The 62,902-nt window shown below is 44.9% G+C and overlaps 1 long non-coding RNA gene across 3 annotated transcripts; it reads right to left on the reverse strand.

Annotated features, from left to right (window-relative positions):
• Window positions 1–42,816: 42,816 nt before the first annotated feature.
• On the reverse strand, window positions 42,817–60,746 carry LOC112825249 (uncharacterized). Of its 3 annotated transcripts, none has more exons than XR_003208637.2 (4): window positions 60,665–60,740; window positions 60,351–60,486; window positions 60,207–60,257; window positions 42,817–43,099 (listed from the first exon to the last, which is right to left on the reverse strand). It is a non-coding gene; the product is annotated as an uncharacterized lncRNA (long non-coding RNA). The 3 variants fall into 3 exon arrangements; XR_012380124.1 differs by having other exon boundaries at window positions 60,650–60,740; XR_012380123.1 differs by lacking the exon at window positions 60,351–60,486 and having other exon boundaries at window positions 60,665–60,746.
• Between the last annotated feature and the right edge of the window lie 2,156 nt (window positions 60,747–62,902).

Below are 62,902 nucleotides of genomic sequence, written 5' to 3' on the forward strand. Positions count from 1 at the left end.
GTGGGAGAGGTGGATGTGAGACAATTTATTACAGCCATGTGTTCAGCGTAGAACAGAACAGAATCTATTGTGTAAAGGGACAGAGAGGAGGGCATCCATCCTGCTGGGGACTTTAGCAAATGTTCCAGGCACCAGACTATATTAGGGTAGAATCTGGAAAGGGAAGTAGGAGGTTGCCTGGTGCACACAGAACATTCCAGGTGGAGGCAACAGTCTGTGTAAAGGCAAGAGAGGAGTGTCTTTGGGCACTTCCATACAACTGTCTGCTGCAGACACAGGGTGTGCGGGAGGAGGAGGGCAGAGGAGGGACGAGCAAGAACTCCTATCAGAAGCCTTTTTATCGTAGGTCACAGCCAGAGGGCGCAGTAAGAAATGAAGAGCAAATAGGTCAATATGGAGCAGCAAGGAATCATTTTATAGAACCCCTGAGTGAGCTGTAAAGATACAGAAGACCCTGAGCCACCCAATTTTTCAGTGCAGGCATTAGACGAGTCTGGCTCCCAGTCATGACGTCAGCCTGGGCATTGTGTCTTCCTGGCTGAGATGTCCATCGTTCCTCCCGACAACAGGGCGACCCAGAGACAAGCTGTCCTCACCGGCAGTCCCTTGTCCCACAGCATCCGTGAGCACAGGAAGTCGCTGTGTCCCAGGATGAAGTCACTGATCTAGAACACAGGGCGCTCTCTTATTGGTGAGAGCCACCTTGGAGAAGTCTTCTGCTCAGGGTAAGTCCCAAGATCAAATGTGAGACACATGCTTCATGCTTTCCAAACCCCAGACACGATCATGCTCCTCCCCCAATTTGAAAACTGCCTCAGGTCCTCTCTGACTGCAGAATCCAGCCTAAACTGCTTGGCCTGATGCCCTGGGGTCATCCACAACAGGCCCCTCACCTTCACTGTAGTCTCAGCTGCAGATACCAGGGGGAATCGTCTCCTCTTCTGGATTCTCAGCAGTTGGCACTTTCCTCTCTAAGAGCTTTTTCCAGATTGTTCGTTTTTGTGCCCATTTCTTAGGAAGTCTGTGGTTCCTTGAGGATAGGGGTCATGTGTGACTCTGTAGTTTCGGGGTCCAGCTGTAGGTCTGGCTCATAGTAGGTGTTTAGTAAATGCTTGAAGAATGGATGCCTGGGGGCAGTGGGGAGGGAGGTGTGCTCTCTGGCAAAGATGTAGGGAATGTTTTCTGAAAAGAGAGAGGTCAGGAATGGTGAGTGGGATCTTCTTCCTTTTCTCCTGCTTTTAAAAAAATTCTCTCCCTCTTGCACTGCTGCCCTCCCATCTATGTTTTATGCATCCTTAATTCTCCAGAAATACCTTCTGTGCTGGCCTTTATGGATTTGGGACATGGATACTCACATAACGCCCCCACACAAGAACGGCTATCATGGTTGATAAATCAGAGATCTCTAATGCAGATTTCCACTTAACCATTCTTCACTGAATATATTAGGAAATATTAGTCACAATGAAAATGAGAGGTAGGAGAAACATAATTCAGTGTTCTGACACAAGTTTGTTTTCTATGGTCCACAGGCTAATTTTTTTTTTCAATTAGAATTAGAAACTGATGATACTTTCACTTTTTCCCTTAGGAAAATATTTATGGATCTAGCCATCTTACTTTGAGGGTAATTCTCCGATGATTCTGCCTAAATGTTTCTCCTTTAATTTCATCCCAAGGCCAAGCTTTAAAGCTTGAAATGATTAGTTCACCCTGCAACTAATTTAGAATTTGAGTTAACCCAGACACAGTTTTCATGTATATTCTCATAAGATTTGAAATAACCCTTTATCTCCAAAGTGTCAAAGTTGTACTTACAAATGTGCAGAATTTCATCCAAGGTCGTCACCGGTTTATAAACCAAGGGCTCAACAAATCAAGGCCTTCTGAATCATCAGGCCCTACCTACTATTTTTAAAGACTTTAATGGTTATGATGCATGAATAGGTACTGTAGGCTTATTACAAATTTCAAATTTTAGTCGGTTGGTCTCATTTACTCTTAAGAGCCATTTATAGAAAATTCAGTTCACCCGACTATCTGCATAGGGTAATGTGGGCAAAGACTCTGTAAACCCATGAGAACTATACACCTTTTCGGTATTGTGTTAATGTCTGCATGTCATTGCACCTGCCAGACTGCATTTTAAAAAGGTGGAGACACACTACATATATTTGTCTCCCATTTCTGTTACAAATAACTCTTTATTATTTTCCACATTAAGATAAACAAAACCAGAGAAGGGGTGTAATTACCAAACATAAAGATACAGGAAGAAAACGATCTTTTCTTTTCTTTTCTTTTTTCTTTCTTTCTTTCTTTCTTTCTTTCTTTCTTTCTTTCTTTCTTTCTTTCTTTCTTTCTTTCTTTCTTTCTTTCTTTCTTTCTTTCGTTCTCTCTCTCTCTCTCTCTCTCTTTCTTTCTTTCTTTCTTTCTTAAAAATCTTATTTATTTACTTGAGAGAGAGAGAGCAAGTGTGAGCACATGAGCGGGGGGGGGGCGCGGTGGAGAGGGAGAGGGAGAGAGAGAATCTCAAGCAGACTCTTCACTGAGTATGGAGCCCGACATGGAGTTCAATCTCACAACCCTGAGATCATGACCTGAGCTGAAATCAAGAGTCGGACACTTAACTGACTGAGCCACCCAGGCACCCCTCATATCTTCCTATATCCTCAAGAGAAACTAACTCTTGCTTCCCAGGTACTTGCATTTTCAAATCAGGTAATAACCTTGCCATCCAAAGTGAGGGAGCCCTTCCACTGGAGATAAGAAGTGACTTAGACATAAAACCCAACACTATCCCTCCCCACAATGTGCTTCCTAATGGTCTTCCTTCCAGCAGAGCTGGTTTGAAGGCTCTGGATTTTTGGCCATGGTTTCAGGCTGCTGTCCTATGTGGCTGGCCTCAGAGGGCCCTCTGAAAACCCAGAGAAGCTTCATCTGCCAGGGGATTAATTTCTTGTCTTAAAATTATTCTTAAGAGATAGTATTTAAACATTCACTCTCTTGGGTGCCTGGCTCAGTCGTTAAGCGTTTGCCTTCAGCTCAGGTCATGATCCCAGGGTCCTGGGATCGAGCCCCACATCGAGCTCCCTGCTCCGCGGGAAGCCCTGTTTCTCCCTCTCCCACGCCCCCTGCTTGTGTTCCTGTTCTCGCTATCTCTCTCTCTGTCAAATAAATAAATAAAATCTTAAAAAAAAAAAAAAAAAACATTGACTCTCTTGACCCTAGAATTCTCTTCTCAGAGTAATAGGTAATTACACAGGTGGCAACTTTCTCCCCACAGCAGCTACAGGGATCGTATCTGGTAACCCAGCTCCTCACTGCACTTGCAATACCATGCTCCTCACCAGGGCCTACAAGGTCCTTTAGGATCCTGCTCCCTCTACATCCCCAGGTGATGCCTCTGCCTCTGCCCTTCACCCACCCTGCTCTGGGTCCACTCTTTTCTTGTCTTTATCAGCACCATCTTCATTTTTGTCCTGGATCTTTATGTTTGGTAATTACTTCTTTGTCTATTTTCTTCCCCCGCCAGACTGTGAGCTCCATGGGAACAAACACTACAGGTCTGCTGTCTCATTGCCATCCATCCAGGCCTGGCAGATACCAGGCTCAAAGTTGATGTTGTTGGCAGAGACCGCCAGTTGTCCATCAGAGTCTGTTCTCCTTCCTATAGTAATAGGATTTAAGCCGCATATTGCCTGGTGCCCAGCTAGACCCCATGAGCAGCATCCTGTAGGGCTGGGTGGCTAGGTGCCCAAGTCATCACCTGAGGAAGGAGAGAGGAAGTGATGTGTGTAACTTCTGCCTCATTTGCTCAGAAACCAAGCCCTAGCTCCCAGACTGGTACTCGCCTTCCTGAGGGTAGGAACATGGCGGTGCCCATGTTCAGCTTGACCACGTAAACAGGGCACCACTCTGGATGGTGACAGAACAGCTGGGTGAAAGGTGAAACATGCACCTAAATGACTATATATGGCAGAGCTCCCCCAACCTGGACCATTTGCCTTATAATGTTACATGAGTGTGAAATAAACTTGTGCTTTTAAAAGCCACTGTATTGGGTGCCTGGCTGGCTCGGTCAGTAGAGCATGTGACTCTTGATCTAGGGGTTGTGAGTTAGAGCCCCACATTGGGTGTAGAGATTACTTAAATAAATACATAAATCTTAAAAAAAAAAGCCACTGTATTTGGTGGTCTCTTTGTTTTTCAGCTTAAGTTTTCAACCTGACTGACACGCTGTTGAATAAATAGTTGTTGAACCATCAAGGGCTTGCCATATTACCCTGTGCTATCATACCACGAGGGCACATCATCACTGGGGGCAGTCAGCACCAGGAATCATTCACTAAGCACCTGCTGGGTACTGAAAAAAACACACACCATGAACTGTCCTCTGCTGGTTGGGTAGCCTCATCTTTTCCCATCCAAAAGTTCCCTTGTGGCTTGCAGTGTCTCACTGCATCATTGACAGATTTTGCTCTGCCTTTCAAAAGGGACCAAGCTTGAAAGAATGTCACAAACCATGCAGCATGTGTGAAGATTCTAGGTCGCTCTGTTATAAAAGTTCTTGTGTGAGACAGAAATGCCATCTCACAGCTTGTGGCAACCTGTGACCCACATCACAGTGGAGTCCTGCCCATTTAATAGTGCTATAGTGACTGGCACAGTTAATGTCTGTGACATTTCATACCTGAACTTTTAATGTTAGACAAGTTTTTCCTGAAACTCTTGTTCCATGATGGTGGGTGGTTGTGTTTGTTTACTGAACTTTTGGGGAGTATGCTAGCTGTGAGTCATGATTTCCCTAAGGAATTGTCAATTATGGCTTTAATTATGGAAAAAAGTTTTCCCTTTCTCAATGAACTTTTCTACTTAGGTCCGGCATATGTTTAAGCTCCGCTCTTTTTGAAGAAAGACATTTAGTAGTCATTCAGTTAATCTCTTACCTCCTCCCAGAGGTAGCATTTAAGAAGTCATCAGGATTTAGGCTTGTTTTAAGGCCATTCCTGCAGCAAACAGACTCTGAGGTGGGGATTTGTATGCGGGAAGTTGATTGGAGAATGCTCTGCAAACAGTACTTGAGAGGGATGAGGGAAGGAGAAGGGCACAGAAGGAAGAGTTGAACTCCAGTGAAGCTAGGGTCTAGAGCTAGAATGGCCCCTCAGAGCGGTCCTGTATTGAGGCAAGGGGGCTGGGCTTTTATATTTCTCCTTCCGCCCATTTACCTGTCAGGAGATATGGCTAGAAGGGAAAGTAACCTCTGATGAGGCAGCTCCCTTAGCCAAGGGCAAGGCCTAGAGAGGGCCTAAGATGTGAGTTCGAAGTAGCTCAAACTCCTTACAACTAGGCGGGGGAGTGTCGTGGTCCTAAAGAGGGCTCGAGGCGGCGCTGTCTGGCACCCACTTGCAGGGCTTCAGCATCAAATTAGCACCTGAATAACGCTAGCCTCAGGAGGGCACTGCCTTGCCCATCTTGTTCCCTGCAGTATCTCCTGCTTTTAGAACAATGCCTAGCGCCTAGCAGAAGCTCAGTAGGTATTTGCTGAATAAATAAATGAAAGCAGGAACATGCAGGATTACTTAAGGGATATATAAATTATGATACCTTTAATAACCTTTGTCAAAATTAAGGAACCTTACTTGACTTTAAACTTCCAAGTAGAAGCTGGAATCTTTCTTTTTTTTTTTTTTTTAAGATTTTATTTATTTGACAGAGAGAGACACAGTGAGAGAGGGAACACAAGCCGGGGGAGTGGAGTGGGAGAGGGAGAAGCAGGCTTCCCGCAGAGCAGGGAGCCTGGTGCGGGGCTCAATCCCAGGAGCCTGGGATCATGACCTGAGTCGAAGGCAGACGCTTAACGACTGAGCCACCCAGGTGTCCCTAGAAGCTGGAATCTTTATAGATGTATTGAAACTATACATGCATCATAAACTCTACTATTTCCCGTCTTTGGACAGATTGTGGGAAAATGTTTTGAGTCCACTTGAGTAGTCAGGCAAGTGGCAGATGAGTTTCTTGTGAGGCAGGAATAAGTCAATGCATTCAGGGAAAAGTACTCTAAACTCAAAATAAGAACATATGGTGTGATGAGATTTGACAATAGGAGAGAATATTTTAAGTTGGGGCCTCCCTGGAAAATCCAGGAGACATCTTTGCCAAACTCACAGGCTGAGGATTCTGAGTTATAGGTTATGACTACATTTGTGAGAGAGTAGGGATGAGTCAGACCGAGCCTGGTACCTGACCAGCCAGTGGGCTGTTGCCATGGCAAGGTCACTTTTGTGCCATGCATTGTCATCATTTCTAGCAGGTGCAGCAGCTTTGGAGCCTATATGTGGATAGCACTTAACAATCTACAAAACATGTTCACATTTGCAATCTCATTTGATTCTCAAATATAGGAAGAGAGTAAAAATACCCTTCTTATAGTATTATACTAATAACATAGGCACAAAATCATTAACAGAATATTAGCAATTTGAGTCTGACAATACGTGGGATTTATCCCAAGAATGTAAAATTCTTTAAATCTTTTGAAAACTAATCATTGTAATGTAGTAAACTATAGAATATGGGAGGAAATCATGTGATCGTCTCAATAAATAGGAAAAACACATCTGACAAAGACTCAGCATTCTCAGTAAACTAGGATTAGGAGAGAACTGCTTCACTCTGATAGAAGACATCAATGAAAAGTCTACAGATAACATCATAGTTAGTGGTGAAACATTAAATCCCTTGCCCATAAGAATGGGAATAAGGCAAGGATGTTCACTCTCAGCACCTCAATTCAACATCGTACTGGAGGTCTTAGCCAATGCACTAGGGCAGGGGAAAAAAAAAGGCATACAGATTGGAAAGGAAGAAATAAAGCTATTTTGAAGATGTACTTGTAGGTAACCTGACTACCTGCATATTACTGCCGTTGCAGAGATCATGAAACTGAGTATCAGGGAGAAGTGACTCGTGTGACTTTTTACAGGCAGTACAGGTGCAGCTGGCACTCAAACCTAGATCTTCTGGCTTCAAACACTGGAATGAAAAGGGGAGCTAATTCATTCAGTTAAAAAAAACACAAAGTCAAGTTTCAATTTGCTTCTTACAAGAGTTCTGGTTTCCATTGGAAATTTTCCAGAGAAAATCAACTAAAATGAAAATGGGGATGGAGAAAAGTTGTTGAGGATAGGCTGACTGGCCACGTTCTTTGACCTGAGCACATTAAAATGTGGTCAACATGCGGCTAGGGTGAGCATGGATCCATTCACCAGATCCCGAAATAACTGAAGGGAAACCCTTAGGTCAAACTCAGGGCCACCCTCAACATTTGACCCAGATAAGGTAAGGATTGATGAAAAGTACTTACTCAGATAAGGTAAGGACTGATGAAAAGTAACTTTAATATACTTATGAAACTCAAGAGGTGGCACAGGATAGAAAAGATTTAGAGAAAAAGATGTCAAGAGACTTGTAACTAGGGTGACCATATCATTCATCATTCATCATCATGACTATAACCCTTATGAGTGAAAGGAGGTGCTATTAGTAATTACCTTGAGTCAAGATGCACAAACCAGGACTGGGCTGGGCAAATTGGGACATTTGGTCCCCAACCTATAATAGCTATAAAGGAAACCAACAATGTTGTCATACTGAAGGGATCTGGGGGATTTGTGGGATCTGCTCCGACTCTGGCATAGTCCCCCAGGCCAGGCAATGCATAGGTGAATGTTTTAGGGTCCAGAACCCCTATTAAGGAGGATCAAATCTTTGTCGATCTTTAGGGTTTTCCCTGCTATTGCTGCTAATTATAACAAACAAGAACAATAGCTGCTGTGTATTGAGTGCTTACTATAGGCTAGACACTCTGCGAAGAGCTTTATGGGAACAATTCCATCCAACAATCCTAGGAGAAGGCCATTATTATCGCCACTTAACAAGTGAGGAAAGAGCCACTCAGAGAGGTTGAGTAACTTCTCCAAGGTCACCCAGCTGGGAAGCGCGCAGAAGCAGAGATCTGAACCCAGACTTAACCATGATGTTAACCAACCCATACAACTTCCCTTTTGGGGCGCAGGCCATTTCAAGGACCCAGGTGTGGCATAGGATGACTGTGTGGTTAGATAAGCAACCAGAGTGGAAATAGGGGAACCTCGGCAACGTGCCAGCTTTTTTTTAGTTCTGGGGTTATCCTCATCCCACGCCGAGAGGCACAGAAGCTCAGTGTGGGTGTTGACAGCTGCCCAGCACAAGCATAGCCCAGGGTTTGACCTGGACCAGCCCCAGGTTCTTTGTGGTTATTATTTCATTGTGATTCTGTGCGGACTAACGCGTACCGCAGACGGGAATCCTGTCCCTCCAGGTAGCCGCATATCATTCCTAGAACCACCAGGTCATCACTGGGCCACACTTAATTCTTTTCATCTATTTCCATCAGTCAATCTGAGGGCCTCCTTAATTATCTTTATTGCTTTTCTCTGAACTCTCTTCAATTTGCCGGCATATCGCTTTGCAGGTAGTGAGATACCAGAAGTGTGCAGAGAAATTATAATCTCCTGTGCATGATGTAATGCTTTGGCGTAGGAAGTTGAAAATCATAGCAGTTGTTTCAACTGCCATTGGTATCATAACCTGCGATCAATTTTCCCGTCTCCAATTAACTTGGCTTTTTTTTCAGTTAAGGTGACTACCTGGCTCAAAGTCAATATAATTTATATCTGGAATATTTCAAGGTGTGTGTGTGTGTGTGTGTGTGTGTGTGTGTTAAAAGCAAAAATAATGAAGCAAATTCAGGAAGCAAAAAGAAAAACAGAATTTCTTGCCCGTTGCTCACTTAGTGGTCCTCCACTGTATCCCAGACCCCAGATGCCATGTTCAAAAGAATCTTATTGTGAAATGCTTTGAACATTTGAAATATTTGTTCATTAACAATTACTCTTGTTTTCTGTGACACCTCTTTAATGATTACATTTTAACTCTCATGTTCCTATTTGTAAATTGACAGCTTTTAGTTTGTGGTAACAGTGACCCACTGTGATTCAGTTTATAACCATCTTTGGCTTGCTTATTTTGGAGTTATTTTGGTGTGAATAATTATATTGACCAGGATATCATATTAAAATGCTAACCATGTAACAGTCTTTTTCCGTAAGTAAAAATGGAAGACTGAGTTAAATCAAGAGTTTCAAAAAATTTTTTGAACTCAGTTTCACAACTTGAAGTTCCCTCCTTCAGATCTAGAACACTTTATTTTTCAAGTCTTTTTGTCTTTAGAGTAGGTTTCGTTTTTTTTACTTTGTATTATTTGCCCAAAGATGGCTATATGAGTATCAATTCCCGAGTTCTGGAATTATCTTTTGACAGCAGATTTAGTTTTAAAGTTCCAGTATTTAAAACTTTTCTAGAATGTAATAAGAACATGAAAAATGCACAGCTTCTTCATGAGGGCAGGCTATAGCTTGCAGAGTCAAACATAACCATGTCTGGAGAGTCATCTTCTCTCGTCTAGTAATGATTTGGAAACGGCCTCTCAGAAAGTCAGTGCTGACCCTGGTTCCATCCATAGCCCCAGAAGCTGGTTCCCAGAGCCCAGAGATCTCATGATGGCATGAGATCTGGCTGATATTTTCAGCCCCCACCCATCACTTCCTTTGGAGATGTAGGCCGAAAAATGCCTTCTCAAATGGTTTTTTCATGGTATAAGAATTTATTGTCTTCCAAGAATTTACCTAGGTTTCAGAGTTAGCCTCTTTTTCTGCAAGGTGAGCCTGGGACTGGGAGAGAGGTGATACAGGGAATGGACTTCATTAGTCCATTTTGTTTGAAAATGAATACAGATCCCGGTCTTCGGTATGTGTCTCTGATTAAAAACAACACAACGCCACCATCCAGTACCATCCCAGAAACTTCTGTGTGAAGTCACGACACATTCTCTCTTGAACCTCCCCTGACTCTGTGTCTTTCTATAGCATACAGTATAATTTATAAAAGTGTGAGCAACTGTGGAATTGTTCTCCTAATAGATTCTGAAGATTCCAATTTCCATTCTGCCACACAAGACTGAAAATCCACTTGTGCTCACTTATCTGTATCTCATCCCCACGCTGCATCAAAAATCAGGTTCAGGTGCAGGTTAAGAGCACACATTTACCTCCGGAATATGAGACTTATTAAATATTGCTCCACAATTAACATCACCATATCAATAAGAATTATCATTAGGTCCTGCCAATCAGGTGCTGAATTTTGCTTCAGGGAAACAAAACAATTTAAATTGTAGCAAGTGGTCCCCTTCTTTTTTACATGCTTCTCTTTAAATTGGATAATTATGTGGCTTTTCATTAGATTCCTCTAAGCGTAATAGATCACGATATTCACCCTTTGACCTTGGTGATGAATGTCTCTGGTGAAAACATGTGACAAGCAGTGTTCTAATGAGAACAAAATACTGAATAACTGGAAGTCTTGTATAATGAAAGGAGAAAGCAGGAGGGAAACACAACAACCTTTAAGGTGGATGTACAAAATGTATTTGTAATGTGGCAATGATGTGGGTTGGGGAGAAAAGAGGCTATTTTTGGTTCTAATAATGTGGATAGAAATGCTGATTTTTCTTCTTCGGTATGTGAAAAAAAAAAAAAGGAGAAACAGACATTTCGGGAAACCCGCACATCAGAAAAGACTGGTCTCGGCTGAATTGCAAGCACAGATGGAGTGAACCCACTGGCCTAAGGGGGGGATTCAAATGGCTTGCTGCATCTTGGAACACCTGCAAATGGTTATCTGAGGGTACCTCTCATTTTATCGCTGTCTTTATGGCAGTTCCAAATGTGAGGATGGCTTAAAAAGGAAGTGATTTGGTCTTGGGGGATCTATAATCTTCAAGGGGGCTGCTGAGGAAGGACAAGCGGAGCAAGGAGACCCCGAATCTCTCCACTTTGCCCTCTCTCAGTCAGTGCCTGGGCAGCCTGCCCTGCTGGAGCTCGAGCACCTGCCATATCTCCAAAATTCTCAAGCTCTGATGGCTGAAAGGGGCTGGGGCATCCTAAAATTGGCACTGAGATGAGGTCAGGGGTCAAGGGCAAGCTGATGACCTCTCACTTCTTGCTTTCTTCCCCAATCACTTCCACACTAAACTCCCCTGTATGACCAGTTGCTGGGTGGACCTCGGCAGAGCTTTCCTCCTGGTGGAAATGGATGGGGGAGTTCCTGTTACATGATCCCGTGACACTGTGATATGCCCTAGGGTCAGGGAAATGGGCAAAGTTTGCTTCTTTTAGATTTCCTAGATGCTTGCCTGTCCATTTGATTTTGGGATATACAACACAAGAGCAGACCATTATGGAGCTATTTATCAAAGGTATGGATTTGCTGCATCTTCTAAGGACATGAAGTTTGAGGCAGGAGCTACTTGTTAAATGCAGAAGCTAGGCTGTGCTTGTGTAGGAATTGAAGAAAGGGAGACAGGAACCACCACTTTTTAAGCCCCTAGTTATGTGCAAAGTGACATAGTACTGGGTTCTTGATACATGCTCTCTGATTTAATTCTCCTATCAAACCTTTTTATTCCACTTTATTATTTATGAAATGGCCTACCCGTGACCCAGAATGACATGGTAGGAGGGCTTAGATTTGATCACAGGTTGGTCTGACCCTTGAGTCCATGTTCGCTAGGTTGAAGGTAGTACATAACATAATGCTATAACGTCTCCTAAGACCCGTGCCTTTGTCACAAACTTCTCCCCAACTTATCTTCCCATGTCTCACACTTAAGAATTGATTTGCATTATTATGGACTTAATATTATTACTATCAATCTTGCTAGTTGTGCAATTCATTTTGCTTAAGAGAAGACAAGCAAGAGAAAAAAACATCTGCCGTCATAAATTGATTTCTTCCGGTGAAGTCCGGTTTGGGATAAGAATTTGCCATGAGTGATGTGTGTGCTTATAAAGGATTAAGAAGCTGACCAGGCTCAAAATCAGGGTTCCCTTTGTTTATCAGCAGATCTGGTCTGCTGAAGGTAAAGTCCGCCCCAGGTCCTCATCCCTGACCTCCGCCAGGTGGATCTGAGTGGAGACGTCCTTGGTGCCAACAACACTTCATCTCTTTGCACAAGAGCCTGCCAGGAAGAGAAATATCCAAAGTCCATTTTGAGCTCTCTGCCTGGAATTTACCTGCCATTTGTCATGGGCAGTGGGCAATTACTGGCACCCAGAGCCGGAGGAGAGCTAAAAGAGGGAAGGTCTGCCTCTCCAGCAAGATCATCGTTTTTCCATCAGTCACTGTGAGAGAGACACCTACCTCCTGTTTATGTCCCTGGCTCAACTGCACAGAAAAGAGATCTTTTGGCTTTTCCTTAGTCACCCATGTGCTGAGAAAACGGGAAAGGATGGGTTATAGTAGTTATTGCCAGTACTTGGGGGCTCCAGGAGGTGTCCCCAAGAACTCTAAAGAGGGACAGTCATTTGTCTCTGAGATTTAAACCTTCAACACAAAATGCATCAGAGTGGAGGCATTAGAAGTCGTCTGAAGGGCACTGAAATAGTGCCCAGGCCCACATAACTCAAATATAGCCTGTTTGAACATTTTATTAGAAAATCTAAAGAGGGGCGCCTGGGTGGCTCAGTCAGTTAAGCGTCTGCCTTCGGCTCAGGTCATGATCCCAGGTTCCTGGGATCAAGCCCCACATTGGGCTCCCTGCTCAGCGGGGAGCCTGCTTCTCCCTCTCCCTCTGCTGCTCCCCCTGCTGTGCTCTCTCTGTCTCTTTCTCTGTCAAATAAATAAATAAAACCTTTAAAAAAAAAATCTAAAGAAAGAATGATTTGATCGGAAAGGGGGAGGGTTGTCCACCCCTGGAAGCAGGACAAAAAAGAGAGTCTCAGGGGCAAATGTTAGCAGGGCCCACTCAGACCCTGTTCCAGGGAGAGGGATCAGCAGTCAGCGGACTGGTCATTTCTGATCCTTGGAAGAGGCATCCCCAATACGGTGATGGAAGCTACAGACATTACATGTGTGTCATGGACAGACTTCAAGGATTCAGGTCCCTTTGGCAAGAACATCTCATCCTCTCATGGTGCCACTTAAACATTTAGTCTTCCCTGTCTTGCTCCAGTGTTCACCAAACAGCCTCCACATTGCTTCCCATAAACACTTACTGACAGAAAGCAGAGGGGATGCGACACTGACTTAAATTATCCCTGAAAATGATTCTTGCTAAAAAAAAGTTAGTGATATGTTTTGGTCTTATATACAGCACACTTTGTGAGCTCATGAATAGTTGGGTCAGTTCTCTTTGGGCTGACAAAGGCAGCGTGCAGACCAGACTGCAGGCAGTCGGGGGACACTAGGCTGGTGCATGCTCAGGAGCCCTCCCAGGAAAAGCTGCTGGCGCTTGGCTTTGGTGCTTACACACACAGTTGCAATCCCAAAAGCATTTTTTTTAACGATTCTTAAGTGTATAGTTCAGTGGCATAAAGTGCATTCACGCTGTTGTACAAGCATCAGCACCATCCATCTCCAGAACTTCATCATCCCAATCTGGAACTCTGAACCTAGTAAGCATACTCCCCCTCCCCCTGCCCCTCCCCCTCCCCACAGCTTCCGGTAACCACCATTCTACTTTCTGTCTCTGTGAATTTGACTACTCTACCTACTGCATTTGAGTGGAATCATAACAATATTTGTCCTTTTGTGTCTGATGTGTTTCACTTAGTATAATGTCTTCAAGGTTCATCCATGTTGTAGCAAGTGTCAGAATTTTCTTCCCTTTTGAGGATGAATACTATTCCATTGTATTTGTATACCACATTTTGTTAATCTGTTTATCTATTGGTGGATCTTTGGGTTGTTTCTACCTTTTGGCTCTCGTGAATATTGCTTGTGAATATGGATGTATAAATACCTTCTTAAGTCCCTGCTTTCAGTTTTTTTGAGAATGAAAAAAAAGGATTTTAAATTTCTACAGTGGTCATACCTTATCTTCCCATAATGTAAACTGTAGAAGTTTACAGAACATGTCAACATATTTATCTGATCTATGTAGTGGATAGGTAGGGAGGTAGATAGAGCTATCTCCTTCATTTTGCTTAAGGTAAGCTGAGGCTCAAAGAGATCAAGTGGGAGGGTCTGATTCAAATGCTCGCCTTCTGACCACAAGCCCAGGGCTCTTTTCATCACAGAGCAATCTCTGGGAGAATAGCAGCAATGCCTACCTTATTAACTATTATACCCCATGGTCTAGCACAGGGCTGGTTATGGCAGGTGCTTCATAAACATTTGTTGAATGAATTCTGCCCCCTTTGCCTGAATAGCCAATAGCATGAGTGCTGCAGGGAGGCCCAATGGAACACATGGGTTAATGGTCCTTGGTTGAGGACCTGAGAGGGTCTCAGAGACCACTCTAAGGTTCCTGAGGGAGCCCAATGAGTTTCCTGATTGACACGGAAACCCACTAAAGTAGACGTGATAAATTCTCCCAGTACCTGATCCCATCAGGCTCCACACTCCGTATGTCAGTGGTGAATGCCTTTGTGATTATGCTGAAGAGAGAAATGCTCCTGGACCTACCATTTCTGCACCAGAAGAAAACCTGAACTCATGGAGGAATGAGAGCTTTAACAAGCTTTCTCTTGCCCTGTGGTTACTTTGACAAGAATCATAGTTCTATGACCTAGTTTGGTCATCTGGCTAATTGTGAGTCATGGACCAGAAGGGAATATGAAATCCCAGGAGTTCAATTAGCATTGTCATCATCTGATTTGGAAGAAAGTACAAGGAATACTTGTTATGCCAGAGTACAAAGGAAAGGACCATTGAACATGGGAGAGGTGCTATGTCTTCAGAAGTATCTGGAGGCTTCTCCCTCATTCCCAGACTCATTCATCATCAAAACTACCCAGCTTCTGGTAGTCACTCACTTTGATAAGTTTGTTGTTGAAAATAAGCATAAAAAATGATTTCTCCAATAAAAGACACATATGACTCATGTTGGACTCAACCCTGCCAGTGTGGGTTCAAAAATGGTAGGTTTGCAGGAGTCTGGGAACCTCAACAATCAAATATACCTTGGGGAGAAGCAGAGATGTACCCAGCCCAAGTTGAGCTTTGAGGGTAGAGCCTGTAATTTCCCAATTCTTTTTTTTTTTAAAGATTTTATTTATTTATTAGAGAGAGAGAATGAGAGAGAGAGCATGAGATGGGGGAGGGTCAGAAGGAGAAGCAGACTCCTGGCCCAGCAGGGAGCCCGATGCGGGACTCGATCCTGGGACTCCAGGATCATGACCTGAGCTGAAGGCAGTCGCTTAACCAACTGAGCCACCCAGGCGCCCTGTTATTTCCCAATTCTTAAAGAGGTCCATGACCTGTGTCAAAGTCCTGGCTTCAGAGTAGTAATCACAGCATTTTAGTTAAGCCGTCTAATGCAGACAGTACCTACTTGACATAACACATACAGTCAGTTAGGGTTTCTCTTTTTTTTTCTTTTTTTCTTTTACTCTAGAGTTTTTACTTTGGAAGCAGAAGGGATGGTGGCAGACTGAAACCCAAAGTCGTGTGAATTGCATGCATTTATAGGACTATGTTGGGGTGAGGGGATGTAGGGGACAAGTACTAGGCAGTGGGAAGTGGACAGGCTTCCCCACTGGACATCCCTCTTCCCCAACCCACTCCTCCAAATGTGTCCTGGAAAGTGCACAGGTATGTTGCTGAATTAAACATTCCAGGAAACGCTGGTATAGACAATTTGTAATTCATTGCATAATTACTGGAATTCATTGGATAATTACCAACTCTCCATGCCACTCTCTTCAGTGGAGACCTGGCCTGAGTCTTCTGCAAGTCTGAACCCAAATCAATAGAGAGCTGAGTAATGGAGAGTTACCGTCAGAGATCATTCCAGTTAAAGGATTAATGCCAATGTCCACATGTATGGATATTTGAGTGCCATGTGTATATTTAAAGTACTATACCAAAGTGTAACACGTGCACTCTGCGTTCGCAGTATCCTAAGCCTATCATGTAAGGTTACTCCCAAAGTAAGTCATTTGGCTCTCTAACAAGGACGTTCTTTTATTTTACAGCATGCGATATATTTGTAATGACCTGTCATTTTTCTGAATTCAGTTCACCACCCTTGCAGGACGGAGAAGGTCTGCTATCAATGCAAGAAGGAAGCCAAGGGCAATCTGTTCCTCCCTCTGTGGGCTTGTGTGAAGGAGGAGGGGGAGGAGGAGGAGGGGAAGGGGAAAATGGCCTAAACAGGTTCACACAGCCTGTGCTGGTCTCCACCACCGTTGAGCCCTGGCCAGGCTTCTCTGGAGGGCCACAGTTGAGGGTTGGATTAGAAACTGTAACTTCGGAGTGATTCTAGGGTCACCTTTTGGTGGGACGAGAAAGGAAACCAACATCCAGTGAGCAAGTGCTGTGTGTCAAGTGTTACCCGCTCTTCATTTCATTTAATCCCATGACATCTCTAGAAGTCAGCTTTACTTTTCCCATCCTATTTTGAAGAAAGCTAAGATTCGGGAGATTAAAAACATTGGCCAAAATGACGTAGTAAGTAAATGGAAGTGCTGAGACTTGGCATCCCGGCCACTGGTCCCTCAGCTTAATGGAAGGAAACTGTGGGTTACGGTGGATTACGTTTGTTTGGAGGGAAGCAACCAGGCAGCCCCTGGCACCAGAAAACTCCTTTCCCAGGCAAGGGAACAGAGGGCGGAAGACACTCGTCTTGGTAATCCTGCGGGGTGCAGGGATGGGGGCCGGCGGGCCGGCAGGGCTGTGCGTTCAGGTAGCGTTTGTGGCAGCTGTGGGGGTTAATCCTGGCCTTGGCCACTGAGCCACCTGGCCGTGGAGCAGAGCGGGGTTTTGTGTTTTCCTTGTACATAGCAGGTGCTTCAAAGAGTGGGTTCCAATAAGTCCTGTTCATCCCACGAGTATTTGTTGAGCTCCTACTACATATTAGGCACTGACACGGGAGAGAGCACAACATAGTCCCTGCCCCAGATGAGCTCTGTTCTAATGAGAGACGATGAACACTTAACGGATTCGGTTTAACAGATGGCGATTAGCTGAATGGAGAAGTCAAGCAGACAAAGCGAATTGTGGGGCCGGTGCGTGTGGGTGCTTTATACAGAGTGGTCGGGAAGGCTTCCCTGAGCAGGTAGGTGACACTGAGCAGGATCGGGAGGAACTTGAAGGAGCCAGCCGTGGGACCCTCTGGGAGAATTCCACTGCAGCCAGCACAAGCAGTATGTGCAAAGGTGTGTTTGAGAAATAGCCAGGGGCCCTTGTGGCTGAGCAGAGGGAGAGAGGGAGAGGATAGACAGAGAAGTAGCTGGGGCCAGAGAGGGTAGGACTTCTTAGGCCACTGGAAGGAGGTCGGATTCTATTCTGAGTGATCATGCTCCGACTTTTACTTTATGAAGGTCGCTCTGGCTGCTGTGTTGAGCATAGGCTGTATTAGGGCAAAGATGGAGGCAGGGAGACCAGCTAGGAGGCTGTCACAGTGATCCTGGGAGGGATGGTGATTTGGAGCAGGGAGATGGCAGTGGAGATGGTGAGAAGTGGTCAGTCCGGATTTAGTTTGGAATCAGAGTCAGTTGGATTTCCTGATGGACTGGAATGGAGGGTGTGAGAGCAGGTGAGGATGCTGAGGTTTCAATCCTGAGCAAAGGGGAGGAGGGAGTTGCCGTTGAGAAGGCTGCTGGGAAGGGAGGTTTTGGTGCAATGCGTATAGAGGCAGGGGTGTGGGTGGCAGGGAGTGGGAGGTGGGGCAGGAACCAGGAGTTCACCTTTGGACATATTAAATTCCGGATGCCTGTTAGACATCCAAACAGAGATCTCTCCGGAGTTGGGAGTAGTCCAAACTGGAGACATAAATGTGGGACTTGTTAGCAAATAGGCAGTATTTACAGCCTCGAGCCTGGATGAGGTCAACTAGGGATAGAGTTCAGAGAGAGAAGAGGCCAAGGACTCACTATAACTTTTAGAGGTTGAAAAAATGGGAAGGAACCAGATGGGGACTGAGAAGGAAGAGCATCGTGGGAGCCAAGGGCAGAGGATGCCAAGAGTTCAGAGAAGGTGAGGATGGAGAGTTGACCATTGCATTTAGCAACACCATAGGTCATCAGATCTGCTGTGACCTTACCACAGAGTGGTTTCTTTGGAGGGGCCGGGTCAAGCCTACTTGGAGTGGGTTCTAGAGAGAACGGGAGGAGAGACAGTACAGTGTGCCAGTGTAGAGAGCTCTTTTGAGCAGTCATCCTGGAAAGGGGAGCAGAGAAATGGGACAAGCACTGTACCTTGAGGACAAGAAAGGATTTTTTTTTTTTTAAGAGGACAGCAATGGCTGCTGTTTGTGTGCCAATGGCAGTGCGAGGAGCATCCTCGAGTAGGGGAGGAGCCATCTGGCCACAGGTGGAGGTGTTGGCAGAAACTGGAGCGGGCAGAACATCAGGCCAAAGGCAGGCCGGTGGGTAGAAGTAGGAGCAGTAGGAAGAAGAGACAGGTCAGCTCTGAGAGCAGGACCCAAGCAGATGTGCCGGAAGTTTGAGAAGAGAGAAAAAGTTACAAAATTTTCACAAAATTCACTCCCTGAAACAAAGGGAGTGAATGAACCAGGGAAATAGGGTTGGATTTCTGGGCAGCAGTGACTCCCATTTGAAGTAAGTGGCTTTGAATATAATAGTGAATGAAATTCATGAAATTGCAGGTGAATTAAAATTTAAAACCCAAACGTATTTTTTTAATGTAAAGCAAATGCAATGTCAAGTGATTTAAATCCTTTAATCACATGATTCTTCGTGTCTGAAACCTACACGGCTTCCCTTTAAATCCAGCATTAAATCCAAACTCCCCCACGTGGTTTTCCCTGTGCCACCCTCCCCCCAAGCTTACTGTCTCCTAGTTCCCAGCTAAAGCCTGCCTTGGCCTGACCAGTCCCCCTATTCCTCTGAATGCCTTCCCTCCGTCAGTTTTGTTCTCAGGAGGACGTCTGCTTCTCTCTCTCTCTCTCCCTCTCCCCCCTGCCCCGCCCCTCCCCACTGCTCATTTTCCCTCTCAAATAAATAAAATCTTAAAAAAAAAAGAGAGAAAAGATCCCGTTCCAGAGCCCTACAGTACACCTTTGCAAATTCCATTCAGCAACTACTGAAAAAGGCCCCCCGGGTCCGAAAGGCATAGAGTTGGCCTTCCCCGCTTCATAGCTCCGTGCCTGCCCACAGGTTTCAGTGTAGCAGGAGTAGCTGCAGGGGGGAGGTGGGCAGGGTGGTTCATGTTTCCTCTGTGATCGTCCTCAGTGAACCAGAGAGCCTTCAGCTCCTCGAAGCTGGTAGAGAGGTGACCTGCATTGAGGCCTCTCTACCCCCTGGGTGGCATCCAACTGAGCCCCCGTGCCGTTATTAGAGGAATAATGGGATTCATTTCAGCAAGGACTGCCTGGCTGGGACTGAGCTTATTTTAATTTTCAATGTTAATAAACTTGTGGCTATTGACTTTTTCACACCGATGTGCCTCACACCTCATTTCGCTCACCCATTAGGCGATTACCAGCAGTGCCTCTGTCCCCGGCACCTCTTCACCATGGAGCAATTATGCTTATTTGGTGAAGGATGATGAAACGTGGAGGAGGCCAATGCACTGGTGTAGAACTTTCCTCCCAACTTCATCAGGTGTGCGCTGAGGACATCCCTTGAGTGAAAAGCGGGGCCGTGGTTACAACCTTCACCAGAGCGGGAATGCAGGGACCTCCTCCTCCCGGGTCCCCAGTGTCGACCCGCCGGCTTGCCACCCGAGCCAGTCCCGGGCTGACCCAGGCCTCCGACCTCCAGCGCCAGGCTGTGGAAACAGCCCATCTGGCTTGGCAAATGAACAGCTAATGCTCTTCATTTATCTTGAAATGGGAAGTTTTCAATAGGTCTTAAGTGTGTATTAATGCATCGAGAGTAACGATCCCTTTATTTACAAAGTTGTTTAATTCCTCACTTTTGTGCTGCTGGTGGGTCTGAGTGGATTTTTCATTTGCCAAGTTGCTCCATGATTTTCACAGCTGCTAAAGTAACCCTTGTTTCCCCCCTCTTCCCGATCCTCCGACAAGACATCAAAGCAAAGTGATTGCCAGCCTGACTTCTGACTTCTGACTCAGTTTCTGGGTTTGATGAATGGTTTCGTATGAGGAGACAGTGGGACAGTGTGTGGACTAGAATGGAGACAGAACATAGGTCTCCCCCGCTGCTCTGCGGTGGCCTCGCTCCACCTGACGGTACTCTGCCTGACCCAGATAGAGCCGTGGCTGGCCTGCGTGCCTCCAGGGTCCCGAAGCCCCTGCTTCCTACTTGGCAAGTTTCAGGAGTCCTCAATGAGGGACAGGCAGTGCCTGAAACTCTTTTCAGAACAGGCTACCTGTTAGTGGTGGTGACGTCACTTTAGTGGCTTGCAACTCCTTACCTTGTTAAAGAAACGAAAAAGAATAGGAACTATCAGAGCACATCGCACCTGGTGAGTTGAGTATGGTTTCTCTAAGGTTTGGTTTGGCTTTAGTTCATTTGAGAAATAATTACTGAATAGCTATTCCACAGCAGGCAGTTTTGGGAGCTGGTTTCAGTTATGTGTTTATATCTGTGTCCACGTGTAGCTAGTTATACGTGTCCTGGATCGCAACATAAAATGTATGTCTTACCATTGATTGGTGTGGAAAGATCTTGGAGAATCCCCTGATGTAGTTCCCAGCATGCCCCAGGATCTGAGTAAATCCCAATCTGCTTTTGGCTCCAAGTTTCTCACCTGCCAACCAGAGCCTCGGCTCTTGATGTAGTACTCTTGGTTGCTCAGTGCTTGCCTGGCAGGATACAGGGTGTGTTTTTAACTTTTTTTTCCTGACCTCCTCCCTGGAGGGAGTGGGGGGAGGATCAGGCATTTGGAAACACGTGACTCGAAGAGAAGAAAGTCAATGCCTTAGCTGGCAGAGACTCAGGTAGCAGATCAGCCGCTTGAAATGGTAGAGATCCCAAAGGAAATTTGGGATATTTTGCTAAAAATGCAGCCAAGGAACAGGGGGAAGTGCTTCTGTAAGCTTACACACACAAACACACACAATCCTACCCCAATCTAGAATTTTCGCTATCAGAAAAAAATGGAAGTTTCTTTAAGGCTTTCCCATTTGTGGTTGTAGCAAATGCCACAGAGACCATCTGAAGCTATCCAAGAACTAAAAATAGTCTTCATAGGTGTTGCTTTTCAGAAATTTTGGCCAGCCCACCCCACAAGGATCTCACTGACTCGGCACTGTGTGTCTTCTGTGAGAGTGTCTCACCCAAACAAGGACCTGGATTGAGATGGTTCAAGCCGAGTATCGTCTGACTGATCTGCTACCTGGGTCTCTGCCATCTGAGTCATTGACCTCCTTCTTTCCCAGCACGTGTTTCCAAACGGCTGTCCCCCGCCCCTCCCTCCAGGAGGCTCACCATAGAGACTGAGTCTGTAATGAGGGCTGGAGCTTGCATCTGAGACAACACTGGCCCAAGGTGGGGAATGAAGAAGGGCTGGGGGAACTAGGCTTACATTCAAAGGGCCTCAACCCAGACTTTTGATGTTGTCTTCAAATGAGGCCATGGGTAGAGTTGCAGGATAGCAGGACAGAGGAAGATGGTTTCTGCACAACGTTGTTTCCTATACAGGACAAAGCTATGGATAAGGCTTTATAAATTAGTATCCGAACACAAATCATGTAATTATATTACGAGTAGCACCATTATATTGCACTGTATTTTTTGGTGTTAAGAACTTTAGATAGTTGAATGTCAATGACTTTCTGTAATTTTAGTTTTGCAATAGACTGAAGCCTGTGAGGCTTTGGTTGGTTCAATTTGAGAAGCTTGATCCAGGGCATGCCTGAATGTCAATCCCATGAGGATGCTAAGTAGAGACCATTCTAGAAAAATTGCTTCATGCTCTTTATCAACTAAGGAAAAGTGAAAGCAGAATCTAATCCCATGTACAGAGCACTTTGGACGCTTTCAGAGCAACACTGAATACCATAGGTGATGGGCAACATGTCCCCAGACGACAAAGTATGACAGTGCCCTGGGGATCATGAAGTGGGGAGGGGAAGTCTTAGGCCAGGTACTGCCTAGCACTGTTCTGGAAAGCTCAGGAATTCTCCTTCCTTTTAGTTTACTTTTTCTCTTATACGAAAAAGGGGCTGCCCCTCACCCTCTCACCCCACCAAGTATCAAGAGTTATGTATTAAGAAAACTTGGAAAACCAAAAATACAAAGAGCCGAACAAAATAATCACCTGTGATGCTCCCCCTCTGTCTCAGCCCCACTACCCAGCCAGGGAAGGTAGCCGTGATAGCAGCCGGGCATATGTCCTTCCAGATCTTTTTCTTCACCTTTACAGAGACATGCAGATTGCAAGAGGAACCATTCATTTTTTTCTCCTTGGGTTTTTACTTCGGACAATTAAATTGGAACGTCCTTCCCTAAGGAGGTACTAGGCAGAGTACTTTCACTTTTCCCTCTGTTGCCTCACTTACTCCCCTGTGCCCACGGGAAGAGGGGTTTGTGGAGGGAGGGGGGATGAGGGGGATTACTTAAGCATGCCCCTTCCACTCATGGTTCAGGAGGTTCACCTCCGCTTATCTTCAACACTCCTGCGGGTTCTCAGCCGGGGCAGCTCACCTCCCTTGGTTGGGGGAGCATTTGGAAACACGTGGGGAAGGCTCTTCATTGTCACACTGCTTGGGGGATTGATTCTCTGGTACCTGATGGGTGATGGCTAGGGATGCTAACAACCTGCACCGTGTCAGACAGCCCCACCCAACATGCCAGTAACGTGGGTTTGAGAACCCGACACAGGGATAAACTTTGCAGGGCTGGCCTGGCCTCGCAGTGAGCAGTAGTGCTCAGTGGCTCAGGATGATTCATGGAGGAAAAGTAGGGAGCCCGCTCTGCCTTAGCTCCAAGCTACATTTTTCCAATCAAAGCGCTTAGTAACAAAGCTGGTATTTTGCTCTCCATCCGCCCAGCTCTTTACTCTGCTTCTCAGTTGGAGGGGAAGAGAGAAGGGTGATTAATTATCAACTTCCAACACAGACTTTAAAAAAATATAATTTCATTATGCTCTACATGTTGCTTTGTACCTTGCTTTTTTCACATTGAAATCGATCACAGTTTTTCATGACAGTACTTTGTCATGACTTTTTTTTTTTAAGATTTTATTTATTCATTTGAGATACAGAGATGGAGAGCATGAGCAGGGAGAGAGGCAGAGGGAGAAGGAGAAGCAGGCTCCCCGCTGAGCCAGGAGCCCGATGTGGGGCTTGATCCCAGGATCCTGGGATTATGACCTGAGCCGAAGGCAGATGCTTAACCATCTGAGCCACTCAGGCGCCCCTTGTCATGACTTTTAATGACCACATCACCTCCCAACATAAAGATATGCCATACTTTACCTAATCAATTCTTTCCTTTTAGACATTTAGGCTGCTTTCGGTTTTTTTCTTGTGTATAAATAGTTACTGCACTGAACACCCTTACAGTCCACATCTCAGCACACATTTCTGATTCTTTGTGATACATCTTAGAACTTGCATTAAGGTTTATGCATAGTATTTAGACTTTTTGTTTTTAAAAACTACTTTTTTGGAGATGTAATTGGCATATAATAAACTGCATGTATTTAAAGTGTACACTTTGACAGGTTTTGACATATATATGCACCCATGGAACCATCATCACAATCATGATAGTGAACATATACGTCACCCCAAAAGTTTCCTTGTGACTCTTTGTAAATCCTTCCTCTCCCTCACGCCCTCCCCACCCTGTCTCCAGGCGCCACTGATCTGCTTTTCTATGACTATAGATTAGTTTCAGTTTTCTGGAGTTTTATATAAATGGAATTATGCTGTATGTACTGTTTTTGTTTGGCTTCTTTTACTCAGCGTACTTATTTTGAGACTTGTCTATATTGTTGAGCGCATCCACAATTCATCGCTTTTTCTTGCCGGGTGGTATTCCGTTGCGTAGAGTACAGTTTATTTCTTCATTCACCTGTTGATGGATATTTGGGTTGTTTTCTTTTGGGGGCTATTATAAGTACAGATACAATGAACATTTGTGTCCAAGACTTCATGTAGACTTCAGGTTTCATTTTTCTTGGGGAAATACCTAGAAGTGCAATGGTTGAATCGTATGGTGGGGGGATGTTTAACTTTTTAAGAAACTGCCAGACTTTTTGATTGAGTGGTTGTACCCTATTAAGACTTTTGGTATTTAGCTTAAAATACTGCAAGTGAATTTGAATTGGTTTTACTTGCCCTTAGATTAGGAGCATAAGCTCATAGGACAGTGGAGCTCAAAGGAACTTGATATCACAATCCAGTTCTCGGGATTTACTGTAGAGGAAATAGTGATCCAGAAAGGTTAAACGGCTTTTCTGAGCTCTTGCTGCTCATAGGCTAGTCTCTTTACTCTTCTGTAAGATCTTGCAATTTGGGGGAAATTCTACTAGTCATGTTGCCGCTTCCCAGCATGGCCTTGTGTGTAGCTGCCAAGGACACGGCTATCCTTCAGAATAGGCCTTGCTTTGCATATGTTACATAACTTTGGGCATGAAACATCTTTTAAAATTCTGGGACTTTTTCAGGACGGGTAGTAAAGAGCATCAAAAGGATAATGAGCCTATCATCTATAGGAAATCACATGTGGCCACTCACAGTATCCACAGCAACTCAGCAGCAGGTCAAATAAAAATGTGCTGTCATCATTAAGACTTAGTGCTCGGAGGAGATTCACCTCGTTTCTAAGCAAACTGATGCACCTAAAGAATTAAGACTGCAGAGTGCTCCATTAGAAGTGAAGAAAACAGAATGCCAATTACCCAGCTTCTTTAGCTTACCTTTCCAGCTCCCACCTCTTATTATCATATTCATAAGCATTGTCCCTAATCAGTCTTCCTGAGTAAAGTTAACAAGTGTACGCGTGCACTCTCTTGAAATTGTTGTGCTTAGCCTAAGAAGCTGTCATGAGGTTGAGAAGGCTGCCGCTTTAACCAGATTTCATCTCTGTGTGTCACTGCTCATGTCAAAGTAAAAATGCGCTCAGACATAAGAGTTGTCCTCCTTTCATCAAGAGTGCCAGCCTGCCTGAGCTTTGTTCCACTTGGTTAATCTTGTTATTTAAATTGTTAAAATTGAGACATCGGCAGTAAATTTCAGAGAAGATATAACAATTATTAGATACAAGCTGGGCTCTTGTACTCGAGAATATACCATGCCCTCCATCCACTGGCGGCATTAGCCACAAATAATTTACAACGGTTTCTTTAAGAAGTGTGCCCTATAGTACTTGAATGGCATAAAATCACAGTCCATCCCCACCTGGATCATATTTCCAACTTTAAGATAGATTTGGTTCCAGTCAGCAGAGTGGCAGAGCACTCCAGGGGACCACCTTTTAATGCCTATAACTCTTGAAGAGCTGAGCGAGGCTTCCTGAAGCTGCCTTCTGGTTATGAGTTTTGTGTTTAGGTGACTTTATACACCAGGCAGGGGAGCCACAATCCGGAACAATCACTCCTGGAGGGTAGAGAGAAGGAAAAGCTGGGAGGTTTCTGGGTGACCTTGTGCCATTCAGTGATCCCATTAAAATCCCATAGGGGCACTTGACCTTGTGGCTCTTGTGCCCTGGGCCACAACCTAATTGGACTGAGGCAAAGCCTAAAGGGACAGAATAAGTGTGAATGAAGCTGGGAATTCTTCAGAGGGGTCATCAGAGGCCCCGGCCCTCTGACCCACGTTATCCAGCCCCTGTCTCAGTGAAGAAACCCCAGCAACGGCTACCTGCTTATTGAGCCGTTGACTCATCGGACTTTGGGGTCAACAGAAATCCCGGGCTTGGCTGTTGCTGTTTAATCCGGAGAGTTCTCAAGCCAAGTCTCCCCTAATCCGTGCTTGTGGAATTGGTTGCTTGGTCCCAAATGCAGGGCTTTGACATTTAGCTTTGCAAAATTTCCTCATATTGACTTTGGCCCCTTATTTCTATTAATGAAATATTTAACAATTCTGCTTCTGACATTGAATGTGTCAGACTTATGGAATCTTTACATGTCTAAGTGTTTGTCCAAGTCAGAGAGGTCAATATAACTTTTAGAGCTGACAGAAGGCCTGGACATCATCAATCCAGAATGTTCTCATTTTAAAAACCAGTAAAACAGGAACTAGAGAGGCTAAGTAACTGGCCCAAGGTCACACATCTAGATAGTGGCATTCAAGCATGGGTACTCTGGAGTATATGTTGTCTTGTTATTTGGAAATTTACCCCGCTGTAAGGTGAGCACACATTTTCTCACCTTACCCATAAGCCTACTGTAGGAGGCTTTGTAAGCACCTTTTGAGAATCGGAGCCTGGTTTGGCACTCCCCTCCATGCTGTTCACCCTCAGGCCTCACCTCAGACCGTCTTGCCTGAACTGCCTCCCAGCCCTTGGCCACTTGCTTCTCCCAAGTCACCATGGCGACTGCCTTTTATAGGTGTAACACTGATAGATGAGACTGCTTGGAGCCCCAGTCTGTACCTCTGCATAAGCAGCTTGGAAATACAGGGATGCATTAGTCAGGGTTTTCCAGAGAAACAACCAATGGGATGTGTGTGTGTGTGTGTGTGTGTGTGTGTATGAACTGCATGTATGTATACATAATGAATTGTAAGTATATATAAAATGAATATATATATTCATATGTATATATAATAAGTTGGCTTAGCTGATTATGGAGGCAAGTCCAGCAGGTGCAGTGTGGGCTGATCTGAGACAGACTCAAGACCCAGGAGACCCCACGGTGCAACTCCAGTCAGAAGGCCAGCGGCTGCCACTGAGTTAAATGTTAATCTCATCCAAACACCCTCCAAGCTGACACATAAAATCACTCATCACAGGGGATTAATACCAAGCTTTGCCCATTGAGGTACGGGAGCCCATGGATAAGGGAGTCTCCCTGCCCTTCACTGCCCTGTCACCCCCAGCAGATTGTCTGGAAGGCGGTAATTCACGTGGCCTTGCCCAAGACCATCTTGTACCATTGAGCGGTTAGCTATGCCGGTTCTGCAGCGGAGCCCAGCTCGATGTCTCACCTTCTTGTGCTCCTTTCTTCCTTGACTTACTCCCCTTCCCCTTACTTTTGCTTCTGTGGGATTACACCACCCAGTGACAGCTCAGCACCCAAGCTTTTGCCTCAGGCTTCATTATCTAGGAACCTGGGCTACTATATATCTTATCAACTAGCAAACCCCTTCTTTTTTTTTTTTAGATTTTTATTTTTATTTATTTGAGAGAGAGAGAATGAGAGATAGAGAGCACGAGAGGGAAGAGGGTCAGAGGGAGAAGCAGACTCCCTGCCAAGCAGGGAGCCCGATGTGGGACTCGATCCCGGGACTCCAGGATCATGACCTGAGCCGAAGGCAGTCGCTTAACCAACTAAGCCACCCAGGCGCCCCGCAAACCCCTTCTTATACCTGGTTAAAGCCAGAAGCCCATTGTACAAAACGCACCCTCCCCCCAACTTTGTATCTTGTGCAAATATCAAGAACCTCCAGCTGCAAAGTTTCAGTTGATTCCCTTTGGCTAGTTAAAGACCTGTGGTAGCTTATATACCAAGCTTCCATGTCTGGAAACATTATTACCCCTTGCACACAGAATCTGAACTATAACTTCATCCGCCCAAATCAATCCTCTCTGTCTAGACAAAGCAATTTAACTTCTTGGTAGTTTACCAATTACGGAGCACTTATTTATTGGAGAATTCATAAATGTAGGGCATAGTGAAGGGTATGAAGAATAAAAGATACGATTTCTGTTCTCAAATTGCTTGCAGTCTACCGAGCCGTTTTGCTTTTTGTTCCCCCGTCATAGTAAGAATATATTTACCAAGTTAGACACATGAAATCTTCTTATAATAGTCTTTTATAAAGATGTTTCAAGATTCAAATGCTTTTGTTAGAGCCCTAGAAAAATGTTGGTGGCGATGAGCCGGCCGGTGTAAAGCAGGCTTGGAGGCTGGCGAGGACAAGAGACGGAATGGGCACTGGTGAAAGACCCACTAGTGGGTTTAAGTAGCCTTTTCTTCTAGTTGCTCACTGACATTTTGAGGGGAATGGAAGAGGGTAGACTCACAGATATTACAAAAACCAGCAAGTAATCCATAGACAGCGCTGGCTTTGAAATATAGAGAATAACTATTTTTTTAGTGGTAGATTAATAATCTGAATTAAATCTTATTTAAGTCAGTGTTGAGATCCAGTTGCATTCTCCAAAGCCAAGGGAGACTTGCAAGATGGAGGAGAAGTCTGAGGCTACAGTTAGGCCATGGAGCTTTCTAGCCTGGAATTCTCTAGCCGAGAATCCAAGCTAATAGCATAGTTGCTGAGAAGTCTTTGTCTTCCCATGACCCTACTTTGGTTTTAAGATACATATCTCAGCCATTTTGTACTTTTTACCAGATTCTTGCATTTGTCCAAAAAGAAAAATATCAGATGCAGATAGACTCTCTTGAAATAAAGGATTGGACAGAAAACCTTTATCAACAATGTATTGCCTATATTATACAGGTGCTACTTCAACATATCTCCGAACTGTGAACAATTACTGTAAGATGTAATGTCTTCAAAAACATCCCCTTGTTCTATTATGCCTTTCAATAATTGGTCTTGACCCTCATGCAGGCAAAACTCCCACTGACTTTCAATGGACTGAGCTGATTTGACTTGAATAAGGTCAGCTACAAATGGCTCCTTTCTACTCTACATTCCGATTGTGTGATGCAAAGTGTCATAATGCAGCAATGATATGTATTGGCAATCTTATACTCGTGATTAATTGCTGGGAAAGTAATTTCTTTATATTTGCACTCAAATGCTTTCGGTGGCCTGACATCACAGGGACTCAGGCACACTGGCTCAGAATGGCCCTAAGCAGCTGATTTCACACTCGCTTCCCACCTCAAAATGAACCCAAGTCTTTGAAAATAATAGTAGCGGTTAACATTTCTTGGGTGTTGACTTTGTGCCAGGCACAGTGTAACCATTTCTGCACGTCTCCTCTAATCTTAATAGCCCCATGAGGGAGGAGCTAGAAGGATGGGTGACTGTCCCATTGGGAGCCCGTCAGAGACTGCTCGTGGCTCAGTCAGTGTGCTTGCACCCTGAGTACCTTCTGCTCCTGTTTGTCACATGACTGGGTTCTTTTCCCATCTTAGGTATCCACTCACATGTTGCCTCCTTGGGCAGGCCACCCTCGATCCGTGCCCAAAGCAAGCCTCCTGGCTCACTGGGTAAGCATCAGTGAGTGTATCAACTCTTTCCTTTACAGCATTTGGCACAATCTATACTTAACCTTGTTCGGGATAGCATTGTGTTCCTTTACTGTCTCCCTCTGCCATGTCATTTCCACGAGGACAGCAACCTTGTCCGAATTATTTATCACTGTAGTTCTAACATCCAGGACAGGGACCAGCCCTTCACAGATGCTCAACTGCTATTCGTGGGATGCTCAAAGAGCCAGGTTAGCAGGGGCAAACCAGCGGATCAGAGGCCTGGTGGGTGTGAAGGCCGGGCAGCCCTCTCCTCCCAGCAGAAGAGGACAGCAGGGGGACTCCACAAGGCAGGCATCCTTCCAGCACTGCGCGCTTTTCTCGCGCTCGCCTCCTGCCTTGTTCTTTCCTTTTTCCTCCAGGCTTACTCCCGGCCCGCCCCATACTTCGTGAGCATTTTCTTGCCTTAGAGCAGAAATACTTCCCCTGAGCTGTGGGTGATGTTGAAGCTGACTTCCCTTGTCTCATGACTGATGGGTACTAGTATTTGCTTTGCAGGATAACTGCGAACACTGGACAGTCCAGGAAATCCAAGGAGACAGCTCACCGAGGGGACTTCAGCATCTTGGAGGCTGGACTGGGGGGGGGTGCACTTGACTCAGATGTCCACTGACCACACACCTTGAAAGGTGACATGGCTCATTACCAGCAGGTTTTCTTGGTGAGAAGTGACGAGGCCCTAATGCCTCAGTGTGAGCCCACTGGCTTGGGACGACTGGTTGTTTCTACCTCGGAAGGAAACCTGGTACTAGACACACTGCTGTTTTAGCCCCCCACGCGGGGGGGAGATGGAAGGGGCCGCCAGTGTCTGCAGGCCCAGCTTGCTCAGCCGTCCCCGCGGACACAAACAGCAGGGGCCCTGCCTGGCCAGGAGCCTCCAGGAAGCACACAGCACACTCGTCCTCCAGGTTCAGAAGGCAACCTCGCAGCCTTCAAAGCGTCTGACATGCTTTCAAGTTAGCTGCTGCAAAGGCAAATGCAAACAGAGCGCATTTTGGAGGCGTTCTGTCAGTCAGCTTTCAATCTGTATGTTCTTCCAGACACTCCTTCTCCTGCCTGATTTATTTCGTATTAAAAGGGCCGTCAGTCTGTAGCACGAGAACAGGTGGGGAGAAAGTGAGTGATGTTTACCAAGTGAGTTTGGGGTTGTTGTTTGGTATTGTTAGGAATAACAGCCCCCCCATCTCTGGCCGTACTCCTGACTCGCCCTCCACGGCTCTCCCCATCCCTGCTTGCCTTTCTGTGCAGCTATCGGCACATCAGAGGTACGAATGCCACATACTAGGCCCATTTACATTAGAAATGTATTTTGTGAGGCTGTGGAAGACCCTTTTTTATTATCCATCAAATATATCTCTTTTTACCATCTGATGGCTTGGCAACAGGACCATTCTTCTTTCAAATAAAATAAATGTGCCTGCAGTGTGGCAGAATATTTCGCGTTGGAGAGGCTTTGCCCTGGCTAATGCGTGCTGCATTCTGTGGACTTCATTACAACGGGACACTAAGGATGCAATATACAGTTCCCGATGGGATTGCTTTATGGTACCAGCTGTATTATTGTTTTCTGTTAGGATATTGATTATTGCCTTCTCCCGTCATTTGGGCCAGCTTTTCTTACTTTTATCTGCTATTTTGGCCTATAAATAGAATTGCTCCATCATTCTGTGCTATTAATTTCTCACTACTCTTGAAGGTGCCTGATTCTTAGAGAACTAATCAAAGCCATCTCACACCTGCCATGTGAAAACTCCCAAATTACAAAGTAACCAGAAATCAGATCGTCTCCATGCATAGGGTTTAAACTAGTGCTCTGTTTTGAGCATGTGTGAGAATTTTGGACAAGCAAACTCCTTGGGCCACTACCCCAGACATGCAGAAGTGAGGTGAGACTCAGGAATCTGCATTTTAAATAATCTCTCAGGTAATGTGCGGGAAAGGCTTGAGGTGGCATACGGTCAGCTGGGGAGTAGTCAGAGGTTGGCAGGAGGCCATGGGCTCTGCCCTAGGCATTTCCCTGTGGTTCAGCTGACCAGGCTGCATTTCCTCTCTCCAGCCTTCCTCCAGGACCCACCTTTTTTGGCTCTGCTCTCAAGGAATATTCTAGAGAAGAAAAATCACTAAAGAGAAAGGCCCAAATCCGAAATGGCATTAATACTACTCTCTCCTTTACAAAAGAATTAAGCACGTACTACAGTTTTGTGATGAAGAGACAGGAAGGAGAGGAGAGGGTGAAGAAAACTCTTCTAGAATAAAAATATATGCAAAGTACTGCTTAGTAACAGAGCCCTCCCGAGGCCCAAAGAAAATGCTGCCTTCAGGGGAGCAACAGACCATCTCCTTGAGGTTGAGTCACTGGGAGAATCCTTTGGGGCATCCAGGGAGGCTGCCAGGGGAGGGGCTTTCTCTGGGTTTGCAGCACCACACACCTGTTTTTGGGAACACGTGCTAAAATGTGGCTCCTGAAGAGGATTGGGCAGCTCTGTGAGGACCCCCTGGGACTTGGGAAGAAAATTCATGGAGCACCTGCAATGAAATGAATTATGTTAAAAACAAGGATAATAAATACTCAGCCTGATCAATTCCTAATTGTTTTACCATATTTGACCGTCCTGTGTGCTCTCGAGGTTGTTTACTTCTATTGTATCAGGATGGTGGAAATCCTGGGCAATGGTGGGCCACTCCGTGTCTTATCCTGATTCTGCGTTCAGTGACATCAGCTTGAAGTTGACCATGGTAGGCATATTTATGCCACAGAAATCAGCAAATAGTGCAAATCAGCGCTTGATTTTTTTTGTTGTTGACTATGTAGACTTAAGGAAGTGATGGAGAAAATGCTAATGCTGCAGATTAAACATAAAAGTGTGTCCTGTGTATGGCTGCTACATTGTGACTAGCACAAAAAATGTGAGGAAATATCCTTCTAGTGTTCGAAAACCATTATCTGATCCAGCAAAGAAGTCACTCATGTCACTGACGAACGCATGTAGTTCTGACATATTCTTCGTTTTTCACTTTTGTCCTACTCATTAATGTAAATGAAAATATCAACCACTCTTTATGGTAGATCTACACTCGCTCATCACATGCAACCCAGGATGGTTAGGGATACCAGAGTTCATAAAAAATTGGCAAAAACCTTCTGAGTATGTGAAATTATAATAAAGTTTTGCTTATTTTATTCGTAAATTTCGTACTACGCACCCTTCACATGAGTAAAGTTTATACTAAACCCGTGTACCCATATATACAAGCAGCCTCCCACCCCTACCCCTCCACTCCTATGCTGAGAGCTGGTTGTTAAACATTCACCAGCACATTATTGCCTTAAGTGCCTTTACAAATATAAACTAGTGAATTCTTCCTTGGGAACCCCAAGTAGGGAGGCTCATTCAGAGGCAGTCTTATCTCATCTACTGGATTCTGTGCTTCTTGAGTGAAGAGCCCATCTCCAATTCAATCCTTCATCTGCTGTGTTGCCTAACATAGAGCCTGTATTCAGTAAGCGCTCAGAAATGTGGAATGAAGAGCATATCGCAATACAAGCATGCCAGTTAATGGGTAGTTGCATAAGATACCCATAGTCGGAAGAAAACACGGTAAGAGCCGAGAGTGGGGCACAGACATGTCGACTCCACTGTCCCCCATAGTTCAGGACTAGCAGTTAGGATGAAATCGCTGTTTTACTTGCAAGAAGCTCTCTGATCGTTCACAAGCGTTGGCGGCTGAGCTTGGCTCTCTATCCCTCAACCATCTTCTCTGCTTATGGTGCAGTCTTTGGAAGCCACCTTATTTAAGGTGCGAGGTATCGAGGTGGTGGGTGCAGTCTTTGGAAGCCACCTTATTTAAGGTGCGAGGTATCGAGGTGGTGGGGCGTGGCGAGGAATGCAGCTGGAATGAGGAAGGAGAGGGGAAAAGGAATGAGGAGAAGGTGAGACTAGACCAGCTCTACAATTATACTGGCGCGCATGGCATCTTTGCGAGGTGGCGGGGACTGTGCCGCATCTTCTTCCAACAGTATTTTATTTAAACCTCACGATTGGCTTTGTGAAGTCACAGTACCAATCCACCTTACGCTTTTGGCAGTTGAGGCTCGGCGAGGTTAAATTACCTAACCAGTTGGTAGCAGAGCTGGGATGCTGGAGACTCTACTGGTCGGGCAGCCCTTCAGACAGGATGACTGTGGCAATAGCACGGGACCATCTCTTCTCACGCCTCCTGGTGTCCCGGCCCTGGGTATAAGGTTTGGGATTGTATTTTGGTGTTTGTGAGTCTGCCCCAAGAGAACATTTGGGCTTTTGGGGCGTGGCTTCTCGAGTCACCGGCACATTGGGAACTTTGCTGGTGCGAGAGAGGTAGCTACAGGGCTCTGCTGCTCTGGGCTGGGAATTTGCCTGGCTTCTTTCACACAGGTCAAGTCCTCAGGCCTTGGAGGAGGAGGGGCTCGTGAGGAAGCTCGTTGCGTGCCAAGTTCATGCTTAAAGCACTCTAGGGAGGGACACTCCAGAACACGCCTCAAGCAGCTTGTTCTACTGTTTCATAATTTTTACTTCCAGGAATTTCTAATTTACATCTGTCCTGAGTTTCTCACCAGATTTTAGTACATTTCCCATACCAAGGGTGTCCTGTTAACAGGGCATTCACATAGCAGTAGTCTTTGGGGACGTGATGGGTCTTGGGTTCTGAGACGTTCTCAAGTTGTGTTCTCAGAGGAAGCTGCAAGCTTCCAGGCACCAGTTTTCATGCGAGCCAGGCCAGAAAGTGTCGGTGTGTGAGTAGCCCACCATCTGAATGGGTGGCCACTCCTCACCACCTGGGTCTAGTTGCGGTGCATTTGCTAATTCCGCACAAAGGCCCGTGATGTGGGCTGCAGTCTCATAAACAGCACGCTCGGCAGTAATGTGAAGGTAACATGCCACATTCCAGAGGAATTCTGCTGGCATCTAGCTAGCCGGCATTAAATGCCCACCTATTGTAAAGTGTCTAGGAACCACTTTATCGCCCACAAATTGCCAAAGCGATTTCCCCCTGTGTGAGTACGAATGTTGTGCGTGCCATTTAATGAGGTCCTTGTGAACTCAGGAACCCTAGTAAATATAAAGTTCATATAAAGTCCCAGGTCATAAATCAAGCAACGATTGCAAATGACCTTACTGTCTAAAGGTCAGATGTGCTTGGTCCCATCAAAGGACTTTGATCTTCTGTAGTGTCCAAGGGCGTGGCAACTCTTTGTTCCAGTGGCCTCATTTCAAGGGTCCCTTCAGTGTGTGCATTTCCTGAGATCTACCAGGAGCTCCCAAGTTCCCTCAGTTGGCCATTTGTTGCATTTCTGTCCCGACAGCCCCTCACAGGGGCAGTCACGTTCACCTCTCCTGTTCACAGAATTTTTCCTCTGTGACACTTGTGAATACTAAGTGAACAGGGCTATTTGAACCCACCCCACTTAGAAGCTAAACTCCTGTCGCTATAGTTTCGGCTAGATTGAAGATCAAAGGCAGAGGTAAAAGTCGGTGTAGCAATGCAAAACATTAATCTCCTATGTCAGTTGTGTTCACTGTTGCTCTTTTAAAAAAACATTTCAGTAGCTTGACATATTATTCATTTACATGCAATCGGAAGAATTTCCTTTGCTTCATGCCACACGTTTAACCCGCGCACCATTGTGGGACTTTTCTGTTGTCGTCGTTATTGTTTTTGTCAAAGGTCATCTCCACACGAAAACTAAGCCCAACAGAGTAAATGCCACGCACCACACCCCTCACTCTCCTTTATCCTTTTGATACCATTTTCCCTGTGATGTAACTGAGTGATTTTGCAGCAGAAAGCTCCAAAAATTAAACCTGAACTTTCCAAATAGCTCCCTAATAACCGTTGCCCAAATCAATGGGGCTCCATGAATATTTTGACACAGTTTAAATGGGTTTGTATCCTCACCACTGAGATCGGGTGATTTAGCCTGTCAGGCTGCAAATGTGGAAATATCACCTCTCACTGAGCAAAGTCCAATATCTCATTAGAAATGAAAATAGAAGAGAAGGGGAGCACAAATGCTGTCAGTGGTGGTGAGGAAAGAAATTAAACCTCCGGAGGCCTGTATATCTCACACAAAAGATTATGCACTGCCAGGCTATATAAATCATGCCAGGGCTCTGGGGCCGCAATGGACTAGAAAATAAAAAACCATAAAAGTGTCATATTGAAATACAGTCGCCGAGAATTCTTTTATGATGAGTCTAAATTCGCCTGACATTCTCGCAAATTCAGGGGACTGCTCGGGTTGTTTATACCCGGCCTTTCTCTGTCAGTCACGAAGTCCCAGTTTCCACAGCAAATTATTCTAAACAGGGCTTATTATCAAGGCATAAAAAAGTTAAAACACAGATGGCTGGAGAGTTCCTGTTTAATTTAAATGCCCTGTGGCCCACATCAATGTGAGTCTGTCTTGTCCTAGATTTACTATCAATAAATTGGCTGCACTTATTAGATGGCAGAGCCCTAAGATGTTGGTGGGGAGTATTTCAAATAGAATTAACATGAAGAGATGCAGAGCTGTATCCTATCATCTGTGAAATACGGAGAAGGACAAGTCGTACATAAACAGGTATGACCACTTGTACCCAGGTTGATGTGGGCTGGCGTGACTCTACCAGAAGGGAGAGGAGTTATACTCGTTATGGGAATTAATTACAGACATGGGCTTAATTACTGGTGCTGTTTTCTCCCTGGGTTAAAAGTTTAAAAAAAAAAAAATAAATGATCAGCACAATCCAAGCAAAGGGTGATCCAGATTTTCAGAGCAAATAAAGGAGGTTTGGGCCCAGAGAACCAAACAGGGTCTCTATGAGCATTTTATGTGGAATGACACAATGCCAGTTTGTGAAAATATGGGCTGGCTCTCTCCTTGGCGGATTTATCTTGTGGGCTCACTTGTACATCAGCCAGTCAGTTGGCAACATTTGCTGGGTCCTTGTTGTGCTCAGGGCATTGTGGTGGGTGGCTGGGAAGGTTGAAAAGATGCAGGGAAGCCTCTATGCCAGAGGCCAACCATTAGAGCCCAGGGGACCTGAACTAGGCACCCCGATGAATGGGATCCTGGGCGCACCAAAAGTTGCCACCGCGTGTCTCCTTTATGTGCAAGGACACCTGCATCATGGAGAACTGGGGCGCCTTAACCATCAACAGGAGTGGGTGGGAGCCGGACAGACCTGGGTTCGAGAACTGGCGTTGTGTTTTAGTAGGCGTGTGTCTGTGGGTCCGTGGTAAAGTCCATGCTTTCTCTGATCTTTGATTTCTCTAAGAAGAAGAGAATAATCTGACCGGCCTCATGGGGTGTGTATAAGAATCGAATGAGAGGACACATGTGGGGACCTGGCAGGATGCCTGGCATATCGTCAGCGCTCAGCTCGGCAACCACGTGGCAAGCTAAACTAGCACCTGTCACTCTGACCCTGGAGTTACGGAGAGCTTTTGTGACCCACTGAAGTAGCCAGTTAAATATCCAGTTAGAATGAGGGACGGATGTCATTCCTCGTGCCCTTAGATCAGTATTGCTCAGTTTCCTTCTTGGAGGCCTATGGAGGGCCCACCCATTTGTACCCCAAATCAAACACCTCCTTCTTCCCTCCACACAAAAAAGATTATCTCCCTTTCAGAAGTGAGAGCACATTCTAACATTTGGGACAGAACATTTCCAGAGGAGGTGGCTCACTCCAGTCACGTGGCCTGATCTGCCGCCATCACTAAAGGTTATTAGGTGACTCTACTGGACCGTCTGGACCCTGCTAAGACTTCAGGTTCCATCTGGAGAAATCCCAGTTTAAGTAGACTTCACGGCAATTCACTTCAGTCAACCCTATTGAAGACAAGGGTTCTATGTGCTATTTGTACTGGAGTCCAAGGTGAACTATCACCTCCTTATCCCCCCGAGACTGAGTACTACAAAATGTCAAGCAGAACATGGCGCACTGGTTCCCGGTGCCAGGGGAGGGCTCCCACTCCATGGATAGCAAAGACCATCACGATGCCAACCACCAGGATAGAAGTCCAAACACTTCTGCCCGCTGCCTCTTGGTATCAGAGTCGCCAAGGAAAACACACCACAGTGCAGCAGTGCAGATGGAACAACCCTCTTGCTCATACCTAGAGAGAAGAGACAGAGCAAAATCAGCTCCAGTCATGTGCCTCAGTCCCTCACGGCTACAGTGGCTAGCGGGCCACTCACAGCTGACGCAAGGCAATTGTCCTACATGTCCATCTCATGCTACAGCCGAAGGACCCTGATTCTATTCCCGTGTAGTCAGAAATACTGAAATAAAGAAACACTCATTGAGCCTGAAACAGGGAAAGATATTCCCACACACGGTGATAAGCCCAGTGCAGGCTGTGTGGGCTCCTTATCTCCAGGTAAGGAGGTGTTCCAGGCCCATGACCTATTCTTATGTGGCCCAGGTTGGAAAGACTGCATGCATGAGGCTGCCATTACCAACGCAAAATAATGGTGGGCTTCTCCCTACCTGAGATGAAAGAGAAATGCTCTAGAAACGTTTCCCCAAAACAAGGGCGTCGAAGACAAGCTTACCAGTTGCAGCCTGTGGCTTTATTACTCACCTGTGTGGTCTGACTCTGGGTGGGGGGCCGGGGGTGGGCAGAAAGCAGACCAAGGAGGAAATCTGCGGCATGAGCTGCTCCTCTCCTTCAGGTTTGCTTTGCAAGCTTGGCCCCGGAAGCTCCAGCAGCACTTAACATTTTTCCTGGCTCTAAGGAAAGAAAGCAACTCAGCCAATGCTTGGCTAACTGTGGGCAATCAAAGACTCCTGAATCTTCACTTATAAGGTTCACCCTAGTTCATGCCTCCAAATGTCTTTGCCTTCTGGAAAGTCGGCTTTCCTCAGAATGTGTAACTTGGCTTTGGTCAAAGACCTCTGAAATTGAACACTATATCTCAAGATTGATAACCCAGGGGGCGTCAAGACCACATTTGTTTCTTGCCCAGCACTTTTCAGTGGAGGAGGGACGAATGCGGAAGGGTGGAAAGGAATATCAAGGTCTGTGTGGGGTGTTCTGCTCCCCACCCCCCACCCCGTACACACATACATATTATGTTACCTGCCTTTCACCTTCTTTTTCGGCCTTCAGGCGCACTGGTTCATCACTGTGAGGGACTGCCTGGAAATTAGGCCTCATGGCTTTTCCGTGGGTGGGACTTTGGGGCAAGGCGCTAGTGGGTTTACTCTGGAGGTAGATGCTCTTGTCCACTGTCCAGATCCTCCTCCAGGACCCAGGTATCATTCCCCCACTGCCAGGAGCTCTGCCTCCTGGTGCCTTACAGCTGAATCCCTGCCCGAGAATTGTCTTTGGCCAAAGAGGGCTGCCCTGCCCAAAGTTATGACCCCTCCTCAGAGGCATCTTGCATCCAGTGACTTGCCAGTGCGGGGAGATTAAAGAGCCAACACTCTTGCCTCTGAAGGGCTACCTGTGAGCCTGGCTGAGGTCTCTGTTGTGACCATAGCACAGCTTAACCTCTTCTTCTGATTCCCAGTCCTGATTCCCCTGTGCACCCACAGGTGTGGTTCCTGAGTCCACTCTCCAAATCTCCTCCTGCGTACAGTCTCATCTCAGAGCCTGCTTCCCACAGAACCTGATCTGTGACAACTCTCCCAAGGTCTCCTGGGAGGAGGAGTTCTGCAATGCGAGAGGGAGAAAATGCAATGACAAGTCATCAGTGATGTAAATTCAATACTCAGACCCTGTGGCTAACTTCCCCTCCCTCTTTCCTAGGTGGGTAGGTGGGTGGGGGGAATATTGTTATAGGTACAATTAGAATAAAGTATGTGGTAATGAGGTGATTGATCCATATTTCTTTTGCTAGAGGGTCATCACCATCTGAAAAGACCATATCTGTCAAATCCTAAAGGCTTTGATATATTCGTAGGCAAATTTCCATGTTTTGGGGCAATCTCAATATAAATCTGTGGGGAGGCCTGAGGCCTGGTTTATGAGTAGGTGATTAGTAGATCACCTAATGTATGCGATTTAAATTAAATGGTACAATCCTCTTGCATTATGTCTAAAATTCCAATGAAGTTCTGATATTTGAGTTTTGAAAAATTAATAGTCTCTTATCAATATAAAAAATAGGAGAGTCATACCTCATCAACTCTTAGTTGTCAACTAGCTTAAAGCAAGGCTAGTACTTAGAGGGAGTGGGGGATGTGGATGTGCAGGTACAAGAAGGTATAAGGTGAGGTGAGGGAAGCAAAGACAAGGTATACTTTATGGTTTATAGCTTATATACACTTTATATTTTAAAGAAACAGTTGATTATTTTCATCATCATGAATTTATTATTACAGTTACCTTCTATTTTTGGTAGGTGTTTCTGGTCTTCTATTTATGGGTACTGATAGGAAGTTTTCTTTAAAAATAAATTTAAATACAAAATGAATCTATTTAAATAAAATATCTACTAGTACAAGTGGCCTGCAGATATTGTAAAAAAAACCCACAGTGGTGGTATGTGAATAATGACAGTTTAGTTGTAAAATCTGTAGGTGCAAGGTGCTAAAGAAAAATAGAGAAAAGAGATCATTACCCAGCACATTGTGGGAACCTAGCAAATATTAAATAGAATCCCGAATGACACCATACAGAATTCATGTCAAATTGTTAAAACTGCTTACATTTTTGTTGGTGTCTTTGATATGCGCCCTCCCCCACCATTGCATAGTGTGCAAAATTATTTTAGGGTTTTCATCTCTAGCACATTTGCACTGTCTATGAAATTTTATTACTTACCATGCCCGTGGTATTACTGCTCATTAATTACACACCCAACATGTATCAGGCATGAGTAAAGCTCATTAATTAAACATAAAAGCTAGAGGATTTCAGAGAATTTGGAAAAAAAAAAATTCCCCAGTCTGGAAGACTTCCAGACTAAATATAGCAACTTGAGACAACTGGTAGTTTTCAAACTTTGCAGCCACAGAACATTCTGTTCGAATAAATCTTCCCAGGAAGCCCAGAGTAACAAGGAGAAAACTACGCAGAACTGCTTGGTGGGTGGGGGTGCTGGGGACATACACGAGTCCTTCTGTGCAGCCCTGGCAAACTGTCGCCTCCCCTGTCGGCTGGGCATCCCCACCCCTGAGGCTCACAGGGTGTGGCGCTCTGTTTGAAAACCTCTGACCTAGAACAGTATCCTTCTCGTTCTGTCTGCACCTGTCACTCTGTGTCCCCGGCATGGTCAAGGGGAATTTATTTTACCCTATGATGCAGTGACCCTATATTCTCTCTGAGAGTACGACAGGCTTGTTTTGTCCAAGAGACAAAATACATAAGTAAATAAAACACCTGGATTGATAGGAGAAACAAACAACCTCCTAGACCGTAAGCTCCATGCAGGGCCCAGCTGCCGGCTTGTTGGCTGCTGCAGGGCCCCGGCATCATGCAGGACTCCTGAGGCCCACGGGCGGCAGAGACGCAAGAACTCCGCCGAGAGAAAAGTCAGGCAAGGATACATTTTGAGGAACGGAGTTAACGGGTCAAAAGTGTGCACATTTTTAGGACTTTGAGCAAAGGAGTTATCAGACAGAGCAGTGGGGGCTGGGGGCCGGGCCGCAGTAATCTAGATGGAGGGAGCCCCGAAGGCCGTGGTGCTTGTGGAGGGAAGGGAGTGGTGATGAAATAGGAAAAAAAAAATGTGAGTCTACGACACTCAGGGAAGAAACAGGAGTGGTGATGGGGGCGGTTTGGGGACCCGAAAGACTTGGACTACAAATGATTTTTGTCTCCATCGCAAAGCCTCTGTGTGAAGGGTTGGAAAGGTCAGAATAATTTTTCGAGAATCGGGTCAAAAATTTAGCTCATGGGGTTAAGGGGAGAGCTGCCTTGGAAGACATGACTTAGCGGCCTCCAGCCGTGTGGGGTGCACGCCGTCATCCAGATGGAAACGGGGCACCTTGGCGACAGGCAGTTGCCCTGCTGAGCTCCCCAGCCAGAGCCGGGACAGGACACATAAAGAAGCATCCTCATGTCATACGTGTACAAACTCTCCTCCCTCCACCCTGCCGCTCCTCCCTTCACCCCTCCGAGCCATCCCACCAGGCACTGGGTGGCCGCCACCTCCTCCCCAAGCTTTCTCGGACAACCAAGCCCTTAGAAAGCTCATCCATGGGCGCCTGGGTGGCTCAGATGGTTAAGCATCTGCCTTCGGCTCAGGTCATGGTCCCAGGGTCCTGGGATCGGGTCCTGGGATCGAGTCCCGCATCGGGCTCCTGGCTCAGCGGGGAGCCTGCTTCTCCTTCTCTCTCTGCCTCTCTCCCAGCTCATGCTCTCTCTCTCTGTATCTCTGTGTCTCAAATGAATAAATAAAATCTTTAAAAAAAAAAAAAAAGAAAGAAAGAAAGAAACTCATCCAGCCCTGAACACTCCTCATCCTCGTGGCCTGAGAGATTTATCGACACCTGTCCCGGCCTGTGTGCCTCAATGGATGTGTACACGGGCTGTCTCCCTGCCTGGACGGAAAGGACCTTGAGGGGAGGATCTTCTATTTCTTTACACTTTCCATATGACTTTCTCCCAGACCTCTCATAGGGCAAGTAACAAGGCCGGGCTGGTTGAAAAACACTGATAAATAGCACAGCTTCTGGAATGCTCCATTCCCAGGCCACGTCTGTCTGTACTATTTTTTGGACCATCCATCCCATGAAGGCCTCCAGACCAGGTCTTGGGACATCTGTGCAGCCTTAACCGTTCCTGTAGACAGAGGGAGGAACATCACTTCCTAACAAAGGAGAGCTGGGGTTAGCCGAGCTCTGGGAGAAAGGCATGTTTGGGGTTTTTCCTGACTCCTGGTTCTGGGGTTTGGTTTCAACAGTTTCCTTCCATCTAGACTCCTATAGCCCTCGCAGCAACAGAGATTTATGCAATTCACTCTCAAAATAACAATGGCTGGGGCCCACGGGAGCCTGGGGCCTCTTACTGGTAGGAAGAGAATTTGCCTCTTGACCCGCTAAACACATGAAGGGCTGAGGTCCTAAGACAAGGTGATTTCCTTGAGCACAGCACCACGTGAGGAATCGCTCTGGGACATGGTGGGACTCCCGAACCCAAGGCAGCAACAGCAGGGAGAAAATTTTCTGTGCCAGGGTTACTCCAGTTTGCTACCAGTGGGCATTTGAGATTTCTTCAGGAGGAACGGTGTCCCCCGGGCTCTGGAAGGTCTTCCCAAAGCTGCCTGCGACGACTGGGGGGAGGGTGCAGATCTCATCCCACTGTTGGCCTGTGGTTTTCTTCTCTACCTCCACCGGAGCTGTTTTCCCAGGACACAGCGTCCTTCTCCGCATCTGTCCACCAAAGCAGAGGGGGCTGCGCTCGGAAGACCTCTGCTTTCACCGAGCAAGCCACCCATGGGGCAAAAATGAATGTTTCACGAGGAATGAGAGAGCGGAAGGCTTTATCTCTTCGAGCAAAAAGAACAAATTTAGGAATAAGAAAGCTGGGGCTGGATTACCCTTGAGACTTAATGACCAGAACTAAGATCTGGAGTGTCTACCGAGGGTTTTCATCACCTTGCCTGACAGTCGGATGCCTCTCAGTTCAAGGAGGCCACTGAAGTGAAACTGAAGGCTGTTTTTCACTTATGTCTCATTGGAAGCTGGCGGCCTGCTCACCTGCTCCACTTGGCTGCGTCTGGCTTGCCTCTCTGCTCAAACACCGTCTTGACTTGGCAGCACTACAAGACAGAATAAAAACATACACTTCTACCCAAATTCCTGTCTCCTCTCATTTACACAGTGATTAAATGATTTCTTGCTTTGTCTTCTACTGTAAGGATTCTTACTGCCTTATTCCTGTTCCGTCTACATCAACTGGGAGAAAAGAGTTATCAAGTAACTAAGATGTCACAACAGTTCTCACAATGAAGTATTATTCCCATTTCACAGATAAGGAGAGTTACCAATATAACATCCATACACCCATCTCCACCCAAAAAATGTCCCCTGAGTGTCTGTTTTGAGCCAAGCAAAGTGCTACTTGCTTTGGACTCCAAATCCAGAGCTCTTTCTACCTTACCAGAGATTATCTCAGGAATATCCTCCTTGATTAAGAGGAGCTGGGTTCATTCAACAAATACTTTTGAGGCACCTCCAATGTGCCGGCCCATTCTTTTTTTTTTAAGTTTCTTTTCTTTTTTTTTTAAATTTTATTATGTTATATTCATCACCATACATTACATCATTAGTTTTTTTAAAAATTTTTTTTGTTATCTTAATCACCATACACTACATCATTATTTTTTGATGTAGTGTTCAATGATTCATTGTTCACGTGTAACACACAGTGCTCCATTCAATACGTGCCCTCTTTAATACCCATCGCCAGGGCTTACCCATCCCCCCACCCCCTCCCCTCTAGAACCCTCCGTTTGTTTCTAGTGTCCGTAGTCTCTCATGGTCCGTCTCCCCCTCCGATTTCCCTGCTTTCCTTTTACCCTTCCTACTATCTTTAAAAGAAAAAAAAAACAAAAACAAAAGAAAAAATGTTTATTTTTTTAGTAATCTCTACACCCAACGTGGGGCTCAAACCCACAACCCCAAGATCAAGAGTCGTCCGCTCTTCTACTGAGCCCGCCAGGCGTCCCTGTGCTGGTACGTTCTAAATGCAACCAAAAAAAGGAAAAAGAAAACCCCAAAGAAAAATTCGTGCCTTTACGAAGCTTGCATTCTGAGGGAGAAAAACAATAAAAATAATTAAAAAACTAAGCTATGGAACATGTTAGTGACACACACAGTGGAGAAAAACAAGGCAGAGAAGGTGGAGGGGTGCTTAACAAATCTTATGTCAATAATATTTTTTCCATAAAATTAACGAGACTCAAGCAGAGATAACATTCACCATAGAATGTTCCTTGGGATTAGCAACTTCTGCCCCTAAAGTATTTCAGGAGCAGCTAAAGCTGCTCTCTCTTGCTCATTCTTGTTGGGCTGACTGTGTCCCACGATGTGCCCTCTGTTGTGAGATTTTCCTCATGAATGAAAATAGAACTGCTTGGTTCCTCCATCCGTAGCAAAGGAGCTACGGCAAAAATAACTTGTGTGCATTTCCCTAGCTACATTTAGTTAAGTTATGCCTCTTCATCGTCTTCTTCGTCTTCTTTTTTTTTTTCTTTTAAAGATGTACCATAAAACCTTATTGATTTAGCTCAGCAGTTTGAAATTTATGATGCTTTAGATAGGCTTTGGCTTGAGATTGCCTTGAGGAGAGGTGGTTGTAAGCAAATTAAGAATAAAAATAAAATTGCTAAACATCACACTACTTAAGGGAATAAGTTGCTTTTTCTATGATTTTGAATAAGTTGTTTTAAACACATCAGAGGGACTAAATCATACTTGACTGATATGCTCATTATAAATAATTCTTACCTGTTTCTAAAAGCAGGAGCCAATTATGTACTTGCTACCTCGATTTAGACTCATAAAATTGTGCTTCAAGCCCATTTGGATTTGAAAGTAATAAAATGGTTTTTATTAAACAAACATTCTAGAACTCACAGTTCACTAAATTGAGATCCACCTTCTCCCCAAATTTAGCTAGATTTTGACGTGTATGGCACATCTCCAACCTGGGTTTTTCCTATAGCCTATTCCGAAGACGTATTTGTTCAGCCTTATCAGTAAGGTACTCAGTCGTGCTTCCCTTATATCAGGCACCTCAAGGGCAAGAGATAACACAAATGCGTTCGGTTTTTAATAGCTGGAAATATGTCTACGTGAGGTTGATTGTATTTACCCAATGCCAGATATGTGAAAGGCGTGTGAAAAATTAAGGTAATCATCGGTGCTTCCAAATGGCTGGATGTTGGAGTCACATTTGCAAAACCTAGGTTATGCTTCCATGTCAGATTCGGGACACTTTGGGAGGTTGGGAGTGGGGTGGGGATGGGTAGTGGCAAATGCCAGACTGGGTGGGGATGTAGGTGGTAGCAGAACTCTCTCACAGAGGTGCTTAGGTCACTGAATCTATGTGCATGTAGGGACGCATCATTTTGTCCCTGAGACACCAATTCCAAGGTTGAGAGTCCAAATCTATTTTATGTTTTCTTTTTGTTATTTAGAAAAAATTCAGAAATATACCAAGAGGAAATAAAAGTCACCCTAATCCTATCAATCAGAGATAGCTACTGTGATGATTTTGGTATATTTCCAGTAAGTGTCTTTTTATTTTTTCCTTAATGCAAACACATTGAAAAAATAAACATTGGGATAACATTGTTTATACAAGTTTATATGATACTTTTCCCACTTACTACAATTAGGGCATTTTTTTCATGTTAATAAATACTTACTGAAAACAAATATCTAATGGCTACATCATAGTTTATTCAACCTTTCCCTTGTTGAACATTTAGGTTGCTTTCATTTTTCCTTGCTTATAAATAATAAACATTCTTGAACATAAATACATGTTAACAGCTCTGACAAATTACTCCAGGTACTTATTCTTGGTTACTTTCCCTACCTTCAGAGAGGCTCATGGAGACAGAAAATGTGCCTGAGATCTAGATGAGAGACCCAATGGCTGATTTGTGGCAAGAATGTTTTGGAGTCTCAGCAATCCAATTACATTTAATCAATTAATTTCTTTAATTGCTTGTTTGACAAGAATTGATTCAAGTTACACTATGTGCTAGGTACTCTAGGGGACCGCAAAAAAGACTTTGAGGAGTGCACCATCTTGTTAGAAAGACATGGTTTATGCAACATTGAGAAAATCCTCGATTGTGTTTGCTAGTAATAACTGCTAACAGTTATGGGGAACTTCCTATATGTTGTTCTGGGTGTTGTATGTACATTTACTCAATTCTCACAATAGCTACTATTATGATCATGAACCCCATTTTACAGAGAGGTTAATTGATTTGCTCAAGATCACAGAGCTAATAAGTGATGGAACTGTGATTTGAATTGAATTGAATCACATTGCCTGTGATTTGAATCCAGGCAACGAAGCTCCTGAGTCCATATTCTTCACAAGCCACACATATCTTGAATATACCAATGTAGAGAAAAAGTATTATAGAAGGATTATGTCTGGGTAAGCATTTTTGAGAGGTGAGTTGTTTGCTTTTGCATTTTGTAAACTTTCTATAATAAAGCAGTTTGGGGTTTTATTGTCAAGGCTATTGTGATGTAATTTTCCCCAATGCTTAGAATGTTAATGAGAATTACTAACTCAAGAGAAGCAAATCATCTCATGTGGTTTGGGTAAGTGAATTTTTGAAGGTAGAAAAGCTGTCATTCCACCTGCCTTGTCTCAAGAAACTTCTTAGGGGGAAGTGTTGGAAAAATAATATTATTTTGTAATAAACCCAATAAGACAATGGATTTGCAATAAGGAACCAATTTAATAGATACCTTGCTCGTGTTCCTAGTATAATAATAAAAAAAAAGTTTGTTGACTGGATGAATGAACAAATGTGTGAAGAATACTTTAGGCTGCAGGGCTTACAGATGAGTGGTACTATGACCCATACTCGGTGGTGTGCCGATACCAGCTCCTACTGGCTCATATTTCTTTCCAAAATTGTGTTCAGTGACTTGGCATTAGTGGGAAACCAGCCATGGTGGGAATATTGAAACCACGGAAATCAGCAGATGCTACCAATCAGGGCTTTTTTGTTTTCTTGGAGAGCTGGTTGTTAAACATTAGCAGCACACCACTATCCAGGCTTATTAGAAAATTCATAAGTGAGAAGAAATTCTGCGAATCCAGGGGAAGAAAGAGGGAATTGTATTAAGAATATCAATGTGAACGCTTTTCTCCTCCTCAGTCTTGAATCATTACGTCTGTTGCTCTTTTATTGAGTTATTTCAGAGTCTGGAGAGACTTTGTAGAGAGTTGAGATATTTAGGTAGTTAGGGGGTGAGTGCAGTTGAAGCGTAAAGTCTGTTTGGGGCAGGACAAAAGAATGATAAATAGCTCAGGGGCACTGTCAGTTTCAGCTGAGATCAACTTTCCTTTCCAGTCCTACAGCATTAATGGCGCCCATAATTCAAGCGGGGAGCGTTGGTGGATACCCATCTGCGAAGCGCATGGTTAAATATCATTTGCACGCAAGGACAAGAAAATGGGCACGTTCAAGCTGGAAGAAAATCTTACACAACATCTGGTCCAATCCCCTCATTTCCCAGATGAGGAAAAAGAGGACCTAAGAGTGTGGAAGGGAATTTTCCAATGCCACGGGGCTGATTGATTAATTAATTTTTTTTTTTACTTTTATTTATTTTTATTTTAAAAATTATTATTTTTTTATTACAGGACTGATTTCTAATAAGCATCTGGATCGGACCGCCTGGTGTGACTGTCAGCTCGCCAATTCCTTGCTATTTGACATTGGACAGGTTACTTCACCTCTATGTGTTTTCTCAGCTATAAAACGAGGATGTTGCAGGGATTAAATAATACATGTAAAGAGCTTACAAGTGGTAAGATCTCAATAAATATTAATAGCACAGAGCCTTTGTGATAATACTGGTTACTCTTATGGCCAGAGAGAGAAAGAGAGAGAGTGCGTTCAGAAAAGAAAGCTATATTAATATGCTGAAAACTAGCATACTACTAATGAATAATATTAATTCAATATATTAATATATTGAAAACCAGCATAGACATTAGCAAGACATTAACATTTTGAAATTTCCAAGCTAAGACATTTCCCCCAAATCAGATTGTGCAGATGTTCTAGTGAATGATTCACCAACGGGGCTAGTTATTCCATTATTTCATGCTTTTTTCTTTTTAAACTTGAGAGGATTTCTAGCTGGACGAGAGGCCCACTAATCTCCAGGCAGCTTTAGACTGGCGTATGCTCCCTCAGACCTTTTTCTGGAGAATGTTTAAGGAAGCCTCTCCTTGCACCAGTTGGGGTAGGTGCCCCTTGATGTTGACGGGGACTGTACCTGGGGCTGCATCTGCCCTCACAAGCCTCTGCCACCAGCAGTAAGGGTCAGAGGAGGAGACTCTGGCCTGTGCATGCAGTTGGCCCAGCATCAGAAAGGCGCTGCGTGGAGGGCCTGCAGAAAGTCCAGGAGCTGCGAGGAGGCCCGGGCTGGGCCCCTCCTCACGTACCTTTCTCCCTACCCGCGCACAGATAACACTCACAATGTGTTCCGTAGCTGGGAGGATGCAGCATGCAGGTTATAGGGGCTGGCTCTGACTCTCTGGGGCCCCTTTCCTCACTCTACCACCTCTTCTCTCCCTTTCCATGGGTAAAACATTGAACTTCGTTGATCCTCCATTTCTCATCTGTGAAATGGGAATGACAGTTGTACCCGCTTCGTAGGATTGTGGAGAGGTCAACTCAAGTGATAAACGAAAATCATTTAGGATAGCAGATGGTACATAATGAGCACAAGATTGTATGCTTTGTTTTGTTTTGATTTGATTCCTTAGATTTTTTAAAAAAGATTTTATGAGAGAGAGAGAGAGAAAGAGAGAATGAGTGAGGGGTGGGGAGATGGAGAGGGAGAAGCAGGCTCCCCGCCGAGCAGGGAGCCCAACTCAGGGCTCATTTCCGGGACCCCGAGATCATGACTTGAGCCGAAGGCAGATGCTTAACCGGCTGAACCACCAGGTGCCCCTATTCATTAGATTTTTATTGTGGTAAGATGCCTGTAACATACAATCTACCATTTTAACCACTTAAAAATACACAGTTCAGTAGCATCAGGCACCTTCACGTTGTTGTGCAGACACTACCCCAACCATTTCCCAAACGGTTTCATCCCCCCAAACGAAATCTCTGTATCCCCATCATCTTCTCTCCTCTCCCTTTGCTAACCTCTCTTCTATGTCCTGTCTCTAATATTTAGACTATTCTAGGTACTACATATCAGCAGAGTGATGCAATATTTGTCCTTTTGTGTCTGGCTTATTTCATTTAGCATAATGTCCTTGAAGTTCATCCACGTTGTAGCATGTGCCGCATCTCATTCCTTTTTAAAGCTGAATAATACTGTATTGTATGTGCCCACCACATTTTGTTCCACCGTTTGTCTGTCAATGGATATTTGGGTTGTGTTCACCTTTTGGCTATTGTGAATAATGCTGATATGAATATTGGTGTACAAATCTGTTTGAGTCCCTACTTTCAGTTTTTTAGGGTATATACCCAGAAGTAAAATTGCTGGATCATACGGAAATTTCATGTTTAATTTCTTGAGAAACCACTATACTATTTTCCATGGCAGTGACCCCATTTTACATCCTCACCAACAGTAGACAAGTTTCAATTCCTCTACATCTGCACCAACACTTGTAATTCTTCCTTCCTTCCTCCCTCCCTTCCTGCCTTCCTGCCTTCCTGTCTTCCTTCCTTCCTTCCTTCTTTTTGATAGCCATCCTAATGATGTGAGTGGTATCTCTTTGTGGTTTGGGCTGCATTTCTCTAAGGATTAGTGATGTTGAGCATCTTTTCATGTGCTTATTGGTCATCTGTATATCTTTTTTGGAGAAATGTCTATTCAAGTCCTTTGCTTATTTTTTAAAAGATTTTATTTTTAAGTAATCTCTACACCCAGCGTGGGGCTTGAAATCAGAGCATCAAGATCAAGAATGGCACACTCTTCCAACTGAGCCAGCCAGGCACCGCCCCCTCACCTTTGCTCATTTTTAAATTGGGTTTTTGTTATTCCTGCTGAGTTGCAGAAGTTCCTTAAATAGTCTGAATACTAATCCCTTATCAAATATATGATCGCAAATGTTTTCTCCTGTTCTGTGGGTTGCCTTTTCACTTGCTTGGCAATGTCCTTTGATGAACGAAAATTATACATTTTAATTAGCCCAATGTATGTATTTTTTCTTTTGTTGCTTATGCTTTTGGTGTCATATCCAAGAAATTATTGTCAAATCTAATGTCATGAAACTTTCCCGTTATGTTTTCTTTTAAGAAGAGTTTTACAGTTTTACCTCTTTATGTCTTTGATCTATTTTGAGTTAGTTTTTGTATATGGTGTAGTATAAGCATCCAACTTCTTTATTTTGCTTGTGGATATCCAGCACTGTTTGTTGGAAAAACTATCCTTTTCCCATTGAACGGTCTGGCACCCTTGTTGAAAGCATTTGACCACATAGGAGAGGGTTTATTTCTAGGCTCTTTATTCCATTTCATTGGTCCATGCATTTGTTTTTATGCCAGTACCACACTGTTTTGATTGCTGCAGTTTTGTAATAAGTATTGAAATCAGGAAGTGTGAGTCTTCTAACTCTGTTCTTCTTTTTCGAAGCTGTTTTGGATACTCAGGGTCCTTTGAGATTTTATGTGAATTTTAGGATGGGTTTTTTTATTTCTCCAAAAAAAATGTTGGAATTTTGCCAGGGATTGCCTGTAATCTGCAGGTCGCTTTGGGTAGAATTGACAGCTTAGTAATATGAAGTCTTCCAATCCATGAACATGAAATGTCTTTGTATTTACTTGTGTCTTCTTCAATTTCTTTCAGCAGTGTTTTGTAGTTTTCAGTGTCCAGATCTTTTGTCTCCTTTGTTAAGTTTATTTCTACTGTATGCTAGTTTATTTTTAACATTAAAATAGTGCTGTATTTGTGCCTGGCCCTATACCAAAAACATTACAAATGTTACCTTTTTCAATCCTTATAACTCAGTATTCTGCAGAGGAGGGAAACTGAGACAGGGGTACCAAAAAAAAGGGATGATAAAAAGCAAATAAAATAGTAAATGAATAATATTATAGGAGAAATATATGTCAATATATACAAATATTTATGTATGTGGGCAGTCTATGTGGTAAGATAAGTAAACAGATTTGTGTGTATGTGTGAGTGTGTGTGTGTGTGTGTGTGTGCGTGTGTGTCAATGATTTTTATGCCCATGTGTTTTGGTATGGTTAAAGGTGTGGCACATACCAGGGTAATATGAATTGACTTATGTATTTTCCTATAATGTAGATAAGTAATAGCCACACTTTGAAATTTCCTACCCTATTATTATTTTCTTTTTGTAACATTCCCACTCCTCCTACTCCATGCCTTCTCAAAGTGCCACAAACCATGTATTTAATTTTTAAGATAAAGTAAATAAAGACTGTTTGGTCCATTGGGATCTTTTTTGAGAGTTTTGCAATAACTTTTGAGGTAACTAGAAACATCCAAGGGTATCAGGAAACCAGGGTTTTGCAAATTTAGTTTACTAAAACTTGGCTGGTTGATATTAAAATTTACCAGTTAAAAATATTTGCTTACTAAGGTCTTCAAAACAGCTCAAAGATAAATATCTCCAGGGAAATTTTCCTTTGGTTTCCACCCTTGTGCCATAAGATTGGGCTGTGAAAAGCCAGTCTGGGGCGTGGGGGCCCGGGTTCCACAGTACATCTGAAGCAGATGGGGTGAGAAGTTAGCATCATCTGCATGGGGAAACTTTGCTTGGGTTGATGGTAGGACACCAGCTTGAACAACGGACTCCGAGAGGGCCAAGGTTTGCCCCTAAGACATCAAATCCAGGGTTGTCTGATCCTGGCCTCTCTGGGATTCTGGTCATTACTCAGAAAAAAATGTCTTACTTGCCAAACTAGCTCCTGAATAACTTCCCAGCAGTAATGGAAATCATTCATGCATGCATGCATGCATAACCACATCTGACATGTACCTATCCGACTTCTTGCCAGGCAAAATACAGCGATGATGTCCAAGGCCAGTCTCACGCAATAAGTAGAAGTTTATCAGGGTGATAAGGGAGGTGTATCAATCTGGGTCCAACTAGGAGAATAAAACTACCCTGTGACTTGAATAGGGGAAGCTTAAAATGAAGAATTATTGATTATGGCAGGGATTGGAATAACAAGGTACTGACTAGTAAGAAGTAAAGAGAATGCCAAAGAACACAAGAATAGCAGATATAAGGAACAGCTACTGTCTCCAGGGCTGAAATCCAGATCTTGTGAGAGGCGCATGGCCTCAGCTTACTGCCTGGCAGAGAAGATGCTGTGCTATCAATGGGTCTTGCTGGCAATTTGCCATCTGGAACTTGCCAGCAATCTCACTCCCACCCTCAGTGTCAGGGAAAAGTTGTTCACAGTAAAGTGTCTCACGGGAGTCACCCTGCTACGAAACGGTTGGAAATGGAGGGATGCCAGGGGGAGCGACTAGCCACTATGCACCGCTGGATCTGGGTACTGGGGAAGCCTGCTGAACCAGCACTTGGGACCAGGATGGGACCCCCTCCTCCTCCAGTGGTGTCTCTCCAGCACCCTCTACTGACAAAGCTTAACACGGTGCCAACTGGCAAAGAAACGATAATTAAAGGGCTCAGATCCATTTTCATGGGGAAGACAAAAAGGATGAATTTGGAGCCAAGAGGCAATAAACTGATAACCAGCACAAGAGAGGAGGGAATCCCAAGTGGAGGGAATGCCACATTCAAGGGCAGGAAGGCCTTAGAGAGCTTGCCATGTTCTGGGAGCAGCAGTGTTTCATTTTGGTAATCAGAGCAGTGTCCCCTACATCTATCTCCATGTGTGTCTCTGAACTTTCTGATCATAGGGCATATTTCTGGGAGTCCGTGATGGTGGTTTTACAACCCTACGTGTAAAACCTCAGCACAATCAGGCTTAATAACTAGTCATCGATTGATTGCCTAATTGTTGTAACACTGAGGATTTTTCTATTGGGCGAGTTCCATAGGAGCCATAGTCGTGAGGGCATGGGACCTGCATTTTTAGAAGTATAGGGTCCAGAACATGGGAGGTGATTCTTCTCTACAACACCTGGAGTATGGTGTCCATTCAAAAATCCCTACCTAATAAAGGTTACCGAAAGCCAAACCAAACAGTGGCAACAAAGAGCTGAAGTGTCCAGGATGGCCAAGTGTTTGGAAAGCTTATTATGCTAGAAACAGTTACATCCTGTTTGCCTCAGGCCTCCTGGCCACTCCCTATTTTCCCTCTTCTATGCCCACCCCCCACATGCTGCTTCCCATTCTCTCCCTCTCTCTCTTTTTTTTTTTTTTTTTTGAGTGAGAAAGCACTCGTGGGGGTAGAAGAAGAAGAAGGAGAGAGAGAATCTTAAGCAGACTCTACCCCCAGCACAGGGACTGACCCAGGGCTTGATCTCATGACCCTGAGGTCATGACCCGAGCCGAAATCAAGAGTCAGACGTTTAACTGACTGAGTCACACAGGTGCCCCTGTTTCCCATTCTCTTGTCATGCTATATCCATTTGCTGCCTGGCTTCATCCACACTGGAGTCCTCAATGACCACTTATGGGCCTGTGACTCATGAATCCATATCTCTAGCCCAGATCTCTCTTTTAAGCTCTGATACCACTTGCCCAACAACTTCATTTGGCCTGCCACCAACAGCATAGACTCAGCATGTACAAAGCTGCATTCACCGGCTCCGTGCTTCAACCTGGTTTTTCTTGTGGGTTGCCTATCTTCTTTGGCATAGTATCACTATCCAGTCAAGCCAGGAAAATGGACTTGAGTCTCCCTCTCCCATATTCTCACATCTGAGTCTTACTGAGTCAATCCTTTTGGGCACCTCTCCCATGAGCCCACTTCTTGCCATTCCCACTGCTTCCCTCTGAGGTAAGGCCATGGCCATCTCTCCCCTGGGGCTCATGTTAGCTCTCTCACAGATACCCCTGTCTCCAGTTTTGTCCCTCTCAAACCACTTCTGCATGTAGCAGTCAAAGACATCTTTTTTTTTTAAGATTTATTTATTTATTTGAGAGAGAAAGCAGGAGCAGGAGGGGCAGAGAGAGACAGAGAATCTCAAGCAGACTCCACGCTGAATGTGGAGCCCCAGACAGGGCTCCATCTTATGACTCTGAGACCATGACCTGAACTGAAACCAAGAGTAGGACACTCAACCAACTCCGCCACGCAGGCGCCCCAAAGTCATCTATCTAAAGCTGAAATATAATTGTGTGATTCCCTGTGTAAAACTCTAGCATGACCTGCAATGTCCTTTGTGATCTGGTGCTGGCTTGCCCCTCCAGTGTTATCTTTCATTACACTCCCACTCTGTGCCCTGCCTTCCAGAAACTTTCTAGCATTGCCACTGGACTTTTGCACCTACATTCCAATGCCTGGAATACCCTCCCACCCTCTCCCTTCCTATCCAATGCTGCTGTCTCCTCTGAGGGTCCACCCCAGACTCTCCAACTCTTCCCCTCCATTCTATAAGCTCTTTGAAGGCAGAAACCATAAATTACTCATCTTTGCACCGTGAGGACTCAGGATGCTGCTTAAAACTGAGTAGGTATCATAGGGGAAGAGAGGAAAAAAATGAAACAAGATGAAACCAGAGAGGGAGACAAACCATAAAAGACTCTTAATCTTAGGAAGCAAACTGAAGGTTCCTGGAGGGGAGGGCGGCGGGGCAATGGGGTAGCTGGGTGATGGACAATGGGGAGGGTATGCGTTGTGGTGAGTGCTGGGTGTTGTGTAAGACTGATGAAACACATACTTGTACCCCTGAAACAAACAATACGTTATATGTTAATTAAAAAAGAAAAAAACTGAGTAGGAACTGAATTAAATTTACCTGACTTTTTTCCTCTTAGTCTGGCGAAGAAAGAATATGACAAACAGGAGGGAGAACATATGATTGCTGACTTTGAACAGTTCAAGTGCTATTATAGAGAAAAGGCAACTCTGTGTTCCTCACAAAAATGTAGAAACCAAGATAATAGGTGGGTTTTCAAGGAGATAAATTTGAAGTCCATATAAAGGAGATTTTAGCAATTGAATCTACCTAATAACGGAATGGATTATCTTGAAAAGTACTGACTGCCCCCACTGGAAATGTTCAAAAGTAGGACCGCCATGTCCACTTCTCAACAATTCCTGCCGAGGCGGTGTTTGGAGTACATGGACTCTGAAACTGACTCTAAAGTTCCATGATTCTAGATGCAACAAAGAGAATTATTTCACAGTGATGCAGAATTTGTCCTCTAAGACCTTATGATTGCCTCACCAAGATGTTTTCTGGTGAACAATGACTTGAAATGTGTCTAGAACCAATGTATAGTTGATGGTGAATGGGCATCCCTGGAGATGAATCTGGGATTCATAAATCTAGGAGGGCCTCAGGATGGGCAGGTGACCTTCAGGGCTGGGGCAGACCCAACTCAGAGCACAGGTGGTCAGGGGCCTGACTTCCAGGGGGTGAGAGGGCAGAGACAGGCATCAGGGGAACCTGGCTACAGGCAAATGGCAGATAAGCTTGGCTCTTAGGTCTGGTATTAGGTAGTACCGAGACTCTAGATTACAGAACAACTGGCAAAAGCAAGTCAGGACCCCACTTTCAGGCAACTGAGACAGAAGGCAGGCACAGCACCATGACAGGGCTCTGATTGCTATGCCTGGGGAGTAAGAGGAGGGCTTGCTTCCAAGCATCCTTAATTACCAGCCTCATGTAAAGATCAGAGTGGCAGCACAGTAGGAAGTCAGCATGGATCCTGAAACACCAACCTGCTGGTCTGGAATTCTTCCTTTCCTCCACCTCTCAATGGGAACAGGGTTAGTTTCTTAACTGGGATAGTTTGGGTTCCTTCTACTTGAGGTTATGTGGCTGCAGCTATGGAGTGAAGAGAAATGTGGAGATATAAGTTACATTTAGAGATTAATCTCAGTAGGTCACTGAGTTGATGGAGCCTCAGTTTGACAAAGAGTTCCCTCTACTGGCTGATCTAAGCCAGGGTCTGTTGACTCAGGGTATCTGTTGATTGTTGAAGATGTATTTAAGATTAGAAAGTTAATGTACTGAGTATAAGAAAATCATTGCTAGGTTTTAGTTTATTTTTCTGATTTGGTTAGAGGTTCTTGGAGTCTTCCTTTTTCTCTCAGTCAACTTTCTTGAGGTCTACTTCACATTAAATAAAATACACACACACACACACACACACATACACACACACACATACCCCTGTGTAACACCACCATCACCACAATCAAGATATTGAACATTTCTATCCCTCCCAAAAGTTCCATCATGACTTTTTGTAGCTAATAACCATCCCTGATCCCCCATGTCTCTGGGTAACCATGGATCTGCTTTCTGTCAGTACAAATTGCATTGCCTATTTTAGAACTTCAAGTAAATACAATCACATAGTATGTACTCTTGTGTTTAAATTCTATCACTCAACATAACGACTTTGAAATTCATTTATATATTATATATTTTAGTGGTTCTAATCTTTTTATTGCTGAGTAGTATTCCATTGCATGAGTATGTCAAAATGCATCCATTTGCTAGTTGATGGCCATTTGGGTTGTTTCCACTTTGGGGCTATTATGAATAAAGTGCCATCAACATTTATATACCAATCTTTTTTGTGGACATATATTTTCATTTCTCTTGAGGAAATACCTGGGTGTAGGACTGCTAGGTCCTATGATAAGTGTATGTTTAACTTTATAAGAAAGTGTCAGGCTGCTTCCCAAAGTGTTTGTATATTCCACCAGCAGTATCCGAGTTCTAGTTCCTTCTCATCCTTGTCAACACTTGATATTGTCAGTCTTTTAAATTTTAGCCATTTTAGTGTATGTATTGAATACATGAAAGTCCTTGTTAGATTTTATTTTGGTTTTGTTCTTCTGATGATAAGGTCTTGGAGAATTTTTCATGAAACTTTTTATTTTGAGGTAATTGTAGATTCACCATACAACCGTAGATTCACAGCAGTATGAGAGGTCCTATGGATCTTTTACCCATTTTCTGTGGCACAGAGAAACTGTGGCACAGTATCACAACCTATTGGATCCTTTCAAAAATACATACCTCTCAAAGTTTAATAAGTAAACAGATACCCCGGGAACCATCTGATCGCACCCTATGCTCAGCTGTCAATGAGACAGGCAGACTATGGAGCATTGGAAGCTGCCCGAACCATAATGCTAATGAATACTCTGAGCATCACATTTCAGGGACTAGAAGAAGCACCAATCTGTTATTACTGGCAGTGCTCACTCTTAGTGCTTCCAATCGGAAAATACAGTATGTGGAATTTCAAATTAGCCACAACGAGAAAGCAAGACTCAGAGTGAACGGCAAGGAGATAGACAAAACTATGACACAAGAGATATTAATTAGAGCTCTGCCAGTAAGACCTTCACTAAGTGTCTTTTTTCCCCTCACATTGACATTTTTAATCTTTCTGACTTTGGGACTAATTGTGGGTGGTTCCATTCATGGATAATGAAATAACTATGAACTTGAGGTAGCCCCCAACCTCATTTGAGATAATAGCTTAAAATATTTGGCTAGATCCCAAAATAAGTAATAAAGTGAACTGATTTGAGTTTTAGCTTGTCATGCTTCCCCTGCCCACATCTGGTGGAAGGACTGATGAGCAGTGAAATGGCGAAGAGGCAGGGAGTCTGTGGGAAGAGGAAGAGAAAGACCCAGGTAATCTTCAGCCTGGATAATTAGCCCCTGCAGACTCTAGAGTTGATGGTAATAAGAGGAGGCAAATCCTTGAGATAAAGGTCACAAGATACTCCTAAGGAGAGAAGTAAATACAGAGAAGGTTGAAGAACTAAACTTACTATAATTGTATATGTAATTAAGCAAAATAATGAGAAAGAAAAAGATGAACATTTTTGCTTGATGAAAAACAAATGTAGTGAATCTTTCCCCATTTCCTCTAGCGTCTTCCTTCAGAAGGTGGCCATCTTAGCACAGTCCCCACACTACTGTGATAGGACAATCACTTTTGGAGATCATTTGTGATGTCATGGCAAAGTCAAGGTCTCCAAGGTCAGCATCCCCTTTCCATGTCGAACGGCTGCACCATCCCTCTTCCCCTTTCCTTGCCTCAGTCTCTGAAGGGTCTCTCTTCCCCATGTGAATCTGTCCCCCTGTGCCCTTGGTCACTCCTGCCTGCCCTCCATTCTTGCTCCACCAGGAACCTGCAATCATGTTTGAATCTCCCCCATCCTTCAAACACATTCCTCAGGCCTGCTACCCTCTTCCCTTACTGACCTCCACCTCTTCTGACTTTCATTAATAAACATTCCTAAATAGCATTCCACGCTCTTCCGTTACTTTCCCCACCACCCATGTGTCTCCTTGACCTTGGGGAAACTGCTGGCCTCCCTTACACACACTGTTTTCTCGCGGGGGGGGGGGTCAGCATCGTCCTTGTCACTGGGGCCCACGGCCTTTTCTCGGTCTCATCACGCTGGTCTCATTGGACACTATGGATGCGTCCCTCCCATGGGTCACCCAGTGCTTCGTGGGGTGCTGAGCTGTTATTCTCTTCCTTTGCTCTGTGTCTAGGATGTCTTTGCTATTGCCTCCGTCGAAGTCCATGCAGAAGTCCCCTTCTGGGCATGACTCTCCGCTGTCCCTATCTATTTTCTCCCAACAACCTCATCTGCTTCCTCATTGCAACTACAGCCTCGAAACAGATGTCTTTGAACTTCAATGATTATATCTTCGTAAGGGCACGTTTTCCTACTCTATTTGGCACTCTACATACTTGTCAAATTGTAGGGTCCCATCAGGCTGAGATTGGGCCTTTTTTCTTTTTTAAGTTTATTTATTTAAGTAAGGTCTACACCCAATGTGGGGCTTGAACTCACAACTCTGAGATCAAGAGTCATGTGCTCTTCCATCTGAGCCAGACGGGCACCCTGAGATTGGGCTTTCGATTCACCTTTGTACTCTCTCGCATAATGTCCTGAATACAGTAGAGGCTCAGATGACATTTGCTGAATGGCGTTCTCTTGCCTATTGATGTCGGGAGCCCCCAGCTGGACGGCCAATGACACTGTGGCCAGACGAGGCCAATTAAGCCCATCACCCCTCCCTTCCAGGATCCCATCCCAAGTAACACCCCAGGCCCTGGACGTTTGGTAGTCTTGCCTGAACAGGTTCCTATAGATGACAGGCAAACCTTCAGGAGAGAAGTCCTGGGAGCAATCGAGCCGTGATCGGCACCCCCTCCACTGTTCCGAGCTGACAACAAGCGGGCATGGAAGCACATGCCTCTTCCAAGTGGCATCTCATTTCTCGGAGGTGACTTTATATTGCTTTGCAGAGGCGGGCACGCTGATTCTAGAGAGCCTCCTGGGAGTCGCACCTGAGCCTGGTGCCTGACTGCAGCAGACAGCTGGTTAGTTAAGGCGAATTTTACAGTTAAATTGTGTTCTGCCTGGGAATTGGAAACTACTGCAGAAGGACAAATGCAAATGAGATTCTCGGGGAGGGCAGGAGCTTGTTAAGAAGCCACCCCGCTGCAAAACCTGACGGCTCTTGGGTTTGTCTTCAACTACTGTTGTGGGAAAACTTTTGGGCCATGTTCCAAAAGGCTTTTAGAGAGGAGAGAGACGAAGAGCGTGGGCTGTGGGGCATGACGGCAGCATCGCTGTTATAAAGTAGGCACAGGCCCCCTGGGTCAAATGCTGGCTCCATCTCTTTCGGGCTGGCTAACCTTGGGCAGGTTGCTTTCAATCTCTGAGCCTCTGTTTCCTCATCTGTATGCTGTAAATAATAACATTTGCTTTACTGGGATTAAAACATATACAGATATAAAAACCTTAGCCCAGCACTTGTCATAGAATAAGCCTTTAATCAATGCTAGCAATTTCATCATCATCATTATTATTACCTAATAACTATGAGACCTTGGGCAAGTCTCTTACCCTCATGGGGCCCTTTTCTCCATCTCTTGAGGTCGTTGTGAGAATTAAGTGAAAAAAAGATCCATGAAGTGTTTGGCACAGAATGGTCACTTCGGGGGGGGGGGCGGTGAGAGCTAGATTAGTAATATTGTTATTCTCATTAGCCAGGTGTCAGCAAGTCTGCTTCGCTTACCTTAGGACAGTGGGTACTTGCTGGCTAGGACCCCCTGGGGAGCAAAGCACCCTAAAAATAAGCAAGAGAAAACCAAGTTGGTGCAGGGCTTCAGAGAATAGGTTTTCAAGTCAGGTGGGTCTGGCTCACAGCTAATGACTTGACCTCCTTTAGACTTGGTTTCCTTCTCTGAAAAAATGGAGATAGTCACAGTTTGATAGCATTTACGCAGAGTCGTGCTGAGGATTCTGCAGACTGGTAACTGCAGGGTGCCCAGGAGAGACTCCTTGTCACTGTCAGTCTTCAGAGAACAGAGCTGTGGTTATTGAGCGTGTGGGATTTCCTGCAGGATTCTCGGGGAAGGGTAAGAGGGAGGAAGAGAAGGACAGGGAGTGGTGGGGGTGGGAGAATCAGAGCGGGAGGAGAGAGAAGTCTGGTTAACAGCACCTAAAGGAGATGCTAACTTGCAAGAGACAAACCCTGAGTGTGCACTGAGATGGCTTTCTACTCTCTTGATGACCCGCGCGTGGGTCTCCCACGGCGCCAAGCCCTGTCCTTAGAAAGTCATCAACAGATAGTTACGGAATTAGAAGTTACCACAGTGAGAGTTTATGTGTTTGCTCATTGCTGCAAGATTCCAGAACTCGAGACCTCGGAGGTGCCGTGCCCTTCTAGAAGTCTGTGTCTGGGGAACCCTGGCAGGCCCGCCGTCCTTCCCCGTCTGTTCCTGTGGACCAAGAAGATCTCATAAAGCCCCAAGGGTTGGGGTTTGAGTCTTCCCCAAAGAGGGTGGCGTGAAGCCTGGAGTGGATCTTTTGCGAGAGCAACAGTCAGCCTCATCCAAAGTTCATAAAACAACGTGTCCCCGTGGCCAATGGTTATGACCCGAAAGCAGCAAGAGAGGCGTGCACGTTCCTCTGGGCGCCGGCCAGCTGCAAGGAGACCTGTGCACCAGGACGGAGCGCGTCCTGCACCGTCATCTGCTCGCTGGCCAAACTCAGAGCGAGGGAAGGGCTGTTGCTTTCCCTCCCAGAACAGGAATTCTCAGAAAATCGATTCTCCCTCATTGACAATGCATACTAAGTGATTGAAAGGCCATTAAACCCATTCATGGGGTGCTCTTTAAATAAAATAAGTCCCTAAAAGGCATCTTAGACTTGGCAAAGTCAGTAGACCTGACAGTGTGCTGGGCCTGCCCAGGGACCGTAAATATAACAGAACAAATACTGGGGCGGGGGGGCGGTGAGCAAACAGAATGAGGGAATCAGGAACAAGGAACAACTCGGTGCATAAAGGACAAATGTTGCCAGACAAGCTTAATGGCTTTTATTTTATTTTTGACAGGATTTACAAAACGGGTAGATGAAGGGAAGTTTGCATCTTGATTTCAGTTAAACATTTGGCACCACATCCCACCAAATTTCACGTGCAAAATTAATTCAGATTGTCTTGGATGGAAGCGTGGTCACATGGGTTGAAAATTGGCTGGCGCTTGGTGAACAGCAGGGAGAGGAAGGTGGCCCCGCGTGGCTGGCCTGGTGGGAAGGCCCCATTTTAATTTCTGTCAGAAACGGGGGCTCCTCCTCCTCCAGCTTCTCCCTCCGTGATAATAACAATAACAACAACAACTAACACTGATTGATCACATACACTGTTCCAGACTCCAGACACTCTATCTTACTGAGACCTTTGGTTCTTTTTGCCCCTTCAGTTTCTCTCTTTACTCTCCATCTTCCTTCCCAAGCGGCTCGTCAGCTGTGTTGATCGCCTCAGGAGACAAATGTGATTCGAACGCAGAGGACGAATGGCAAAGAGAAAATGTTTGGGAGAAGCAAGAAGAGAGCGGGGCTTCCACGCTCTGACTAGAAACCAATTCCCCAGAGAGACGCTGGTGAGCAGAGAGGAAGCTGGAGCTGAGGGCATGCGTGGGGCCCTGCCTCCCGTTTCTTATGTAGGGCTGGTGCCCGTGTCTCCCACCGCCCACCGCCCCTGAGAGGGAGTCTCCCGGGGACAGTCCCAGAGGCTGCCACCACCAGCGAGGCTCAGAAGCAGAGAGTGGCCAGGTCCAGATGGACCAGTTGGCCAAGAACATCGACCTCTCGGCAGTGGCCTTGGAGGACTGAGGATAGTGAGTCAGCTGCTGGCTGTCTCCGCTGACCTGGAGAGGTGAGGACTCAGTTAGAAAGTGAGTTGAGTTATAGAGAAATTTTTTCTGGCATACTTAAGATTGTGGAGGCATTGGCTGAGTTATTCCTCACAGGACGGCTCACAAAACAGGCCCGGAGAGGATAAGCGCTGGAGCCAGATAGGAGCTCGGGCAGGAGCCCCCTCTACTGACATTTTGCCCTCACTGAACAGTGGTTCTAGTCCAAGTTGCTGTTTCATGTAAGGCAAAGACCACTTCAAGCCTTTGGTGAGTGGGAACAGATTTGGGGGAATAAATAGCCCAGCAGGAGAAAGCAGCATTATCCACAAAGCTCTGTTTTGTTTTATGGTGCTGCCATAAAAAGCTAGCTGACTGACTGACTGACTGACTTCCTTCTTCCCTCCCTCCCTCCCCTCCTCCTTCCTCCCTTCTCTCCTTCCTTCCTTCCTTTCTTTCTTTTTCTTTCTTTCTTTCTTTCTTTCTTTCTTTCTTTCTTTCTTTCTTTCTTTCTTTCTTTCTTTCTTTCTTTCTTTCTTTCTTTCTTTCTTTTTCTTTCTTTCTTTTTCTTTCT

Source organism: Callorhinus ursinus, unplaced genomic scaffold, assembly GCF_003265705.2.
Source record: "Callorhinus ursinus isolate GAN/ISIS: 27379988/994484 unplaced genomic scaffold, GSC_fseal_2.0 scaffold12, whole genome shotgun sequence".
Taxonomy (NCBI): domain Eukaryota; kingdom Metazoa; phylum Chordata; class Mammalia; order Carnivora; family Otariidae; genus Callorhinus; species Callorhinus ursinus.